This window comes from Hevea brasiliensis, chromosome 14 (assembly GCF_030052815.1).
Source record: "Hevea brasiliensis isolate MT/VB/25A 57/8 chromosome 14, ASM3005281v1, whole genome shotgun sequence".
Taxonomy (NCBI): Eukaryota; Viridiplantae; Streptophyta; class Magnoliopsida; order Malpighiales; family Euphorbiaceae; genus Hevea; species Hevea brasiliensis.
In genome coordinates this window covers 69,341,879-69,413,967 of record NC_079506.1, presented here as the reverse complement: position 1 = coordinate 69,413,967, position 72,089 = coordinate 69,341,879, and the positions used below count along the sequence as shown (strand labels likewise).

General features: G+C 33.2%; 2 protein-coding genes and 1 pseudogene across 3 annotated transcripts; 2 read left to right on the top strand and 1 right to left on the bottom strand.

Moving 5' to 3' along the window:
- The first annotated feature begins 14,651 nt into the window (after positions 1 to 14,651).
- LOC110671448 (probable mediator of RNA polymerase II transcription subunit 26c) lies at positions 14,652 to 15,659 on the top strand. Its single transcript, XM_058133225.1, has one exon. The coding sequence runs from the start codon at positions 14,652 to 14,654 to the stop codon at positions 15,657 to 15,659; it is 1,008 nt and encodes a 335-aa protein (XP_057989208.1).
- An 8,614-nt stretch (positions 15,660 to 24,273) lies between these two features.
- Positions 24,274 to 65,314, top strand: LOC110671444 (uncharacterized; annotated as a pseudogene).
- A 475-nt stretch (positions 65,315 to 65,789) lies between these two features.
- LOC110671471 (uncharacterized) lies at positions 65,790 to 67,201 on the bottom strand. Of its 2 annotated transcripts, none has more exons than XR_002498112.2 (2): positions 66,312 to 67,201; positions 65,790 to 66,224 (listed from the first exon to the last, which is right to left on the bottom strand). XR_002498112.2 is itself a non-coding variant. In XM_021833954.2 (2 exons), exons 1-2 carry the CDS (start codon positions 66,530 to 66,532, stop codon positions 66,079 to 66,081), a joined length of 354 nt encoding a protein of 117 aa, XP_021689646.1. In that variant the 5' UTR covers positions 66,533 to 67,201; the 3' UTR covers positions 65,790 to 66,078. The 2 variants fall into 2 exon arrangements, 1 of the variants encoding a protein (XP_021689646.1); XM_021833954.2 differs by having other exon boundaries at positions 66,325 to 67,201.
- Positions 67,202 to 72,089: the final 4,888 nt, after the last annotated feature.

Here is a 72,089-nt window from a genome sequence, read left to right as displayed (position 1 = left end):
CTGTGAGTAAGCTGGAAGCTCAAGGTTCTGGAAAGCTTCCATCACAAACATTCATGAACCCTAGAGAAAATGCGAGTGCTATACTATTGCAGAGTGGGAAATAAGTTGATAACCAGACTCCACATGAGCTAATGAAAAAGAAAAAACAAGGAGCAAAAGAGCCAAAAGCGTCTGAAGTTCCTGATGTTGAGGTAAATACTAAACCTAAATTAAATAAGGTTAATAATTCTGTTCTTCCTCCATTCCCATGCAGGTTGGCTAAGACTAAGAAAGAAGAGCAAGAGAAAGAAATTTTGGAGACTTTCAGAAAGGTGGAGGTGAATATATCTTTACTTGATGCGATTAAACAAGTTCTCAAGTATGCTAAATTTCTTAAGGAACTATGCACTACAAAGCACAAGTTGAGGAATAATGAGAAGATCAGTGTGGGGGAAAATGTGTTGGCATTAATTCAGCAAAAATTACCCCCTAAGTGTAAGGATCTAGGTTCATTTTCTATTCCCTGCAGAATAGGTGATTCTAAATTTGAACGTGCAATGGCAGATTTAGGAGCATCTATCAATGTTATGTCAAATTCAGTTTTCCAAACTTTAAATTTGGGTCCTTTGAAAGAAACTAGTGTCATTATTCAGTTAGCTGATCGTTGTAATGTTTACCCATTGGAAGTAGTTGAGGATTTGTTGGTGCAGGTTGGAGAATTGATTTTTCCTACAGATTTTTACATTCTGGATATGGAGGACAGTGTTCCCACATCAAAGTCAGCTTTGATTTTGTTTGGAAGACCTTTCCTAAAAACTGTCAAGACAAAAATTGATGTGGATGATGGTACCTTAACTATGGAGTTTGATGGAGAGACTGTCAAATTTAATATCTTTGGTGCCATGAAGTATCCTTCTGATGACCATTCTATTTTTTTCTATTGATGTTGTTGATTCATTTGTGTAGAATGTTTTTGAGTTAAGCATGGAGTATAAGTTAGAAGTGGTGATTAGTCAAGGAATTCAAGAAATTAGTACCAATCCACCATCAAGTGTAGAGGTTCAAGATACACTAATGGCATTGCAGTCATTACCTCCTATTCCAAAAAGGTATGGAGTATCAAAGATTGACTTACCTGTATCTCACACAAAATTATTACCTTATGTGGTGCAAGCACCAGTTCTTGAACTCAAGCCTTTACCTGAGCATTTGAAGTATGTTTACTTGGGAGACAATGAGACACTTCCAGTTATCATCTCAAGTAATTTAACAAAGATTCAAGAAGATAAATTGATTAGAGTTCTGAGAATACACAAGGAAGCAATTGGATGGACAATAGCTAACATCAAAGGAAAAGTCCATCAATGTGTATGCACAGGATTTTACTGGAGGATGAGGCTAAACCAAGTAGAGAAGCTCAAAGGAAATTGAACCCACAGATGATGGAGGTTGTGAAGAAGGAGATTTTAAAGCTACTAGATGTAGGAGTTATTTACCCAATTTCAGACAGTAAATGGGTAAGTCCAGTCCAAGTAGTGCCAAAAAAATCAGGAGTCACTGTGGTAGCAAATCAAGATAATGAACTTGTTCCAACAAGGATTCAGAGTGGATGGCAAATGTGCATAGACTACCGCAAGATGAAGCAATTGGATAGACTTCCCACTACCATTCATTGATCAGATGCTTGAGCGGTTAGCAAGTAAGTCTTATTTCTGTTTTCTCGATGGCTTTTCTAGATATAATCAAATTATAATTGCACCGGAGGATCAAGAGAAGACTACCTTCACTTGCCCTTTTGGAACTTTGGCTTTTAGAAGGATGCCCTTCGGGCTTTGTAATGCACCTGCCACATTTCAGAGATGCATGATGAGCATAATTTCAGATTACATTGATACTTGCATTGAGGTGTTCATGGATGATTTACTGTGTATGGTGATTTATTTGATGCATGTTTACATCATTTGACTTCTGTTCTTGAGAGATGCATTAACAAAAATCTTGTTTTGAATTATGAAAAGTGTCATTTTATGGTGGAATAGGGGATTATTTTGGGTCATGTTATCTCTAATAGGAGTATTGAGGTGGATAAATCTAAAATTGATTTAATTGTGAACTTACCCTACCCCACAACTATGAGGGAAGTTCGCTCTTTTCTTGGTCATGCAGGTTTCTATCGCAGGTTCATTAAGGATTTCTCTAAGATAGCATTGCCTTTGTCTAGACTCTTGCAAAAAGATGTTCCTTTTGAGTTCAGTGAAGAGTGCAAGGAGGCTTTTGACAAATTGAAATCTGCATTGACATCACCCCCTATTATCCAGGCTCCTGATTGGACTATACCATTTGAAATTATGTGTGACGCGAGTAATTATGCAGTGGGAGCAGTTTTAGGGTAGCGCGTTGGAAAGCTCTTTCATGTGATTTATTATGCATCCAGAACACTCAATTCAACTCAGCGTAATTATTCTACGACCGAAAAAGAGTTTTTGGCTATAGTTTTTGTTGTAGATAAATTTCAGTAATATTTGCTTGGTTTTAAAATAATTATCTTCTCTGATCATGCAGCGTTGAAGTATCTCTTAGTAAAGAAGGAAGCAAAACCAAGGTTGATTAAATGGATCCTTCTGCTGCAAGAATTTGATCTTCAAATCATGGATAAGAAAGGAGCTAAAAACTTGGTAGTAGATCATTTAAGCAGGTTAATGACACAAGAAGATCCGCTTCCTTTACAGGAACTTTTTCCTTATAAGCAATTATTTAAATTGCAAGGTATGATCCCTTGGTATGCTGATTTGGTGAATTATTTGGTTACTAAGGTTGTGCCTTTTGATTTGAGTAGAGCTAAGAAAGAGAAATTGAAAGTGAGGCTAATTATTATATATGGGATGACCCGTATTTGTGGAAATTTTGTTCAGATCAAATTATTAGGAAATGTGTTCCTGATATTGAGATTCAATCTATTCTTGCTTTTTGTCATGCCTATGCATGTGGAGGTCATTTTGGACCCAAGAGAACAGGTAGAAAAATATTAGATTGTGATTTTTACTGGCCCACTATATTTCGTGATTCGTATTTGATTTGCAAAAATTGTGAACAATGTCAAAGAACAGGAAGTTCAACCCATAGGAATGAGATGATTCAGAATCCAATACTTGTTTATGAGATTTTTTATGTTTGGGGTATTGATTTTATGGGTCCATTTCCTTCTTCTTTTTGCTTTGTTTATATATTCCTTGCTGTTGATTATGTTTCGAAATGGGTGGAAGCTAAAGCCACCAGGACTGATGATTCTAAAGTCGTCGTATGTTTTATCAAGTCAAACATTTTTAGCAGGTTTGGAGTTCCTAGAGCTTTAATCAGTGACCGGGGCACACATTTTTATAATAGAACTGTTGAGGCATTATTGAGGAGATATGGTGTTTTCCATAGAGTATCTACAGCTTATCATCCTCAAATAAGTGGGCAAACAGAGGTGTCTAATAGAGAGATCAAGTCTATTTTGGAAAAAACAGTGAAGCCAAATAGAAAAGATTGGAGCCGTAGACTTGATGATGCTTTGTGGGCTTACAGGACTGCTTATAAGACACCCATAGGTATGTGCCCCTACAGATTGGTATTTGGTAAGTTGTTTCGCCTTTCTATTGAGTTAGAACATAAGGCTTATTGGGCTGTTAGACATTGTAATTTGGATTTGGATACTGCTGGTGTGGAAAGAAAATTACAATTGCAGGAATTAGAGGAAATTCAACTTAAGGCTTATGAGAACTCTAAGATCTATAAAGAAAAGACCAAGGCATTCCATGACAAACTAATTCTAAGGAAGCAGTTTGTGATTGGGCAAAAAGTTTTATTGTATAATTCCATATTGAAGCTGATGCCTAGTAAGTTGCGTTCTCGTTGGATTCGACCCTTTATTGTTACTAATGTGTTTCCTTATGGTGCAGTTGAAATTCAAAGTTTAGGAATTAGTAAGGTGTTCAAGGTCAATGGTCATAGACTCAAGCCATTTTATGAAGGGTTTCAGGAGCATACAGTGGAGGACTCAAATTGAGTAACCCAATTTATGAGGATTAAGGAGCTTTGCCATGTCGAGGTAACGACGATAAACAAAAGCTTTTCTTGGGAGGCAACCCATGGGCGGCTTGTTAGCCACAATCAGATTTGTTTTCTTTCCTTTATCTTTTTTTTTTTTAGCATTTTTTTCCATTTCTTTTGCATTTGGGCTTTATATTGGGGACAATGTAAGTTTTAAGTGTGGGAAAGGAGAAATTTGTTGTTACAATATTTTTTAATATTAAAAAAAAATTAAAATAAATAAATAAATAAATTTATTCTTATAAGCTTGATTCATGATTCTATATTAACTCCCGGAGAGAAGTGCTTTGTCCTTGAAATGACTTTTTTATTTTAGATTGAATTTTTAAAATTTTAGGTAAGGTAATAGTAACTTTAATGATAGATATTCCCTCTTCTCCATACCATAGAGCAATTTTTTATCCTGCATAAATCATTTAGGCTTGATTTAATGGTGAAATGATTAGTTATGTGTGCTTTAAACTAGTGTCATGCATATTTCAGAACTTTGTTTAATTTATTAGGGCAATTTATAATATGTAGATACATAAATTGGGAGAAATAAAAAGTTGAACTTGAAAATTGCTCCTCTATTTAGTTAAGCAAAGTAACCAGGAGTCTTCATGAACCCCATGTCGATTCTCAGGCCAAAAGCTAGCTAGGATATGAACAAGGTACTTTTCTGAAGGTGACGGTTAAAAAAATTAAAAAAAAAGAGTAACTGTGACGTGAGAGAAGTACTAATTTCAAATAAAAAAAAAAGCCCATTTCTATCTCCCGTAATATTTGTAAAGAGCTATAATTATTGTGCCTTGATAAATTAGCCTTGTATTTTGGTATGTATTGATTTAAAATTTTATGGAACTTTAATTGTGTGAGCTTAATTGATTTCAAGCCTTTTGTTTTGTATTGGGAAATTGTTGAAATATTGATATGATGTTGATGGAATTTATTATGATGGTTATTACCTTACTTGCCTCTTCTTTCAAACGTTTAATCTTTTGTTAGAGAATGTTGTGATAGGGTGAAGTTAAGGAACTCCTAAGTGGAGTTGATTGAGAGTTTAAGTCATGCTTGAGGACAAGCATGGAATAAGTGTGGGGAAATTTGAAAAGTGCATAATTTATTAATTTTACTCCCATCACATTTAGTGTTTCTAGGGTATCTTTATGCCTAATTCAGTTGATTAAAGTATAATTATCTATTAGGCATATGTTTAGAGAGTTGTTGAAATAATTTTGTTAAATGGAGAAATTTTTAGCATTTGCATTAATCTGACTCTTTCTGTATTTTTCAGGGTTTTAGTGAAGTTCCAGAGCATAGAAGTGTGGAAGGAAGCTTGAAAAGGGCGAAGGATTGAGAAGCGTTGTTGATACAAAGTACACGGGTCATGTAAGCATAATCACAGACCCGTGTAACATTTTGCCAGAAGAAATCCAGAGAACCGAGGAAGAAACAAAGTACACGGGCTGTGTAACTTGACTCGTGTAAATCCTGGAGAACCGTGTAACCTTCTGTGCCAATACAAAACATACCCACTCAGCTCTAGTAAGTTACACGGCCCTGGGCCCTGTAATGATACACAGGCCATGTATCCATCGACAATCAGTTTCTTGATTTTGCTCTAGTTGCAGTTTTTAATAGAGAGAAAGACTCTTAAACCTAACCCTAGGCCATTTATTATAAATAGAAGAGGTAGTAACCGACAAAAAGGAGATTCAGCAGCCTCTCGATAGAAGAGGATCAGACTTTCATTCTCCATTCACATTCTAGATTTCTTCAATTTTCTTTTTTAATTTTTTGTAAGCCATGAACATGAGTGGCTAAGTTATTAATTCAGTTTAAGGGATTCAAGTTCTTTTGCATGATTTGTGAGACCAGGTTCTTAATTTAATTTATGTCTTTTTGAATATCTATTGTTTTCTGATTTCATTGTCTTTGATCTATTGAATGATTTGCTAAAAAGGCCTATTAGTTAATTATTTGATGTAATCAATTGCTAGTTCATCTTCATAATCCGTAATTGTTATGTAAGATTGAACATGAATAGCAATTAGGTTTTATTGATTATGATCCCAGTTTTCGATAATAACCTAAGGAAACAATAGGGTGAATTAAATGATTTATGCTTCATAAATTATTGTTCTGCTTAACTACTTTTTACTCTTAAAGCAATTATTAATTTGATGATGATTGCTTAATACCAATTCAGTTATGGTAATTTCAGTTAATTTAATTTATGGTGGAATCGATAACCATCATGTGCACAAACCTCTTAACTAATCTTGACTTGGTCCAATTTTTCCTCCTTCCTTGGAGGGCTGCTTTCCCATTGAAATACATAATTAGAGTGCTTCAATATCTATTCAAATTATTTCTAATAATAATTCCAATAATTGAACTATGCATTTTAAATTCACTTATAAAGTTTCCTAAGTTGAGTGCCTTGTACTTAATGTTATGGTGTTACTATTCATATTACTAGTTAGGTAAAATGTTGACTTTTTCACAATTAATAGGTATACCATTTTTAAACACATGGTCATACCATATTTTGTATCACAATTTTGTTGGCATTGGTTGCCAATTACAATTCAAGGCCTATTAAGAAAATTTCAAAATTTCAATTTTGGTTTCTTATGTTTACTGTTCCATTGGACCAATCTACAGTGGTAATTTGGCTAAACTTCTTTCATCAAAGTTGTTCCTTAATGTGTCTAGTTTAATTCTCTTTTTGAATCACTCCATTTGGAGTGCTGTAGCTCAAGTTATGCCATTTTTATTAAGGCTGGCCGGATTGGTCAAAACCCAGAAATTCTAGGCAAATTAGGTTCTGGTAGATTTGGGGAGCTAACTTTGGTTAGCAATTTGACTAGGTTATGGTCAGAATTTTGGGTTTGTGTTCTTCATGAAAGTTGTTCTACTATATCTAAGCTTTCCAATGGTTCAAAAATGAGGTCATTTGAACCTCTCTACACCAAGTTATGACCATTTGAACATGTACTATTTATTTGGTCAATTCTGTCCAGTGGCAAGGTATCTAATCTGGATTCAACCTAATTTTACACCAACTTGTGATCAGTTTTAGGTCAAGGTTTTCACATAAAAATTGTTGCTTTGGATCTTTATTTTCATCTCCAATTGGCTTCACACCAATTGGAGCAACAGAATTCAACTTATGACCATTTGAAGGGACAAGGGTCAAGCTGCCAGAATTTGGCCATTTCACATTCACAACTTCAATTTAATCCCAATCATTCAATTGCACTCATAAGCACACCAATTGACCAAATTAAGCATTAACAATGCTAATTGGTCATCAATTCATCAAAGTAATTGACTAATGAAATTCTATTTTATTTAATTTTATTTTTGCTTTTACTTTGGTACAAAAGAGTTTAATACGCGACCACCAAAAGAAAAGTTTAATATGCGTCTTATTTAATGTTCTTGGAAACAAATTGACTTCTTATAAATTAAAAGGAGGGAATGCTTTCTTCTAAACCAAAACCCAACTAAGCTTACACAGAGTCAGAGAGAGAAAATTTCTGAGAGAAAGAAGAAAAACCAGACATGGCTTATCACAATTGCTAGTTTCAAAGGTTAGTATATTTACTGTTTAAATCAAGTTTAGAGCTTGTATTATTCATTAAACTAATGCAAACTTATTCTGCTTACCTCTGTTTGTTTCTTGATCCTTCAATGGTTGTTATATTCTTTAAAACTGATTTTTGCAGATTTTTATTTTCTTCTTCTTCTTCTTCTTTTTCTTCTTCTTCTTCTTTCTTTCTTGTTTACATTGGTTAATTAGTATATTCATTGTTTAGATCAAGTTTACAACTTCTGAAATTCACTGAACTAATGCAAACATGTTCTGCTTAACTCTATTTGTTTCTTGATCCTTTAATGACTGTTATATTCTTTAAAACTGATTTCTGCAGATTTTTATTTTGTTGTTGTTCTTCTTTTCTTATTTCCATTGACAATTAGTGGATTCATTTTTTAAATGAAATTTATATGTTGTAAATTTCGGCTTTAACCCTTTTCTTGATTCTTCATTGACTGTAATATTCTTTAAAACTGATTTCTGAACATTTTTCTTTTGCTTTTTTTTTATTACATTGATTAATAAGCACTAAGGCTATGTTTGCTAAAATTAACAAGTGTGTATGGTACACAGTCCAAAATTAATAAGTTTTTTTTTTTAATTACATTGAATTTTTGACATTTTTTATTTACAATTGAATTTTTGATAGAATTTATTTAATAATTTTCTCATTCATCTATTCTTAAATATTATTTTAAATATGTCTAATTCCCCCTAATTTTCTTTTTATTAATAACTTAATTGCACAGCATACGGTCTTTGTCTTTATAATATCAAGTTTAATTATTCTCATCCAAGTGAAGTTCCAATCAAAGGAAAAAACTCCATTTGATACACATAAAATCTTTATGCTAATTTGTCTTATTGGTCTATTCATATACGCTGGAATACTGATGGTTGAAGTTAACTTTCGAGTTCGTGATTCATACAATCCAATTATAGGCATAATTCACCTATTGGACATTTCTTTGGCTATAGTTTCACTTGTTTTTATTCTTTGTCCTGTTATTGGGTGGATCATTTTTGTCATTTGGGCATTTGTCTAAGCAAAACTTACATATGACTCATATCAAGTGCTCTATCAGCTACTTTACCGTGAAATCTGCTGGGTGCTTGTCTTGTTCCAAAGATTAATGGGATGTGTAATATCTCTATTTGCATAGTTTGGTATATGTTACTGTTCCAGTAACTGGTGTCAGTCCGGACAATTAAGAGAATTAGAACTACATCTAAGACACCTAGATAAGCTCCGAAAAAAAATAATTGGTAATTTCCAAATAGATAAGTATAAATAAGAAAAAAAGAACACAAGAAGTTAAATGAGCCGGGAGTCACAGCGATGGGTGACCTTCTCGGGAATGACTGCGAGGTCAGTCTAAACTCAAATTTCGAATCGTAAAATGTGACGCCGTGATCCTTAGGACTATTGCGAACACAGTGGAAAAGAGAAAATTAGGAAAAAGAATTGTTAAGCAGATCAAATAATTAGGTCAGAGATCCGGAAGAAATATCAAATAACTTGTAAATCGGATTGAACCAGCGAGGGGTAATTTGGTCAATTCACCACTAGAGCTAACTCCTGACCTAACTGTCTAATAAAATTGGAGAAAAGAAAATTTCGGGATCAAGAATTAAATTAAAGAACTAATGAAAAAATAAATGAAAAAGAAAAAGAAAGAAAAGAAAAAGTTTATTTACATCATGCATGACATAAGCATGATGTAATAAACCTAATATTTAAAAAATTGAAATTGTGGGATAAATTCTAATAATTAAAAGACCAAAAATAAAAAGAAAAAAAAAATTGTTTCTTCTTCCTCATATGTGAGCCGCCCCACCTCTCTCACTTCTCTCTCTCAAAAACTCCATTGAAGCCCACTTTGAGCTTGAGAAAGCCTATATCCAAGCACCTAAATCCATAAACTCCTCTATTAAATCTTGTCTTTGTACCTTGCTAAGCAACTTAAGAGCAAAAAGAAGAAAGGAATCAAAGATTTGAGAAGAAGAAATTTTGTCTAAACAAGGTTAGTAATCTAAACTTGAAAATTTGTAGTTAAATAATTATGTTCTAGTTTAATTAACTTAGAAATTGTGTAAAATCAAACAAAAACAATTGTTGAGGGATCAAATAGAAATTTTAGCCAGCTAGGGTTAGGGTTTGGAATGAATAAGTTTGAGGTATTTGAATGGTTATTTGAGGTGCATTAGGTGTAGAGATCATGAATGTGCACTTTGAATGCATTAGATTGAACTTTATGTGTAGCTAGGATTTTGAGCATGTGAAAAATTAAAGAAAAAGTTGAGAATTGGTTAATTGACATAGTTGACCTTATTTGAGTTGAGAAATGGTCAATTGTGACCATTTATGGTGTGTATGAATTATTGGAACCAAGTTCCAATTCAGATTAGTTAGGGTCAATCTATAGGCAGCTTGACCTAGGTCTCTTTCAGGGACCAAAACTAAAAATTTACCAACCCAATTGGTGTGAGGCCAATTGGGAATGAAACTAGACACAAAATGGCATATTTTTCATTTAGGAATCATGCCCAGAAAGTGACCATAACTTAGTAAACAATTAAGCCAAATCTTGAATTGGGCACACTGCCCTGTACAAAAATGACTAAATGAACAGTAGTTACATAAATGACCATAACTTGGTCTAGGAAGGTCCAAATGACCTGAATTTTATACCGATAGAAAGCTGAGACATAGCCCTACAACTTTCAAGAAAACAAACCCGAAATTTGACCATAGGCTATCCAAAAACTTACCTGTAATTAACATACAAACTAGGTAACACCAAATATGGCCAGCTATGTTCAAATGGCCATAACTAGGGCTACAAAACTTCAAATGGAGTGATTCAAAAAGGAAAATAAAGTTAAGACAATAAGGAACAACTTCTATGAAGAAAACTTAGCCAAATTACCATAGAAATATGACCAATGGAATAGTGCAAAATACGACACCAAATCTGAAATTTTGAAGTTTCACCTAAGAAACTTAAAGTTTGAGAAAACAACCAAAACCAACAAATTAGGTAACCAAAATGTGGTATGTGGGTGAAATTGAAATTCCCATACCTATTAAGCATTAGAAAGTCAACAAATTGACTTGAATAGTATAGTGAATAGTAACCCCGAAATACAAATTTTAAAGAACGTCAAGTTAAGCATATTAAAGTTAGATATAAATGGATTTGAAATTATTTTTGAATTTATGATAAATTATGATACTCAAACACTGTAAAATTGTGTGTTTCAGTTGAAAAGAATACCGGAAAAAAACCCGAAGCATCGAGTCAAGGCTAAGAGGCAACTCGCATAAGGTTTGTGCACAATAACTTTTCACTTTCGATTTGCTGCTAGAAAATTTATTTGAATACATTTTGGAGCAATTTATGCTAAACAATGCTTTGAGAAATATTGTGTTGCCTACTTTGTGAATGGAAATTTGAAATGAAAATTGATTAATGTTTTGCATGAAATGTTGAATAATATGATTTTGAAATTGTTTTTTATTCATACTTAGCATGGCAGTCCCTTACTATATTCCTCCTCCACTTGTGGGGTTGAGTTTGATATTTGATCATTTTCCTCCCTCTATAGCTTGCCAGTTTGAGGTGAATTTGGATGAGTACTCATTAGCTAGCTAGCCATCCCCCTCATTGATTTCGATTAGTGGGGTGGGTTTGCCTTGTCGTGTTGTACAATACGGCATGTTTGAAAATTTTGTGTCATGGCCTAAGTTGTGTTATTGATTGGCAATACTGTGTTTATTAAATTGTTTGATCAAATTTGTGTTATATTAAGCTTTAAAAATTATGATTTGTTATAAATGTGATTTGCAAAATTGTGAAATGTGATTGTGAGATTTTTGAATTATGAATTATTCATAAATGTTTTATATTACACATTTTATATTTTATTGTGCACCACTTAGTATTTTTATACTCAGCGATAGCTTTCTTTACTGTCGCAGATAGGGAAAAGGACATAGCAACAGAGTGAGCTGCTACAGAAATAAGGGAGCACAACTTGAAGATTTTTGTACGGGTATATTATTTATACCCATTGCGTTTTGGTTGATGTAAATATGGTATTGTCATATGTATATATGTAAAATTGAGCAGTTGTACAGTAAATTATAATAATATTACCTTTTAGATTTTTATGCCTATAAATTAAATTGTGATTGCAAATTATTTATTTTGAATGCAATGTATATAAATGGATTTGAAATATTTGAGATGACAATTTTGTTTTGAATTATGGTGATTGGGTTGATTTGTATTGATTGAAAGTAATGGTGGTTGTGATTTGATGAAGTGTATATTGGAAGTATTTTTACAGGTTTTTGAAGAACTGTTTTCTTAAAATACAAATGGCACTCTGCCAAAATTTTTCCAAAATTTGCCAACAAATAAAAATAGACAAAAATTTTAACTAGTTTTTAAACTTCAAGTAAAAGTTTTTAATTCCTACCAAAAGTGCTTGCCACCTTCAAAAAGTAAGAAAATTGTTTTAAAATCCCTTGTAGGATACTTAATTAGTTATCGATAGGTGAAATTTGGTAGTTCATTAGGTATTCTACGGGATCATATTATGCCTTACAGAGGGATAAGGTGTGACAGGATGCCACAATACAGATGATGAACTGGTTCAATTGCAATAATAATAAATTGAAGTGTGATAAATTAGTTAGGCAAGAAGTGAGAATAGAGAGAGAGAGAGAGAGAGAGAGAGAGAGAGAGAGAGAGAGACATAATATGATGACATTGAGGGAAATACAAGTTTTAGATATTGTTGTTGGATATTGGCCCATATAACCAGGCGCAACTAGTTTGAGATTAAGACTTAATTATTATTGTTGTATAACATATTGTGTTTGAAAATATTAAAAATAAAATATTCATTCAGATATTCCCTCTCTTTTAGCTTATATGTTTGAGATTGATTTTAGTCACAATTTTTTAAGGCATAATTATTTGTCTTTTCTAATAAAAATTTAATTTATAATTTCATAAAGGGTTTAAAGTCTAAAAATATAAATAGATTGCAACCCAAATACATTGGGTAAAGCTTCAAAACAATAAAAACCCAACATTCAAATCTCATAACACTCAACATTCTTCTTCTTCCTATAGTACACTATGAGTGGGCTTAGGCCTATTAGATTTTGTATGTTTTGATTATATAACAAATTCAATATCTATTAATTAATTTCAATTTCACTCACATAACTTTTTGTAACAATATATATATATATATATATATATATATATATATATATATATATATATATATATATGATCAAAATTTTAATTGAATCTAATAAGAAATTACCTCATGAAAATTCAATTTATTCAATCAAATTTTTAATGGAGCCATGTGATTTAATGACCCAAGTGTTAATTAATTAAAATTTTTGGTTTAAAAATTTTAAAAATATATCAATATAGATTTAAATTTTTATGTATTAAATTAAAATGAATATATTTTTATCAATCCATTTGAAATTAGATATTTGACTATAATCTTTTTATTCATAGTAATGCAATATATCAATTAAATAAAATAAGATATTTAGGCTCTATTTATTTTACAGAAAATATTTTTTAGAAAATATTTTTTACATTTTTTAATGTTTGGAGCACTTAGAAAAATGAATTAATGAAAAATATTTTTTTTATCAAAGGAAAAATTTTCTTGATCAAAGGAAAAATTAAGTCATTTTCTATTTTCTAAATTATAATAATTTTATTAAAATATGAAAACATTTATATACAAATGATATAAATACATACCATTTGTTTAACATTGCAATCAAACAATGAAAAATCTTTTTATATTCATGAAAAATATTTTTCATATATAAGTTATTATATGTGAAACAAATAAAGTGTTAATATATATATATATATATATATATATATATATATATATATATATATATATATATATATATATATATATATATATTTATTTATTTATTTATTTATTTTAACATGAATAAGTAATATAGATTTTTTTAAGTTCATATTATTTAGAAATATTAAAAATAAAAAATATTTAATATCATAATTTAATTTTTAAATAAAATTAAATTATATTACAATCAAACAATAAAAAAAATATTTTCATAAAGACATTTTCTTAACTTTATTTCCTTTCATTTCAAAGATCAGATAATTTAAGACGTCTGTTAACACAGTATACCATGCTGTTACAGTTTATAAAAATCTTTATATATTTACCAAAAAGTTTAGAAAGTAACTTTTGCATTTTATCATTGAAATTATTAATGTGAAGATGTGATGCATTTTATCTTGATTATTCAACGGATATAATATTCTTTAAAACTAATTTCTAAATCTTTTTTCTTTGGCTTCTTTTGCTCTTCTTCTCTTTTCTCATTTATATTAATTATGCTTGCTTAAGTTTAAAAGTGTGTAAAATGCATAGTCCTGCAAAGCTATAACTTTTTTTTTTCATAAAAAAAATTATTATTTAGTCTCTCAATTATATCAAAATTAATAACTTGATCTCATATTTTTAAAAATACATGATTTACACCCTTAAATTTGATTGATGTATTATTATTATTTTTTAGTCTAAATCAATTCTTGTAAAATTTTTACGATATTTCTATTGCTTTAATTGTAAATTTTACCAACCTTAATAGAAGTATGATAGATTTTATAGGAATAAAGATATAAAATTTAAAATGAATTTATAAATAAAATTTGCAAAATTTTATGAAAATTTATTTGTTTAAAATAATTGCAGAAATTATTATTATTTTGTTTTTCCAGTGAATTTAGGAGTCTGGTTTCCTAGCGAAATTTGGAGTCAGATTATTACTTATTGTTTTGCTTCTCCATCAGACTTCTATCGCCGAAGATTCATATTATATACCCAAGAAAATATACAAGTTTTTTGTTCTTCCAGTATATCAATTCTTTGTTCTTTGTTTTTTATCAAGACATATAGAATGGATATAGATGATTTTCGATGGATTCTGGAGATTACGGGTGTTGGCGTCTGGACTTTTATTGACACTGCGATATTGGTGGCTTCGTTGGATTTCGGGGCTGACTTGAAGCAGCGGAGAGATAAGATTGTTGAAATGCTATGCGCATTGAGCTCGTCTGGTCGATGTAGGAGTATGGGCAGGATTAGTGATGGGCATGAAATGAAAGAAAACAGAAATGAAGCCAAAGTTGGAGATGGATGTCGAAGTGGGTCGATTTATGGAGATGAACATGAAGAGAACGATGATGAATTGGATCCATTTGCGGGATTGTTCGACGATAAGCAGAAGAAGATTTTGGAGATTATACAACATCTTGAAAATCCTGATCAGTCTCAAGATTCTCTGGTTGATTTGCTTCAAACTTTAGCAGATATGGATATGACCTTCGAGGCATTCAAGGACACTGGCATTGGAAGACATGTCAGTAGTTTGAGAAAGCATTCATCCGATGATGTTCGGAGATTAGTGAAACAACTTGTCAGGAAATGGAGAGAAATTGTATATGAATGGTTGAGGCTAAATCCTCAAGAAGAGCAAGCATCCTCTACTCTAACAGCTGATGGGAACTCCCCACAGCAGAAAATTTCCCGGAACCAGGTTCCTGATATTGCATACTCTCCAAGTACTCACAAAGAGAGTTCTGATTCAGACAAGAAAACTTGTGAACCAGAAGGAAAGCCAAAACCGGTTCCTCGAAAGGAAGCTCCACGTAGACCTACCCATCAATCAGTTTCTGTTTCTCATAATGTGCAGAGACAGAGAGAGCAACAGCAGCAAGGGGAGAGAGAAGTTGATTATGAGAGGCTGGCCTCTGCAAGGAAGAGGCTTCAAGAGAATTACAAAGAAGCCTTAAATGCCAAGAAGCAAAGAACAATTCAAGTGATAGACATACATGATATTCCAAAACCAAAGATTGCCTTTTTTGCAAAGAACAAAGGTGGTGGTTCTCTGGGGAGGCGCTACTGATTTTGGCTATTCAGATATTTTATATTTGCAATACTCTTAAATATGATTTATATACTAAGGTTGAGGATGATGCGTTATTTTTGTAAGTTGGGTCGGTTTTTTTAAAAGAAAATCATATTTGTGAACATGAAATTATTGCATTCTATGATAATTTGATTATTTTCTAATTTGATCTTTTAATATATTTGCCCTGAATTTTGGATATTAAAGTTCTTAAATTTTGGACATTTGCATGTTAATTTCTGCAGATAGTTCATGGTTGCTTGCTTTTAAATTGCAATGAGAATTTGAGAGGTTTGGTCTTATATAATTCTTGAAAATTTGCCAAGAACGTGTCAAATGAAATTGAAAAATCAGTACTATGTAATTCAATTTGGTTCATAAAAATTTCATTTCAATTATATATTGAAGCTGATGCACAGCACTACAAAGGACACCACTTTTCCTAAAACTAGTTCGTTCATGCCCATTGGAAACCTTGAGGCATTGTTGCACTCTAATTCCTATTGCTTGGATATGCTACAGAGGTTAAACAGCTTGGTAGATGTTGCACTTTCTTTGGAACATCTTCACTACAATTATGTTTTGATTTTCATGATTTCTCTACATTTTTTATGTTATATGGAGAGTCTGGATCAGAGGGAATACTGTCTTATGGAATTATGTTGATGGAAACATTTACAAGGAAGAAGCCCACAGGAGAAATGTGCATGAAAGATTGGGTATTAGACTCGTTGCAGAGTGGTGAGATGATGGATTCCAAACACAAATGAGAGTGATCTCGCAGCTAATGTGTATCATCTGTCATGAGTTTGGCTTGTGAAATGAGGATCAACATTCTGCACAGGCTGAAGAAAATAAAGGACAAGTATGAAAAGAACATGCAAGCCACTTGCAAATTACCATAAAATCTTTTCTTTTTCTCAACAAAAGTGGAATTCTTTTTGCTTCTATAATGGTTAAGCTACCATATAGTCTCAACTTATGCTTAGGCAAAACAATTTATTCCTCTAACCAATGCTTTGACGTCAACATTGGCACAACTGTTGATAATTTTGATAAGATTTCTGTGACGAATGCTTCAAAGAACTTCACATTCTGCATCAAAACTAGTTGCAAAGTGAATACCTTTACTGCAACAGCCATACCAAGCATCCCTCTATATCCAAAAGTAGGTTACTTTCGTCTAATCCATTTGTAGCCTGCATGAGTTCCTGGTCTGAAAACCTTCTATATGTTGCTATATGTAGCAAATCAGGTTGAGTAGAGAAAGGACTGTTCTCCTTTTTTCTTTGCCGCCTTGCCAGCACATGTACAAGGGCTAGTACCAATATTGCTGAAGCTGTAGCCAGTAAAACATATTTCAGAAATCTTATTGAAGCCTAGCTGAGGAGCTCCGCAGGGTCCAAGATTGTGCATAAAAGAGCTGTTCCCAAGTCTGTCTTACAACAGACTAGAAGGAGAAATTCCTTGCAGAGGACCATTTACAATCTTGGGAATCACAGCAGAGAGTATGCTATTGGAGAGATCCAGGTGCTCCCAATTGAACCTGGTATAGGTCCTTGGAATTTATTATGTGCCAAAGAGAGATAAATTATCAACTGTTGGAGAGCACCGATCTCACTTGGAATACCACCAAAGAAATGATTCTTTGACAAGTCCATTTGATATATGACCTCTAAATTTCCAATTCAGCCATCTAGTGAATTTGAGGACAAGTTAAAAACCAACATGTCCTCCTTAAGGGCATACTTGAAGTTAAATTATTGCTATCAAGCTGTTAGAGAGGTAAGATTCCCAAAGCAACTTGGTACTGACCCTAAAAGTCTTAACTCACCCAGATTGCTCAGATGACATAGATCATTTGGAATGGAACCACATTGCCACTAAGATAACAAATTTTAGACAAAATATTAAAAGGAATTCTCTTTGCTAATTTAGAGTAGAGAGCAATTTCCACTGAACCCAAACTTGGCGAATTATCTAGCGGTTTGTAATCCGTCGTTTTGGTTTCGAATCAAAATACCAAAGTATGGGATTCATCGATTTGACATATTACTAGCAGCGGCTTCCGCAGAATCAAATCCAGATGGTAGTCAATTATCATTTATCACCATCAAAATACAAAATTGTTCTATACATACAGGAAATCCAAAGAAGCAAAGGCAAATTTACATTTTGCAATAAGCAGGCCAAAAGAAGGATGAATAATATCAGTAATGAATACTAATTTAAGCAAATCAAGGAGAAGAAGAAGAAATCAGACAGATTTTCTACAAACCCAGATTTCAATTGCAAGGACATGAAGTTTGCACCATATGTTGTTGAAGAGACTCACATAGAGCCAGAGGGTATTGTTGCAATAGACGTCGGCATCCTTTTGTCATCCGATAGCTAGACCCAATCAACCAAATATAGACCTCCGCTTCCAGTAGAACGTGTGGGTCTGGTTTAATTCTAAAAGAAGAAGAAGGCCATTTTGAGTAAGAAGAAGAAGAAGAGTTGCAATTAGCTGAGTTCAGTATATGAGTTGGAATAAGCACAAGGCTATGCTGGCTTAAGTAAATAGTTAAGCACCGAGGCTCTGCTTGCTTAAGTTTCAATACTGTATGGCTATAGCTATTTTTTTTAATTCACATTTTCATAAAGAGAAAATTATTATTTATTCTTGTACTATAGTGAAATTAATAATTTGATTCTCATATTTTAAAAAATACATTAGCTAATTTATGAGTTTTGATTTGCACACTTTCCTTGCTTTGTCTATTTTGATTAAACTTTTGCATTAATGGTAAACATTTTTGTCCTTGAGTTTTTATCATTGTAAACATTTTTATCCCTCAGTTTTTTTTTTTCATTGTTGATGCTTTTGTCCTTCATTGACTACGTTTTAGTTTCTTGGCATATAGTTAAATTAATTAAAATGAATGGAATGACCAAATAGTTAATGGAATCAAATATGAGGGAGTAAATAAAATAATCAAGTCATTAGTTATGACATAGTTGATGGACTAAATAATAATTTACCCTTCACATATCGATGACCACTGGTTTCTTGCCATTTTATTAACAATTGTCTTTTCATCCAAATGAAAATTTATTACTTTTAAGAAAATTATTATTTAAACATTCTATTTTAATGAAATATTTACTTGATCCTCCAATTTAAAAAAAAAAATAGTTTGTCACTATATTTTTGTACTGTTTACTATTTAGTTTCTCCATTCAATTTAATTTAAGTATTTTGTTAGTCAATATATAATATATTACCTCTAAATTTGAAAATTTTATATAATTGAATCTTTTTATATGGTTTATTTACGATTGAATTTTTCTATAGAATTAGTTTAATAATTTTCTCATTCATCCATTCTTGAACACTTTTTTCAAATATGCCTAAATCCAAGTAAAGTTTCAATTAAAGAAAGAAACTCCAGTCGAGACAAATAATAGCTTTATCCTAATCTATCTTATTGGCCAATTCATATCTGCTCGAGCACTAGTGGTTAAGTTAACTTTCGAGTTCGTGATTCTTACAATAATTATAGACATAATTCGCCTATTGGGCATTCAATTAAATATAAAATTTTATAAGAAACCATTATCCAATGGAGTCAGTGTTGTGTGGTTCACTCCATGGTATTTATCTTTGTAAGGGAGCTCCCTAAGTGTCTCATTTACTTTTTATTGATGTTTGCATTCTTTTTTTTTTTTTTTTGTGGGCTACACTCAATGAAGGAAGTCAAATTTCTTAAGTACTATAGAGGTATGAGTAGTTTTTGGGTTAGGAAGTGAATTTACAAAAGTCAGAGGTGTCTTTTAGTTTTAATGTGGACCAGCTTCACTCTTTTGGCCTTTGGGAGTTCGTTAACCGTTAGATCAGGCTCAAGTTTTGTCTACATATTCTTGAGATTCAGTTGTTCAATTTGAATGGTGGTGATGGAGATCGTAACTTCTAGCCTAGTGATTGGGTCCACGAATTTTTTCCTCTAGTTTGGTGTATGTCTATTCTTTGTTCTCCATTTCTCTTGTATTTAATCTCTTTGTTGTTGAGATATTTGGTGAATCTATTGTGAGATGTTTTGAAAGGTGTTTGTAATCTTATTTTGGTGATAGTGGAGATTTGAGGATGGACTCCTAAAGTCCTGTGATTTTCCTCATCACATCGGAGAGGTTTTCCATGTAAAAAATCTTTTGTTCTTGATGTACTTATTGTTTGTGTGTTTGAATTATTTTTTACTTGCTTGGGTTAATTTGTTGATTCTGCATTGTGAAAAACCCCAATAAAGTGGTATCAAAGCGTGGTTTCATTGTTAGTTTACCTACTTGAATGATGGAAGGGAATTTGAGTAAAATGATTTGTTTGAATGGAACAAATTATCACCTTTGGAAGAACAAAATGAAAGATTTGCTATTTGTGAAGTCATTGCATTTTCCTGTGTTTGCTGCTCAAAAACCTTAATCAAAAAGTGATGAAGATTGGGAGTTTGAGCATGAGCAAGTATGCAAGTATATTGATAAGTGCATAATTTATTAATTTTACTGCCATCACATTTAGTATTTCTACTGTAGTTTTATGCCTAATTCAGTTGATTAAAGTATAATTATCAATTAGGCATTGTAACACCCTCCCGATAACCACTCCGTACATCCTACTGTTCCGGTGACCGGTGTCGGTCCGGATAGCTAGAACATCCGGAAAAATATTTAAACTAAAGTCAGGAACCCTAATTAACTCAAATATTAATAAGAAAAATTTAGTAAAAATTTTAGAAATAAAATACAACTGAGTCAAACGAGCCGGTGCCCAAGCGATGGGTCACCGGAGGGAAGTTGCGGTTCTCACAACGAGGAGCCCTAGACCCGGGGGAAAAATTTATAAAATAATTTTTGGGACTCCAGAGAAGGGTAATTGAGGTTCCCATGGCATTAGAATGCCAAGAAAATACCTAGAAAAATTTTTCAATCGGTACAGACGATTTTGACCCGTTAAGCCAAACGGAGGGCATTTTGGTCATTTCGCCTTCCGAGGTGATTTTTGGCCGACTTGTCCAGTTGAGTAAATAATTAATATGACATAAAATATGAAGAAATATTGCTAGAAATTAAATTGAAAATGAGTAGTGGAGGAAAGAAAAGAAAAATGCAACAAATGCAAATTATGACCTCAAAGTGATGTCATTAAGGAAATGTGGACCAATCACAAATAAGCCATCCTTTGACTAACAAGTTAAAGAGATAAATGAAGACTAATGAGGACCAAAAATCAGCTGCTCTTCTTCTCCTTCTTCTCCACCAAAAACGTGAACCCTTCCTTCCACCCTCCATTGGAGCTCAATCAAGCAAGCTTGATTTCCTACCTTGTCTCACCATAAAATCCTAACCTAGCTTCACTAAAACTTGCCCTAGCACCTTGCTAAAGCCTTTGGCAGCCAAGAAAAGCCAAGAAAGTGAAGGAATTGCTTGGGAAAATTCTGCCCAAACAAGGTTAGTGCATATATACAATTAAAGCTTTTTAAATTCTATGTTAGAGACTTGGAATAAGTAGGAATTTATAACTAAAATGAATGAAATCTATGTCTATCCATGCCCTAAGTTTTGGCAGCCCTATTGAATGAAAAGGTATGAGTGTTTTGATGGACTTAAAGTGGACTAGATATCAAGATTAAACCATGTATGCATGTGATTATTGAAAGAGATAGTTAATTAAAGCATGTTGTGAAAAATTCATATGGAAATTAGGGTTTGGAAAGGTGAAAGTGTGAATTGGCTTAGGAAATTGTTAGGGCACATTGTAATGGTCAATTAGTGACCATTTTAGATATGTTGACCATAAATGGGACTGAAAAATGCTATGGCAAAGTGAGGTGAAATCTGCCCTATGGACAGCAGCATAGGGACTGAAATTTCAGTCCCTTTGCACTGCCATAACTTGGTCTGTGCTTGTCCAATTGATGTTTGGCCAATTGGACATGAAACTAGGCTTATAATGGCACATTTTTGCTGAAGAAACCATGCCCGAAAGACCAAAGCAAAAGGGTCAAAACTCAGCCACAATCCGGAACCCTGAAACTGCCTCTGCAGAATTTGACCAAATAAACAGTAACTGTTCATTTGGCCATAAGTCACTGTATATTTGGTCAATTGGTCTGAAATTTTTACAGCAACAAGTTAAGACATAGACAAACAACTTTCATGAAGAAACCTACCCCAAATTATGGCCAGAACCCAGTCAACCAAGTGACTCAAGTCACTGTTCATGCACTGTAGATATGGTAAAATTCTGCAGACTGCATATCCGGACAGCCTGGGTTTTTGAGCCATATCTGGAGCTACAAAACTCCAAATGGAGTGATTCAAAAAAGGAAATTCAACTAGACAAAATAAGGAACAACTTTTATGTTTTACATTTCTTCAAATTCCAACAGTAACAGTGTCCAATGGAACAGTGAAGTTATGGTACAAAATCTGAAAAATTGTTCAAATCTTGATATTGAGTTTTGTGATGATATTGAAGTTGAGAATGAATGAATTTGTTTATTGGAAGTGTTTTTAACAGGTTCCGAAGAACGGTTTTCTCCATTTTTAGCCGGTACTCCGCCGGATTTTCTTTAAAATTTTCGGAACCTTAAATGAATAATACTTTTGATAAATGGCTTAAACAAATTGTATTTCATAAATTATATGCAAAAGTATGATATAAATTAATTGAGGAATATTAGAGTGTGCCGGTACACCGTGTGGCATTACTTACTCGGGTATACTGTACACGGGTAAGGGGTGTCACAGGCATATTTTTAGAGAGTTGTTAGAATAATTGTGTTAAATGGACAAATTTTTAGCATTTGCATTAATTTGACCTTTGTTGTATTTTTCAGGTGTTTCTAAAGTTGTGGGTCTCCAAATCCAATGCTGTTTAATTCATTGAAAAGCTAAGTCAGAGCACTACAAATGAAAAGAGGGACCAAAGCCCAAATCAGTCTCCAAGGTTGTCAAAATGAGCTATGGATATATTACAAAAGCCCACACTTGATGTGTCACGACTAGTCTTGGGATTTATTTTATATCTGGAGCTCCGGAGGTCCAAATGAAGCAAACCTAGGCCCAATTGAACCTTAAGAACCACCTCTACAATTGTTGTGAAGGGCTGGAAAAGAGATAAGGCCGTTTTAATTGTAAAAAATAACAGCAAAGTCATTTATTATGGGCTGGATACTCTATCAGAACCAGTTTCGATTTTTGGCCCATAACTTGAGCTATAAACCTCCAATTTGGACAAATGAGTACCCGTTGAAAAGCTAAGAAGTAGGGATACAACTTTCCTGAAGAAGTCAGAGGCAGAATCGTAAGGGAAGTGGCTGAAAATTGGCCGTGATTGCAGAGCAAAGAATCTATATTTTTGAATTTCAAAAATTTTCCAAGTTTGGTTCTTATCTTTGGGATTAGGTTTTTGATTATAAAGCTCATCTTTGGCAGCAGCGGAGACACATTCATTCAGACCTTCGACACCTTCATTACACCTTCATTCTCCATTCACATCCATAGTTTTAAATTTCTCCATTTTATTTTTCTTTTGTAAGCTATGATGAGTGGGTAAGTTTCTAAATTCAGTTCAAGGGTTTTAGTTCTTATGCATGATTTGTGAGACCAGGTTCTTAATTTAAATTATGCCTTTTTGAATGTCTATTGTTTCTTGATTTCATTATTTTTGATCTATTGAATGATTTGCTAAAAAGACCTATTAGTTAATTACTTGATGAGATCAATTGCTAGTTCATCTTAATAATCCGTAATTGTTGTATAAGATTGAATGTGAGCAGCAATTAGGTTTTATTGATTATGATATAAGTTTTCGATAATAACCTAAGTAAACAATAGGGTGAATTAAATGATTTATGCTTTATAAATCATTGTTCAGCTTAACTACTTCCTGTTCTTAAAGCAGTTATTAATTTGATGAGGATTGCTTAAAACCAATTCAGTTAATAATTAGAGTCAACAAGAGTGTTGGGCTCGAATTGATGAGTATAGGAAAGTTAGGGGTTTTACCTCGCTATTTAGTAAATCTACGTTAAGTATTCAATAAGAGATAATTGTATTTCTTTTGTCTATGATCGAGTCATACATTGGAATGTGAATTACCTTAGACTGAAGTTTGTTTAATTTGAGAGTTTCATATTTAAATTTAGTTCTTTAATTTCTAAACTTGATTTTTTCTGATTTAGTGTTACAACCCCCCCCCCCCCTTCCCACCTTTTCTTTTCCTGTTACACAAGTGCACGAAATTTAGTAATCCAGTCTCTAGGGTTCAACATGGATTACCACTTATTGCAGAAAATATTTCATTACTGATAATTTCAATTAATTTAATTTTTGGTGGAATCAGCAACCATCATATATTAAGCATTTTGTTGATGATAATGTTTATAATCATATTAGTAATGAATGGCATGCAAGAATACTATGGGATAAGCTTGAGTTGTTATACACCTCGAAGAGTGGCAATAATAAGTTATTTTTATTGAAGAAAATGATATAGATAAAATACAAAGAAAGGAGTTCTATAGTCGACTACTTGAGTGAATTTTATGGAACTATGGATTAGTTATTGGGCATGGGTATCAAATTTGATGATGAGGTTCTTGGTCTCTGGTTGCTGAACACTCTACCTAACTCTTGGGAGATGTTTAGAGTCTCACTTACTAATTCAGCCCCTAATGGTGTTGTCTCCTTTGAAATGGCTAAGGAAAGTGTATTGAATGAAGAAATGAGAAGAAGATCTCAAGGTTATTCATCACAAATAGAGGTTTTGATCATTGAGAATAGGCGAAGAAAAAAAAAAAAAAAAGCTCAAAAGGGTAGACATAAAAGCAAGAGGAAGTTAAAGTCAAGAAATAAGGATGTTGAGTGTTATTACTATGGCAAGACAGGTCATATATAGAAAAATTATTTCAAATGGATGAAGGGAAATAAGAAAGATGGTGCTAAGTAAGAAAGGAATGATAAAAAAAAAAAGCTTAATCAATTTGTTGCTACTACTACTAACGATTTGACTATTATTTGGGATAAGGATATAGTCAGTTTAGCGTTCAATGAGACTACTTGGCTAGTTGATAGTGGCACTTCACATCAGGTCACACTAAAGAAGGAATTTTTCAATTCTTATGCCTCTGGTGATTTTGGCATATTGAGTATGGGTAATGGTGGATTGTTGCAGGTTATTGGTATTGAAGGTGTTTGTTTGGATACTGGCAATGGAATGAAAGTAATGCTCAAAGATGTCAAAAATGCACCAAATGTTCATTTGAAATTTATTTCTCCTGGAAGACTTGATGATAAGGGCTATTTAAATATCATGGGTGAAGTAAATGGAAACTCACAAAAGGCTCTTTCGTTATAGCGCGAGGAAATATGTATTCTAATTTATATTTCATGCAAGCTTGAATTTCTAATGGCACTATAAATGTGGTAGAAAATGCAAGTACATGTGAATTATGGCACAGGAGACTTAGTCACATGAGTGAGAAAGGAATTGATTGCTTGGCAAAGAAGAACTAACTTCCCAAAGTGTAGACATCACAGTTGAAGAAATGTGATCATTGTTTGGTCAGAAAGCATACTAGAGTTTCATTTCAAACTCATCATCCTATAAGGAAACTAGAGTGTTTAGAGTTAGTTCATTAAGATGTTTGTTATCCTTTGAAGGTGAGATGACATGGTGGTGCTTTTAGTTCAACACCTTTATTGATGATCATTCTAGAATGCTTTAAGTCTATGCCTTGAAAATAATAGACCAAGTTGTTGATGTGCTCAAACAATTTCAAGCTTCAGTTGAGAGATAAATTGGAAACAAGTTGAAGTGCATCCATACTGATAATAGTGGTGAATATTCTGGGCCATTTGATCAGTATTGCAAGTCACAAGGTATCAAACATAAAAAAAACTCCTCCAAAGACTCCTCAGCTGAATGGTGTAATTGAAAGAATGAATAGAACTTTGATTGAGAGAGTTGGTTGTTTGCTTTCAAGAGCAATGTTACCTAATTCCTTTTAGGGTGAAGCACTGTACACAGTGGCATATGTAATTAATTTGTCTTCCAATTTGCCTTTGCAAAATGAAGTTCTAGACAAAATATGGTTTGGAAAGGATGTCTTTTATGATCACCCACATGTTTTTGGTTTTAAAGCCTTTGTACATGCTCCAAAGGATGAAAGGTCAAAGCTATATTCCAAGAAATGGCAGAGTATTTTCCTTAGACATGCTCAAGATGAATTTAGATATAGATTGTATGATCCAATTGAAAAGAAACTTGTCAAAAGTAGAGATGTAGTGTTCTTTAAAGATCAAACCATTGAAGACATTGAGAAGGTAGAAAGTCCAACTCCTCAAAATAATGAGAAATTAAGTGTTTTAGATCCAATCCCTTTAAGATATTTACCAGGTGTAATTGAGAATGGTGCTCAAGGTGGTGTTCAAGATGATGTATAAGAAAGCATTCAAGGTGACTAGCAAAGTGAAGATGATTTAGACGCTTCTGCAGATTACACTTCTAGTGGTCAACATCATGAACAGGTTGCTCCTTTAGTGAATCCACCTAAGAGATCAACTAAAGATGGACAACCATCCACCATATATTCTTCTAACCAGTATGTGCTTTTAACTAATGGGGGAAAACCTAAATTTTTTGAAGAAGCAATAGAATGTGAGCACAAACAATGTTGGGTTGATGCTATGAGAGATGAAATGAAATCTTTGCATGACAGCCATACTTTTTACTTAGTGAAACTACCTAAGCGTAAAAGAGCTTTGAAAAATTAGTGGATCTATATATTAAAGCAAGAAGAAATTTCTTCACATCCACGGTACAAAATCTAAATTGGTGGAAGAGGGTTTTAGCTAGAAGAAAGAGATTGATTGTAAGGAGATCTTCTCACTTGTTATGAAAATGTCTTCAATTAGAATGGTGTTGGGTCTTGTTGCTGGTATTGACTTAGAAGTTAAGAAAATAGTTATGAAGATAACTTTTCTTCATGGTGATTTAGAAGAGGAAATTTACATGAAGTAACCACAGGGTTTAAGGACAAAGGAAAAGAGAATTATGTGTGTAAACTGAATAAGTGCTTGTATGGTTTAAAACAAGTGCCAAGGTAATGGTAGAAGAAACATGAATTTGAGGCACTTGATATAAATACTAGAAGACCAAAACATGTAGGAGAGCTTTTAGTTTGAGTTAAGTCAGTTTTAGTTTACATACAAACCCTAGTTTTTCTAAGCAACTTGGAGAGAATCTGCACTAAGCTCTAGGAGAAGGACTCTTAGCTAAAGTTCTAAAAGTTTAAGGCTGCAGATCTTTATTCTTAGTTCTTTTATTATATTTTTTTCAAATTTTCTTATGTTCTTTTATTTTAATTTCAGTATGTCTATCAAACTTATCATGAGTGAGCAGTTTATTTAATTTTAAGATTAGGAGAGTAGCACTTTCAATTTTTATTATGGATATATACTAAGGTTATTTAAAGGATTTGAGTTTTGTTTTTTGATTTAATATTCTATATTCTTAATGCATGCTATGTGTTGATACCCACTTAGTGATGATACAAGACACCGGTTGAATTCAAACATATAGTCATGATACTGTGGTTTCAAACCATTTCAACAATTTTGCAAGCATAAAAAATATTCTTCAATTCACATTCTTATTTAATTTCCAATAATTTCCCAAAATTGGGCTAACAACATATAATTTTTGTCAATCAAAGTATTTAATGTAAATAAGGCCATAAATTAATATCACAACTCATTCCATTCAAAATTCAATTTGCAAATAAAAAAGGGGTAGTTATTGTGCTGATAAGTGCATAATTTATTAATTTTACTCCCATCACATTTAGTGTTTCTAGGGCATCTTTATGCCTAATTTAGTTGATTAAAGTATAATTATCTATTAGGCATATGTTTAGAGAGTTGTTGAAATAATTGTGTTAAATGGAGAAATTTTTAGCATTTGCATTAATCTGACTCTTTCTGTATTTTTCAAGGTTTTGGTGAAGTTTCAGAGCATACAAGTGTGGAAGGAAGCTTGAAAGGGCGAAGGATTGAGAAGCGTTGTTGACACAAAGTATACGGGTCGTGTAAGCACAACCACAGACCCGTGCAACATTTTGCCAGAAGAAATCCAGAGAACCGAGGAAGAAACAAAGTACACGGGCCGTGTAATTTGACCCGTGTAAATCCTGGAGACCCGTGTAACCTTCTGTGCCAATACAAAACATACCCTCTCAGCTCCAGTAAGTTACACGGCCCTGGGCCGTGTAGTGATGCACGGGCCATGTATCCGTCGACAATCAGTTTCCTGATTTTGCTCCAGTTGTAGTTTTTGATAGAGAGAAAGACTCTTAAACCTAACCCTAGGCCATTTATTATAAATAGAAGAGGCAGCAGCCGATAAAAAGGAAATTCAGCAGTTGCTTGACAGAGAAGGATCAGACTTTCGTTCTCCATTCATATTTTAGATTTTTTCAATTTTCTTCTTTAATTTTCTATAAGCCATGAACATGAGTGGCTAAGTTCTTAATTCAGTTCAAGGGATTCAAGTTCTTTTGATTGATTTGTGAGACTAAGTTCTTAATTTAATTTTGTCTTTTTGAATATCTATTATTTTCTGATTTCATTATCTTTGATCTATTGAATGATTTGCTAAAAATGCCTACTAGTTAATTGTTTGATGTGATCAATTGCTAGTTCATCTTCATAATCCATAATTGTTGTGTAAGATTGAACATGAGTAGCAATTAGGTTTTATTGATTATGATCCCAGTTTTCGATAATAACCTAAGAAAACAATAGGGTGAATTAAATGATTTAAGCTTCATAAATTGTTGTTCAGCTTATCTACTTCCTATTCTTAAAGCAATTATTAATTTGATGAGGATTGCTTAATACTAATTCAGTTAATAATTAGAGTCAACAAGAGTGCTGGGCTCGAATTGATGAGTATAGAGAAGTTAGGGGTTTACCTCGCTGTTTGGTAAATCTACGTTAAGTATTGAATAAGATATAATTGTATTTCTTTTGTCTATGATCGAATCAATGCATTGGAATGCGAATTACCTTGGATTGAAGTTTGTTTTATTTAATTTTAGTTCTTAAATTCTGATTTCTTCTTTGGATTGTGAATTACCCCCCCCCCAACCTTTGTTTCTTTTTCCATTACACAAGTGCACGAAATTTAGTAATTCAGTCTCTAGGGTTTGAGCTAGACTTACCACTTATTGCAAAAAATATTTCATTACTCATAATTTCAGTTAATTTAATTTCTGGTGGAATCAACAACTACCAAGAATTTTGGCGCCATTACCGGGGATTAAAATTTATTGGATTTCGTGTTTTTAGTGTTAGGATATTCTGTTATTAATTTTGTTTGTGAGTTGTTGCTGTTTTTAGGTTTTTGAAAAAAAAAATTACGGTGTTACTATTCATTAAGAATTTTGGTTGAATTAGGAGGGTGGCCCATACCTATTTTGAAGGAAACGACGTTCTGATTAAGACCAATCAATCCATAGGATTTCTTGGCCCCACCCTCTTGAGGCCAAATTTGATTATTTTCTAAGGTTTTAAGGCATTTTTTTGTTTTTGCTTTGATTTCTTTTTGTTTATGATAAGAGCTTCTCAATCTGGTGAGTTGATATTTGATCCAAAAGTAGAAAAAATAGCTAAATAGTTGAGAAAATTGGCTAAGCAGATTCTAAGTACATCTGAAGGAGTCCAATCTCTAAAGGAGTTAAGTTCATATTCGGATTTGGATTCAAATTCTGAAAACAAAACCATGGCTGCTAGAACTTTGAAAGAGTTGGCTGCTCCTGATCTAAACCAACAGCCTTTGTGTATTCAATACCCTACTTTAAATGTTGCTTTTGAGTTGAAATCTCGACTAATCCATTTGCTACCTAAGTTTCATGATCTTGCAGGTGAGGATCCACATAAGAATTTAAAAGAATTTCATGTTGTGTGTTCCAGCATGAAACCTCAAGGAGTTTCAGAGGATCAAATCAAGCTTCGAGCTTTCCCTTTCTCACTGGAAGACACAGCTAAGGATTGGTAGTATTACCTTCCTTCTAGATCTGTCAACTCATGGATTGGGATGAAGCAGATATTTCTGGAGAAGTATTTTCCTACTTCCTGTGCTGCCATCATAAGAAAAGAAATTTGTGGCATCCGGAAGTACAATGGAGAGAGCTTGTATGAGTATTGGGAATGATTTAAGAAATTGTATGCAAGTTGTCCCCATCATCAAAGAAGTTAGCAGCTTTTGATTCAGTATTTCTATAAGGGACTTCTACCAATGGACCGCAGTATGATAGATGCTGCTAGTGGAGGAGCTTTGGTTGACAAGACACCAGAAGAGGCAAAGAGGCTGATTGCTAACATGGCAGCAAATTCTCACCAGTTTGGAATGAGAATGGATCACACACCTATGAAGGTTAATGAGGTAAGTACATCTAGCCTTGAGAAACAAATTTCTGATTTAACTTCTTTGGTGAGGCAATTAGCTGTAGGGAACATACAAACTATTAAGGTATGTGGAATTTGTTCGGGTTTGGGTCATGCTACTGACATGTGTCCTGTGTTACAAGAGGATGAATCAATGCAACATGCTAATGCAGTAGGACATTATGGACAGCCACAATGCAGATATGATCCCTTTTCTAATACTTATAATCCAGGATGGCGAGATCATCCCAAGTTGAGTTATGGGAATCAATCGGTGCAAAACTGATACCAGCAGCAAAGACCAAAAGTGAATCAACCACCTCCACCTCCACCTCCCTCAAATCATGGTATGTCACTTGATGAAATTGTTAAGGCTTTGGCTAACAATACACAACAGTTTCAACAGGAGACCAGAAATAGCATTCAAAACATAGAGAGGCAGATTGGTCAGTTAGCCTCATCTGTGAGTAAGCTGGAAGCTCAAGGTTTTGGAAAGCTTCCATCACAAATAGTCATGAACCCCAGAGAAAATGCGAGTGCTATACTGTTACAGAGTGGAAAAGAAGTTGATAACCAAACTCCACATGAGCCAATGAAAAAGAAAAAGCAAGGAGCAAAAGAGCCAAAAGAGTCTGAATTTCCTGAAGTTGAGGTAAATACTGAACCTAAATTGAATAAGGTTAATAATTCTGTTCTTCCTCCATTCCCATGCAGGTTGGCTAAGACTAAGAAAGAAAAACAAGAGAAAGAAATTTTAGAGACTTTCAGAAAGGTGGAGGTGAATATACCTTTACTTGATACGATCAAACAAGTTCCCAAGTATGTTAAATTCCTTAAGGAACTATGCACTACAAAGCACAAGTTGAGGAATAATGAGAATATCAGTGTGTGGGAAAATGTGTCGGCATTAATTCAGCAAAAATTTCCCCCTAAGGATCCAGGTTCATTTTCTATTCCCTGCAGAATAAGTGATTCTAAATTTGAACGTGCAATGACAGATTTAGGAGCATCTATTAATGTTATGTCAAATTCAGTTTTTCAAACTTTAAATTTGGGTCCTTTGAAAGAAACCAGTGCCATTATTCAGTTAGCTGATCGTTTTAATGCTTACCCATTAGGAGTAGTTGAGGATGTGTTGGTGCAGGTTGGAGAATTCATTTTTCCTGCAGATTTTTATATTCTTGATATGGAGGATAGTGTTCCCACATCAAAGTCAACTTTGATTTTGTTTGGAAGACCTTTCTTAAAAACTGCCAAGATAAAAATTTATGTGGATGATGGTACCTTAACTATGGAGTTTGATGGAGAGACTGTCAAATTTAATATCTTTGATGCCATGAAGTATCCTGCTGATGACCATTCTATTTTTTTCTATTGATGTTGTTGATTCATTTGTGCAGGATGTTTTTGAGTTAAGCATGGAGGATGAGTTAGAAGTGGTGATTAATCAAGGAATTCAAGAAATCAGTACCAATCCACCATTAAGTGTAGAGGTTCAAGATGCAGTAATGGCATTGTAGTCATTACCTCCTCTTCCAAAAAGGTATGGAGTATCAAAGATTGACTTACCTGTATCTCAAACAAAATTATTACCTTCTGTGGTGCAGGCACCAGTTCTTGAACTCAAGCCTTTACCTGAGCATTTGAAGTATGTTTACTTGGGAGACAATGAGACACTTCCAGTTATCATCTTAAGTAATTTAACAAAGATTCAAGAAGACAGTTTGATTAGAGTTCTGAGAATACACAAGGAAGAAATTGGATGGACAATAGCTGACATCAAAGGTATAAGTCCATCAGTGCACATGCACGGGATTTTACTGGAGGATGAGGCTAAACCAAGTAGAGAAGCTCAAAGGAGATTGAATCCACAGATGATGGAGGTTGTGAAGAAGGAGATTTTAAAGCTACTGGATGCAGGAGTTATTTACCCAATTTCGAATAGCAAATGGGTAAGTCCAGTCCAAGTAGTGCCAAAAAAATCAGGAGTCACTGTGGTAGCAAATCAAGATAATGAACTTGTTCCAACAAGGATTCAGAGTTGATGGCGAATGTGCATAGACTACCGCAAGCTGAATTCAACAATAAGGAAGGACCACTTCCCATTACCATTCATTGATTAGATGCTTGAGTGGTTAGCTGGTAAGTCTTATTTCTGTTTTCTCGATGGCTTTTCTGGATATAATCAAATTCTGATTGCACCGGAGGATCAAGAGAAGACTACCTTCACTTGCCCTTTTGGAATTTTACTTTTAGAAGGATTCCCTTTGGGCTTTGTAATGCACTTGCCACATTTCAGAGATGCATGATGAGCATATTTCAGATTACATTGATACTTGCATTGAGGTGTTCATGGATGATTTTACTATGTATGGTGATTCATATTATGCATGTTTACATCATTTAACTTCTGTTCTTGAGAGATGCATTGAGAAAAATCTTGTTTTGAATTATGAGAAGTGTCATTTTATGGTGGAGCATGGGATTATTTTGGGTCATCTTGTCTCTAATAGGGGTATTGAGGTGGATAAATCTAAAATTGATTTAATTGTGAGCTTACCCCACCCCACAACTGTGGGGAAGTACGCTCTTTTCTTGGTTATGCAGGTTTCTATCACAGGTTCATTAAGGATTTCTCTAAAATAGCATTGCCTTTGTCTAGACTCTTGCAAAAAGATGTTCCTTTTGAGTTCAGTAAAGAGTGCAAAGTGGCTTTTGACAAATTGAAATCTGCATTGACATCACCCCTATTATCCAAGCTCCTAATTGGACTATACCGTTTGAAATTATGTATGACGCAAGTAATTATGCAGTGGGAGCAGTTTTAGGGCAGCATGTTGGGAAGCTCTTTCATGTGGTTTATTATGCATCCAGAACACTCAATTCAGCTCAGCGTAATTATTCTATGATCAAAAAAGAGTTTTTGGCTATAGTTTTTGCTGTAGATAAATTTCGATCATATTTGCTTGGTTCTAAAATAATTATCTTCTCTGATCATGCAGTGTTGAAGTATCTCTTGGAAAAGAAGGAAGCAAAACCAAGGTTGATTAGATGGATCCTTCTGCTGCAAGAATTTGATCTTCAAATCAAGGATAAAAAAGGAGCTGAGAACCTAGTAGCTGATCATTTGAGCAGGTTAGTGACACAAGAAGATCCACTTCCTTTACAGGAACTTTTTCCTGATGAGCAGTTATTTAAATTCTAAGGTATGATCCCTTGGTATGCTAATTTGGTGAATTATTTGGTTACTAAGTTTATGCCTTTTGATTTAAGTAGAGCTAAGAAAGAGAAATTGAAAAGTGAGGCTAAGTATTATGTGTGGGATGACCCGTAATTGTGGAAATTTTATTCAAATCAAATTATTAGGAAATGTGTTCCTAATAATGAGATTCAATCTATTCTTGCTTTTTGTCATGCCTATGCATGTGGAGGTCATTTTGGACCCAAGAGAACAGGTAGAAAAATATTAGATTGTGGTTTTTACTGGCCCAGTATATTTCGTGATTCATATTTGATTTGCAAAAATTGTGAACAATGTTAAAGAATAGGAAGTTTAACCCATAGGAATGAGATAATTCAGAATCCAATACTTGTTTATGAGATTTTTGATGTGTGGGGTATTAATTTTATGGGTCCATTTCCTTCTTCTTTTGGCGTTGTTTATATATTACTTGTTGTTGATTATGTTTCGAAATGGGTGGAAGCCAAAGCCACCAGGACTGATGATTCTAAAGCAGTCGTAGATTTTATCAAGTCAAACATTTTTAGTAGGTTTGGAGTTCCTAGAGCTTTAATTAGTGACCGAGGCACACATTTTTGTAATAGAACTATTGAGGCATAGTTGGGGAGATATAGTGTTTTCCATAGAGTATCTACAGCTTATCATCCTCAAACAAGTGGGCAAGCAAAGGTGTCTAACAGAGAGATCAAGTCTATTTTAGAAAAAACAGTGAAGCCAAATAGAAAAGATTGGAGCCGTAGACTTGATGATGCTTTGTGGGCTTACAGGACTACTTAAAAGACACCCATAGGTATGTCCCCCTATAGATTGGTATTTGTTAAGTTGTGTCACCTTCCTGTTGAGTTAGAACATAAGGCTTATTGGGCTGTTAGACATTGTAATTTGGATTTGGATACTGCTGGTGTGGAAAGAAAATTACAATTGCAGGAATTAGATGTTAGTAGTATGCCCTAGAGCATATCATTTAGTATGTATCTTGTACATATTTTTAATAATAAAAGGCATTTCCACTTTTCCGTTTACATAATATATTTATGTGGAATAGAAAAGGTCCATTGATATTTTGTTAGAAATATTATTCTTAAGTTATTAAGAATATGAGTGACAATATTTCTAGCACAAAGTATCATAAATAGGTTCACAATCGAGGATACTTCATAATAAGGACATGACTTATCCAGAAAGATTGTATTCATGTTTGTTCCCAAGTTATTTATATGAGATATAAATAAGATGGAATTGTGAGTCTCATGCCATATAACAAACTTGATAGGCACTTATAAATGATAAGTAGGCCGAACCAGTGACACTTATTACAAGCACATGGAGTTTACTCTTGTCAATGTTTTGTCATAAATCATATCAGTGCATATAATCTTTAGACCTGAGATAGCACAGTTATCTTGTATATAGGTAGTTTGAGTTTGATACTGCTTTCATACTTGTACTATGTATGGGTATATGGGCATGTGTTGGCTCCTGCTAGTTATATATGGAGGTAGGTGTTGATCAAGAAGGAATCTGTTCCTCTAAGTAAATAGAGATAAAATCCTATGTTCATTTAATTGTTCTTGATGTTTCAAGTTCTGGCCAGACAGATAGATTTATTCGAAAAGAGTTTCGATGAGAAAAATCTTTTAATCAAGAACTGGAATTAAAAGAGAACATAATATTCATAGCAAATGGAGTTTGACATAAACCATGACTCGGCTTGAGTTGGGATTTTGTAGCAGAGAGATTCTAGTGCATGGTAACATATGATTATAGGTTCATTTAAGGTAAATCTTATTACTAATTGGGTGGCCATGGCATGCTATGCTAGGTGTTAACCATGGTCTATGAGGTTCATAAAATGATTTAGAGAAATCATTTATGGTAAGAAAGAGTTCGATGATATTAAGAGTTGATATCATGTCTCATTGCCAATTAGTGGTGAGCCTAGTAAGTCACACACATACACAAGTTATCACCTATTTAAATATGATTTAATTAATTAATTAAAGAGTTTAATTGATTAATTAAATAGATTTGGTTTGCAATTAAATTGCAAAGTCCCTAGCATGACTTGAAACCAAATCTAGATTATTGGATGTGTAGTATAAATTAAATTTATATTTAAAGTGTTTAAATATGAATTTAATTGATGAGAAATTAATTAATAGAGATTAATTAATTAATTTATATTTGATATAAATTAATTAGAAGAAGAAAATAATTATTTTGGGTTAAGAACTCAAAATTAAGACACAGGGGCATTTTGGTCATTTCACAATGTGACACGTGGCACCATGAGATGGTGACACATGGCATAACACATAAGCTTGCCAAATGTTTTTTAATCATGTAAGATGATTAAAATCAAGATTAAATATAGGTTTGACACTTGGCACAATGTGATTGGGTCACTTAAACCTAGAGCTAATCAAAAGGTGACATGTGGCTAGGGTTTAATGTGTTAACCTAGCTATTTAAGTGTGGTTATGAAAAGAAAATATAACTAGCAGCCTCTCCTCTCAATTGTCACGCCACTTTGAGCCTCTCCAGCTATTTCTCTTCATCTCTCATCAATTCAAAGAGATTAGCCATCAATCTCTTGAATTAAGAACACTAGAAATTGTTTCTAGTGTCCTGTTTACATCTCTAATCTCTTAAAAGGCAGAACTTGAATTTCTAATTAATAGAAAAGGCTTTAGAAGTTGTTCAAGGGCTGCCATAGGTGTTCTTGGTGTGGACAAGCTAGAGGGACAACATCTGGTGTCCTGAAGACGAATCTCAAAGGTGCAGACACGCTGCAGCACATCAAGAGGTTAGTGTAATCGTTCTTGATTTAATCTAGGGTTCTAAAATTAATCTGATTAATTTTAAAATCTTAAATGGAAAATACAGATCCAAAAATATATTAAAAGAGTTTTAATATGTTGTTTATCATTGAAATCAAATAGATAAAAAAATCTTGCATGGTGCATGTGACCCTAGGTGAAATTTTTTGAATTCAATGGTATAATCTTGTGTTTTTCACGTTTTCGTTCCTTCATTAGAGGAAATTCAACTTGAGGCTTATGAGAACTCTAAGATCTATAAAGAAAAGACCAAGGCATTCCATGACAAACTAATTCTAAGGAAGCAGTTTGTGATTAGGCAAAAAGTTTTATTGTATAATTCTAGATTGAAGCTGATGCCTGGTAAGTTGCGTTCTCGTTGGATTGGACCCTTTGTCGTTACTAATGTGTTTCCTTATGGTGCAATTGAAATTCAAAGTTTAGGAACTAATAAGTTATTCAAGGTTAACGGTTATAGATTTAAGCCATTTTATGAAGGGTTTCAGGAGCATACAGTGGAGGAGCTTAAATTGAGTAACCCAATTTATGAGGATTAAGGAGCTTTGCCATGTTGAACTAACAACGATAAACAAAAGTGCTTCTTGGGAGGCACCCCATGGGTGGCTTGTTAGCCACAATCAGATTTGTTTTCTTTCATTTATCTTATTTTATTTTCTAACATTTTTTCCTTTTCTTTTGCATTTGGGCTTTACATTGGGGACAATGTAAGTTTTAAGTGTGGGGGAGGAGAAATTTATTGCTGCAATCTTTTTGAATATTAAAAAAAAATAATAAATAAATAAATAAATTTATTCTTATAAGCTTGATTCATGATTCTATATTAACTCTCGGAGAGAAGTGTTTTGTCTTTGAAATGACTTTTCTATTTTAGATTGAATTTTTAAAATTTTAGGTAAGGTAATAGTAACTTTAATAATGGATTTCCCCTCTTCTCCATACCATAGAGCAATTTTTTGTCATGCATAAATCATTTAGGCTTGATTTAATAGTGAAATGATTAGTTATGTGTACTTTAAACTAGTGCCATGCATATTTCTGAACTTTGTTTAATCTATCAGGGCACTTTATAATATGTAGATACATAAATTGGGGGAAATAAAATGCTAAACTTGAAAATTGCTCCACTATTTAGTTAAGCAAAGTAACCAGGAGTCTTCATGAATCCCATGTTGATTCTCAAGCCAAAAGCTAGCTAGGACATGAGCAAGGTACTTTTCTAAAGGTGACGGTTAAAATAAAAAAAAAAGTAACTGTGATGAGAGAGAAGTACCAATTTCAAATAAAAAATAAAAAAAATCCATTTCTATCTCCCCTAAGATTTGCAAAAAGCTATAATTATTGTGCCTTGATAAATTAGCCTTGTGTTTTGATATGTATTGATTTAAAATTTTATGGAACTTTAATTGTGTCAGCTTAATTGATTTCAAGCCTTTTGTTTTGTATTGGAAAATTGTTGATATATTGGTATGGTGTTGATGGAATTTATTATGAATGTTATTACCTTACTTGCCTCTTCTTTCAAACTTTTAATCTTTTTTTAGAGAATGTTGTGATAGGGTGAAGTTAAGGAACTTCTAAGTGGAGTTGATTGAGAGTTTAAGTCATGCTTGAGGACAAACATGAAATAAGTGTGGAGAATTTGATAAGTGCATAATTTATTAATTCTACTCTCATCACATTTAGTGTTTCTAGGGTATCTTTATACCTAATTCAGTTGATTAAAGTATAATTATCGATTAGGCATAGAGAGTTGTTGAAATAATTGTGTTAAATGGAGAAATTTTTAACATTTGCATTAATCTGACTCTTTTTGAATTTTTCAGGGTTTTGGTGAAGCTTCATAGCATAGAAGTGTGGAAGGAAGCTTGAAAAGGGCGAAGGATTGAGAAGCATTGTTGATACAAAGTACACGGGTCATGTAAGTACAACCACAGACGCATGTAACATTTTGTCAAAAGAAATCCAGAGAACCGAGAAAGAAAAAAAGTACACGGGCCATGTAACTTGACCCGTGTAAATCCTGGAGACCCGTGTAACCTTCCGTGCCAATACAAAACATACCCACTCAGCTCCAGTAAGTTACAAGGTCCTGGGCCGTGTAGTGATACATGGGCCGTGTATCCATTGACAATCAGTTTCCTGATTTTGCTCCAGTTACAGTTTTTGATAGAGAGAAAGACTCTTAAACCTAACCCTAGGCCATTTATTATAAATAGAAGAGGTAGCAACCGACAAAAAGGAGATTCAGCAGCCTCTCGACAAAGGAGGATCAGACTTTCGTTCTCCATTCACATTCTAGATTTCTTCAATTTTCTTCTTTAATTTTCTATAAGCCATGAACATGAGTGGCTAAGTCTTTAATTCAGTTCAAGGGATTCAAGTTCTTTTGCGTGATTTATGAGATCAGGTTCTTAATTTAATTTATGTCTTTTTGAATATCTATTGTTTTTTTATTTCATTGTCTTTGTTCTATTGAATGATTTGCTAAAATTGCCTATTAGTTAATTGTTTGATGTGATCAATTGCTAGTTTATCTTCATAATCCGTAATTATTGTGTAAGATTGAATATGAGTAGCAATTAGGTTTTATTGATTATGATCCTAGTTTTTGATAATAACCTAAGGAAACAATATGGTGAATTAAATGATTTATGCTTTATAAATTGTTGTTCAGCTTAACTACTTCCTACTCTTAAAGCAATTTTTAATTCAATGAAGATTGCTTAATACCAATTCAGTTAATAATTAGAGTCAACAAGAGTGCTGGGCTCGAATTGGAGTATAGGGAAGTTAGGGGTTTACCTCGCTGTTTGGTAAATCTACGTTAAGTATTCAATAAGATATAATTGTATTTTTTTTTGTCTATGATCGAATCAATGCATTGGAATGCGAATTTGTAACATCCCTATTTGTATAGCCTGGTATATTTCACTGTTCCGGTGACCGGTGCCGGTCCGAACAATTAAGGGGATTAGAACCACATTTAAGATAACTAGAGAAGCTATAAACACAAATAATTAGTAATGTCCAATTAGTTAAGTATAAATAAGAAGAACAGAACATAAGAAGTTAAACAAGCCGAGAGTCACAACAATGGGTGACCTTCTCGGGAATGACTGCGAAGTCATTTTAAACTCAAATTTCGAACCGTAAAAAGTGACGCCGCGGTCCTTAGGACCCTTATGAACACAGTGGAAAAGAGAAAATCATGAAAAAAAACTGTTAAGCCAGTCAAATAATTAGGCCAGGGAGCCGGAAGAAATATGGAATTAATTGCAAACCGGGATGAACCGGCGAGGGGCAATTTGGTCAATTGACCCCGAGAGCTGACTCCTGACCTAACTGTCAAATAAAATCGGAAAAAAGAAAATTTTGGAATCGAGAATTAAATTAAAGAACTAATAGAAAAATAATAAAAAAAAAGAAAATGGAAAATGGAAAAGTCAAAAGGTGATGACATCATGCATGACCTCATGCATGATGCCATAAAGAATATAATTTATTTATTTACATTTTTGGTCTTCCATAAGACTTAAAAATTCAAAAAAAAAAAAGAAATAAAATCATTTCTTCTTCTTCAAAAAACGTCACTCTCTCTCCCTCACCCTCTCCCTCACTTAAACCACCATTAAAGCTCATTTTTGAGCTTGAAGAACCAAAATCCAACCATAGAAAATTGTCCTACCATAACTAGACTTTGTTTGAGCAACTAGGAAAGAGGATTCAAGGAAAAGAAAGAAGAAAAATTTGAAGAAAACGAGGAAGAAAATTCTGCTCAAGGTTAGTAATACAAACTTCAATTTTTTTTGTTTAATTAGTGTTTCTATGGCATCAAGAGCTTGTAAATAAACTTAAAATGAAATAAAAATATGTAGAAAGACAAAAATGAAATTTTGGGCAGCCATGGATGTATGAGGGCATGATGTGTTTTGAATGAATTAAAAGTGTTAGTAAGCTTGTATGAGTATGGTGGTAAGATGGAAATGCATAAATGTCATTAAATGCATGAGATTGATGAGTTAGGGTTTTGAATGTTAGGGTTTGTGAACCAAAAATGTGAGAAGTAAGTAAATGGCATGTTTGACCTATTGTGAAGTGAAAAATGGTCAATAATGACCAAAGGAGATGTGTGGGAATTGTTAGAATGGAAGTCAAATTCGTAGGGTAAATGGTCATGCTGCTGGCAGCATGACCAAGTCAACTTTGAAGGACCAAAACTGAAATTTTACAAGTCCAATTGATATGCCACTAATTGGGGATAAAAATAGACATAAAATGACACAATTTTCATTAAGGAATCATGCCCAAAAACTGACCAAAACCTAGTGAACCAATTGACCAAAGTTTGTAGGAGCAGTCTGCCACTGCACAAACTGACCAAATGAATAGTATTTGTTTATTTGGTCGTAACTCGAATTAGGCAGGTCAAATTGACCTGAAATTTTACCAGTAATTAGATAAGATATAGATCTAAAACTTTCATGAAGAACACCAATCCAAATTATGCCATTAACCTAATCAAATTATTGAGCAAAGTTGAGTTACTGAACCTGCAAAACTGCAGATTTCCATTTGAATAGTAAAGTTCCAATGGCTATAACTCTCTCTAGAAAACTCCGATTTAGGCGATTGTTGAACCGATGGAAACCTAAGACATAGTAAACATTTTGTATGAAGGAAATTAGACCAAATTAAGGACTTAACTTGATCAAATTACTGAACGAAGTTGGATCAAAATCTGCCAGAACCCAAAATTGCAGCATGAACAGTGCACGTGAACAGTAATTGTATTTTGGCTATAACTTGAGCTACAAAACTCCAATTGGGGTGATTAAAAAATGAGAATACACTTAAGACAATAAGGAACATTTTCTATGAAGGAAGGTTTGCCAAATTCCAACAGTAAAAGGACCAATGAAATAGTGTAACTTAGGACTCCAAAACCGAAAATTGGCAATTTTGCCTAAAAGACCTAAGCTTTGAGAAAATGACCAAAACCAACAAGTTTAGTGACCAAAATGTGGTATGTGGGTGAAGTTGGAGTTCTCATACCTATTAAGCCTTAAAAAGTCAATAATTTGACTTGAATAGTGTAGTGAATAGTAACCCGAAACACAAAATTTCGAGAACGTCGAATTTAACACGTTAGAGCTAGGTAAATGTGAAGCTAAATTTATTTTGGATTTATGTTAAGTTCTAGTACTGAAACATTGTAAAATTGTGTGTTTCAGTTGAAAAGAATACCGGGAATGAACCCGAGGAATCGAGTCAAGGCCAAGAGGCGACTCGCTTGAGGTTTGTGCTCAAAAATTTTTAAATTATAGTTTTCATAATGGAAATTGATTTGTTATACATTGTGAATGTGTTTTGTTCATTGTGAATTTCGAGAATGTTGTGTTGCCTATTTTTCAATGGAAATTTGGAATGAAAATTATTTATTGATTTGTATGAAATATTTGAACAAATGGTTTTGAATTTAGTTATGACTTTGAAAAATCTTATTTGAAAAATAGTATGTTGCCTACTTTGAAAATGAAAAGTTTGGAATGAAATATGATTTGTGAATTGTATGAAATGTTTGAATAACTTGATTTAAATTGTTTTGAATAATTTAAAATATTGAATTGTGACATTACCATGATGTAGTATTTATGATGCTTTTGATTTAAATTGTTTTTAATTCACACTTGGCATGACAATATTAATATGTTCCTCATCCACTTGTGGGGTGAGTTTGATATTTGATTAATTTCCTCCCTCTCTGGCTTCCCAGTCTGAGGGGCGAGTTTGGATGAGTACTCATTAGCTAGCTAGCTACCTCCCTCATTGATTTCGATTAGTGGGGGTGTTTGCCTTGTCGTGATGTACACACGGCATGTTCGGAAATTTTGTGTCATGGCCTAAGTTGTATTGTTGATTGGCAACACTATCTTTATTGAATTATTTGATCAAAGTTGTGTTGTGTTAAGCTTTGAAAATTATGATTTGTTATAAATGTGATTTGAAAATTTGAAATATGATTGTGAAATATTTGAATTATGAATTGTTCATGAATGTTTTAAATTATACATTTTACATTTTATTGTGCACCACTGAGTATCTTTATACTCAGCGATAGCTTTAACTTACTGTCGCAGATAGAGAAAAGGACATAGCAGTAGAGTGAGCTGCTACAGTCAGAGAGGAGCACGGTTGAAGAAATTCTGTACGGGTATTGTCTATACCCTGGTAGTTTAGTTTGATGTAAATATGATAGTATGCATATGTATCTCTGTAGTTTGAGCAGTTGTACAAATAAAATTGTAATAATATTATTTTTGAGATTTTGTGTTTGTAAATTTAATAGTGGATGAAAATTAAATATTTAAAATGCAATGTGCATGAGTTTATGAAATGTTTTGAGTTATTAATTTTTTTTATTTGAAATTTGGATTTTGAGTTGAAATGTTGCCATTGTTGTTGATTTGAAATTTGGTGGTTGCAAATGAAGTTGTGATTGAGTAATATATTGGAAGTGTTTTTATTTTTAGGTTTTGAAGAACTGTTTTCTCAAAATACAGACGGCACTCTGCTGAAATTTTTATAAAAATTGCGGAGATTTTAAATATCCAAAAATTTGATTTGTGTTTGGACTTTAAATAAAGTTTTTTAATAATTGAAAAAAATTTTACCCACCAATTCCAAAATGAACGAAATTGTTTTAAAATCCCTTGTAGTATATTTAATGGGTTACCGGTAGGTGAAGTACGGTAATTCATTAGGTGTACTACGGGAACATGTTACATCTTACGAGGAGTAGGGTGTGACATGTTTAGTGGTATCAGAGCAAAGGTTTTAAATAAATTTTGAACTGTGAATTTGCAATATTTTGTTGGTAAATACAACTGCTCAAATGCTTGATATATATGACATATTTACATCATGAATATGCGCTAACAGAGATCAACCTCCTTGTGTTTGTTATCAGAGAGTAGAAAATTTCTGGAAAACGGAATGGAAGAGGGAGATCATTCCGTAGAGCAATCTGTCGAGGCTGAGGCCCGAGGAGAAGCCCCAGCACTCTTGAATGTGAGTGGGTCAGCCACTCTAGCTCCTCCTCAAGCACCGCAGTTTCCTGCTCAGTTTGCACAGCAGATGGCTGCGTTCTTTCAACAAATGGCGGGAAATATGCCACCTCAAGCACAAACACAAGCACTTGCAGCACAACCACAGCCTCCGGCTCGGCAATATGAGAAATTAATGAAATTTGGGGCTACAGAATTCAAAGGAACAGTGGATCCATTGGAAGCAGAACAGTGGTTAGAGAGGATGGAATGGGTTTTCAGAAAACTACAGTGTGCTGAAGAGTTGAAGTTCGAATATTCAGTATCACTTTTGCACGGGGATGCATATGAGTGGTGGAAGACCATCTCCTACAGTCTGGTAGAGCCACCAGTCCTCACATGGGCAGACTTTTTAAGGGAATTTTGGCAAAAGTGGGTCCCTGATACTTATGTAGACATGAAACTACAAGAGTTTTTAAGATTGAAGCAAGGGGATAGAACTGTAGTAGAGTACGAGCGAGACTTTTCAAGGCTAAGCCATTATGCTGGAAGCTTAGTCTCCACCCCCAGAGACCGATGTAAAAGGTTTGAGGCTGGGTTGAGGCCTAACTTGAGAATGCAAGTGGTAGGGTTCCGACACCATAATTTTTCTGAATTGATTTCACAAGCCCTGGAACTGGAAAGGATAGAATCAGAATGGGTAGTGAAAAAGAGTACACAAGAGAAAGAGAAAACTGAAAAGGTTACTAGCCAAGCTACTGAGAGTGGCTCTAGGAAAAGAAAACAATTTGGAGGGTCTAGCTCGCGCAAATCAGGTAGAGGTGGATCTTCTGGACAGAAACCACCCCAATCCGATCAGCACACTCAACAGACACACAGAAAAATGCTGTCGGATCGACTTTGTGAGACTTGTGGTAAACCACATAGTGGAGTATGTTATAGAGCTATAGGAGCATGTTTTAATTGTGGAGGGACTGGTCATTTTGCTAAGGATTGCGTAAGTCCACGCCGTTATGGATCATTTACCACGTCAAAAGGATCAGCTCAAGTTTCTACCTCGAAGAGTTCACCAGCAGTTGGTAGAGGCGGAGGCAGAGGTAGGGGTAGTATGCTTGGAAGTCAGAATACTGTAAATCAACTAGGACAAGGTAATGCTCCAGTGAGAGTATACACTATGCGACAGAGGGACGAGGATGAAACTTCTGACATGGTTCCTGGTATTTTCTTGATTTTTGACTAAGATATTAATATGTATAAAAAAAAAAAAATCAATTTTGATATGTTAGTGACTAGTCTTTTTAAAATTAATTTTGGAAGAGTTTGTCAGTGAAAGGTATTTGCTAGCACACAAGAATTTGTAAAGTTAATTAGTAAGCCTAATTATGTAAGGAAAGAGAACCTAAAAGTAAGTTATAGTAATATAGCTACTTTAGATGCGGGTAAGGGTATTACTGCTGATAGATGTCAGTGGGTACCATAATCAACCTAAGTTCAAGATATTAGTGAATTTAAAAGAAATAAGATATAGGAAAGTTTGTTCTATTGGGATGTATCCTAGTAACTATGCAATATTCTTGATGTTTGTGCTGTAAGCTGCAGATTACAGTACTGACTTGGGATTTATTGTGTAGAGCTACATACTACCCAATAGTACACAAGAATAAGAATAGTTGCAAACGACATCTGTTTTGGTACAGTTATGATAAGATAAAGTTTTTTTTTTATTGGAAAGGAGTTTGAAAATCCTAACCTGGGATTTAAAACTCTAAAGTTAGAATATTGAAAGGTTATAGTTCAGTACAAAAGAAAATAATGACTACACATCAGTGCAAAATAAGCTATAGAATATCAATAGATAAAAAAATAAATAGAACAGTAAGAAATGAGAAAAATACTAGATGAGGAATTGCCACCAAGGCAAGCAATTTACTTAAGATGCGTAACGATATTCCTAACTATTTTATCAAGAAAGAAATAAGTTAAACCAAAGCAAACAAGATAGTGCAAAATGGCACATAGGCCTTGGTCATAATGGAGATGGTAAGATAATGGTTATGGACCTATGGCCAAGAAAGAAAAGACCACAAAGGAAAATAATTGCTAAAACAACAGCAAGAAAAGACTAAAATATTCTAAGCTAAACTGAAAGTTACATCAAATGATTAAGAGATTTGATAAGAAAAGAGTAAAACTAAGTTCTCACCTATAGGATCACAAGAGGTCCTAGAAAAGCAGATCCACTAGCACACAGATTTGCTTACCTCTAAAATTGAAATGAATTTGAATCTAACTTATGACAGAGGCTCATAAGAAACTTGGCACATGAGGTGAGCAATCGATGAGTAAGTAGTATTGGTTAAAGTGCTAAGGAACCATCATTCAGGCCAGGAAGCTACTTGGGAGCATGAATAGGATATGAGGAGACAGCACCCACAACTGTTCAGAGAATAATACCAGGTAAAATTTCGAGGACGAAATTATTTTAAGGGGAGGAGAATTGTAACACCCCTATTTGTATAGCCTGGTATATTTTACTGTTCCAGTGACCGGTGCCGGTCCGGACAATTAAGGGGATTAGAAGCACATTTAAGACAACTAGAGAAGCTATAAACACAAATAATTAGTAATTTCCAATTAGTTAAGTATAAATAAGAAGAACAGAACATAAGAAGTTAAACGAGCTGAGAGTCACAGCAATGGGTGACCTTCTCGGGAATGACTGCGAAGTCATTTTAAACTCAAATTTCGAACCGTAAAAAGTGACGCCGCGGTCCTTAGGACCCTTATGAACACAGTGGAAAAGAGAAAATCATGAAAAAGAACTGTTAAGCCAGTCAAATAATTAGGTCAGGGAGCCAGAAGAAATATGGAATTAATTGCAAATCGGGATGAACCGGCGACGGGCAATTTGGTCAATTGACCCCGAGAGCTGACTCCTGACCTAACTGTCAAATAAAATCAGAAAAAAGAAAATTTCGGAATCGAGAATTAAATTAAAGAACTAATAGAAAAATAAAAAAATAAAAAAAAAGAAAATGGAAAATAGAAAAGTCAAAAGGTGATGACATCATGCATGACCTCATGCATGATGCCATAAAGAATATAATTTATTTATTTATTTATTTACATTTTTGGTCTTCCATAAGACTTAAAAATTCAAAAAAAAAAAAAGAAATAAAATCATTTCTTCTTCTTCAAAAAACGTCACTCTCTCTCCCTCACCCTCTCCCTCACTTAAACCACCATTAAAGCTCATTTTTGAGCTTGAAGAACCAAAATCCAACCATAGAAAATTGTCCTACCATAACAAGACTTTGTTTGGGCAACTAGGAAAGAGGATTCAAGGAAAAGAAAGAAGATAAATTTGAAGAAAAGGAGGAAGAAAATTCTGCTCAAGGTTAGTAATACAAACTTCAATTTTTTTTTGTTTAATTAGTGTTTCTATGGCATCAAGAGCTTGTAAATAAACTTAAAATGAAATAAAAATATGTAGAAAGACAAAACTAAAATTTTGGGCAGCCATGGATGTATGAGGGCATGATGTGTTTTGAATGAATTAAAAGTGTTATTAAGCTTGTATGAGTATGGTGGTAAGATGGAAATGCATAAATGTCATTAAATGCATGAGATTAATGAGTTAGGGTTTTGAATGTTAGGGTTTGTGAACCAAAAATGTGAGAAGTAAGTAAATGGCATGTTTGACCTATTGTGAAGTGAAAAATGGTCAATAATGACCAAAGGAGATGTGTGGGAATTGTTAGAATGGAAGTCAAATTCGTAGGGTAAATAGTCATGCTGCTGGCAGCATTACCAAGTCAACTTTGAAGGACCAAAACTGAAATTTTACAAGTCCAATTGATATGCCACCAATTGGGGATAAAAATAGACATAAAATGACACAATTTTCATTAAGGAATCATGCCCAAAAACTGACCAAAACCTAGTGAACCAATTGACCAAAGTTTGTTAAGAGCAGTCTGCCACTGCACAAACTGACCAAATGAACAGTATTTGTTCATTTGATCATAACTCGAACTAGGCAGGTCAAATTGACATGAAAGTTTACCAGTAATTAGATAAGATATAGATCTAAAACTTTTATGAAGAACACCAATTCAAATTATGCCATTAACCTAATCAAATTATTGAGCAAAGTTGAGTTACTGAACCTGCAAAACTGCAGATTTCCATTTGAACAGTAAAGTTCCAATGGCTATAACTCTCTCTAGAAAACTCCGATTTAGGCGATTCTTAAACCGATGGAAACCTAAGACATAGTAGAACATTTCGTATGAAGGAAATTAGACCAAATTAAGGACTTAACTTGATCAAATTACTGAACGAAGTTGGATCAAAATCAGCCAGAACCCAAAATTGCAGCATGAACAGTGCACGTGAACAGTAATTGTATTTTGGCTATAACTTGAGCTACAAAACTCCAATTGGGGTGATTAAAAAATGAGAATACACTTAAGACAATAAGGAACATTTTCTATGAAGGAAGGTTTGTCAAATTCCAACAGTAAAAAGACCAATGAAACAGTGCAACTTAGGACTCCAAAACCGAAAATTGGCAATTTTGCCTAAAAGACCTAAGCTTTGAGAAAATGACCAAAACCAACAAGTTTAGTGACCAAAATGTGGTATGTGGGTGAAGTTGGAGTTCCCATACCTATTAAGCCTTAAAAAGTCAATAATTTGACTTGAATAGTGTAGTGAATAGTAACCCGAAACACAAAATTTCGAGAACGTCGAATTTAACACGTTAGAGCTAGGTAAATGTGAAGCTAAATTTATTTTAGATTTATGTTAAGTTCTAGTACTGAAACATTGTAAAATTGTGTATTTCAGTTGAAAAGAATACCGGGAAAGAACCCGAGGAACCGAGTCAAGGCTAGAGGCGACTCGCTTGAGGTTTGTGCTCAAAAATTTTTAAATTATAGTTTTCATAATGGAAATTGATTTGTTATACATTGTGAATGTGTTTTGTTCATTGTGAATTTCGAGAATGTTGTGTTGCCTATTTTTCAATGGAAATTTGGAATGAAAATTATTTATTGATTTGTATGAAATATTTGAACAAATGGTTTTGAATTTAGTTATGACTTTAAAAAATCTTATTTGAAAAATAGTATGTTGCCTACTTTGAAAATGAAAAGTTTGGAATGAAATATGATTTGTGAATTGTATGAAATGTTTGAATAACTTGATTTAAATTGTTTTGAATAATTTGAAATATTGAATTGTGACATTACCATGATGTAGCATTTATGATGATTTTGATTTAAATTGTTTTTAATTCACACTTGGCATGACAATATTAATATGTTCCTCATCCACTTGTGGGGTGAGTTTGATATTTGATCAATTTCCTCCCTCTCTGCTTCCGATCGAGGCGAGTTTGGATGAGTACTCATTAGCTAGCTAGCTACCTCCCTCATTGATTTCGATTAGTGGGGGTGTTTGCCTTGTCGTGATGTACACACGGCATGTTCGGAAATTTTGTATCATGGCCTAAGTTGTGTTATTGATTGGCAACACTATCTTTATTGAATTATTTGATCAAAGTTGTGTTGTGTTAAGCTTTGAAAATTATGATTTGTTATAAATGTGATTTGAAAATTTGAAATATGATTGTGAAATATTTGAATTATGAATTGTTCATGAATGTTTTAAATTATACATTTTACATTTTATTGTGCACCACTGAGTATCTTTATACTCAGCGATAGCTTTAACTTCTTTGTCATGAGATAGAGAAAAGGACATAGCAAGAGAGTGAGTCTACTGATCAGAGAGGAGCACAGTTGAAGAAATTCTGTACGGGTATTGTCTATACCCTGGTAGTTTAGTTTGATGTAAATATGATAGTATGCATATGTATCTCTGTAGTTTGAGCAGTTGTACAGATAAAATTGTAATAATATTATTTTTGAGATTTTGTGTTTGTAAATTTAATAGTGGATGAAAATTAAATATTTAAAATGCAATGTGCATGAGTTTATGAAATGTTTTGAGTTATTAATTTTTTTTTATTTGAAATTTGGATTTTGAGTTGAAATGTTGCCATTGTTGTTGATTTGACGTTTGGTGGTTGCAAATGAAGTTGTGATTGAGTAATATATTGGAAGTGTTTTTATTTTTAGGTTTTGAAGAACTGTTTTCTCAAAATACAGACGGCACTCTGCAGAAATTTTTATAAAAATTGCGGAGATTTTAAATATCCAAAAATTTGATTTGTGTTTGGACTTTAAATAAAGTTTTTTAATAATTGAAAAAAATTTTACCCACCAATTCCAAAATGAACGAAATTGTTTTAAAATCCCTTGTAATATATTTAATGGGTTACCGGTAGGTGAAGTACGGTAATTCATTAGGTGTACTATGGGAACATGTTACATCTTACGAGGAGTAGGGTGTGACAGAATTACCTTGGACTAAAGTCTGTTTAATTTGAGAATTTCATATTTAATTTTAGTTCTTAATTTCTGATTTCTTCTTTGGATTGTGAATTACCCCCCCCCTCCCCCCCCCCTAAACCTTTGATTCTTTTTCCCATTACACAAGTGCACGAAATTTAGTAATTCAGTCTCTAGGGTTCGACCTGAACTTACCACTTATTGCAGAAAATATTTCATTGCTGGTAATTTTAGTTAATTTAATTTCTGGTGGAATCAACAACCATTATGTGCACAAACCTCTTAACTAATCTGGACTTGGTCCAATTTTTCCTCCTTCCTTGGAGGGCTCATTTCCCACTGAAACACCTAATTAGAGTGTTTCAATATCCATTCAAATTATTTCTAATAATAATTCCAATAATTGAACTTTGCATTTTAAATTCACTTATAAAGTTTCCTAAGTTGAGTGCCTTGTACTTAATGTTATGGTGTTACTATTCATATTACTAGTTAGGTAAAATGCTGACTTTTTCACAATTAATAGGTATACCATTTTTAAACACATGGTCATCCCACATTTTGGATCACAATTTTGTTGGCATTGGTTGCCAATTACAATACAAGGCCTATTAAGAAAAATTTCAAAATTTCAGTTTTGGTTTCTTATGTTTACTGTTCCATTGGACCAATCAACAGTGGCAATTTGGCTAAACTTCCTTCATCAAAGTTGTTCCTTAATGCGTCTAATTTAATTCCATTTTTGAATCACTCCATTTGGAGTGTTGTAGCTCAAGTTATGCCATTTTTATTAAGGCTGGCCGGATTGGTCAAAACCCAAAAATTCTGGGCAAATTAGATTCTGATAGATTTGGGGAGCTAAATTTGGTTAGCAATTTGACTAGGTTATGATTAAAATTTGGGTTTCTGCTCTTCATGAAAGTTGTTCTACTGTATCTAAGCTTTCCAATGGTTCAAAACTTAGGTCATTTAGACCTGTCTACACCAAGTTATGACCATTTGAACATGTACTGTTCATTTGGTCAATTCTGTCCAGTGGCAGGGTACCTAATCTAGATTCAACCTAATTTTACTCCAACTTGTGATCATTTTTAGGGCAAGGTTTCTGCATAAAAATTGTTACTTTGGGTCTTAGTTTTCATCTCCAATTGGCTTCACACCAACTGGAGCAACAGAATTCAACTTATGATCATTTGAAGGGACAAGGGTCAAGCTGCCAGAATTTGGCCATTTCACATTCACAACTTCAATTTAATCCCAATCATTCAATTGCACTCACAAGCACACCAATTGACCAAATTAAGTATTAACAATGCTAATTGGTCATCAATTCACCAAAATCCCCAATTTTCCACAAAACTCTAAGATTTTTGTTTAGAATTATATCTTTCTGTAGTTTAAACAGTTAAAATTGCTATTTAGCTTGGTACTAGCACCTATAAATTCCTTATGGGAATGATACTCTACTCATTACTATATTACTTGATCACGATCCATGCACTTACGAGGATGTAAACCAGCAAATATTGGCATGAGAATTGCTCGTGATAGAAAATCTGGGAAGTTATGGTTATCGTGTCACACCCTATCCTCACATAAGGCATGACATGATCCTATAATATATCCAATGAATTACCAGTAGTCCATTAAATATATTACAAGAGATTTTGTAGAATTTCAATTTCTTTCAAGGTGAAAAGAGAAGATAATTATTATTAAAGAACTTTTATTTGGGTTTTATATCATAACAATATATTTTAACCTTTTCGGAATTTCTAGAATTTTTATAAAATTTTTTACAGACTTTCGTTTATAAATGAAAAAAACAATTCTTCAAAACCTGCAAAAAACACTCCCAATATATATTTAAACCACAACTCCATTTGCAAACTCATCACAATCCATTCTTAATCAACACAATTTCAAGCAATTCATTATAAAAAAAAAAAATTCAAAAGAAACTCAAGGATTTCATTAATAAGAAATAACTGGCTTACATTATAAATATTTACACTAGTCAAAATAAAATTCTAAAATTTTTATACAACTGCTCAAGTCCAGTATGTACATACACACAGATACATATACATTAAAAGAAATATTTACGAGGGTATTTTCTATATACCCGGTGATGTCTCCAAAATAATGTTTACTGCACATCACCAGCCTACTCTACTGTTTGATCTGTCTCTTTACCTGTGACAGCAATAAGAAGCTATCACTGAGCTAAAGACTCAGTGGTGCACTACTTAAAGAAAATAATAATTTACACACTTCCAAAATCACAAATTTTCAAAATAAATCAATTAAATTATTAACACATAGAAAATCATGTTTTATTTCTAAAGCCAGAAAATTTCTTAAATAAATCAAATTTCATTTACAAATCATAAAACAAAATTTTGAAAAGTCACACAGCTTGATCATGACACAAATATCCAATTCGTCCCAATTACCAAAGGCTAATGGGGAATGCAAAGGCTAGCTAGCATAAATATATGAGTACTCATTCAATTCATCCTCAGCTGGTACACACCTCAACATTTCAGCCAGAGAAGGAATATAAATCTAATTCGTCCCACTAGGCAAGCTAGTGAGGAATTCAAACATATAGTCATGATATTGTGGTTTCAAACCATTTCAACAATTTTGCAAGCATAAAAAATATTCATCAATTCACATTCTTATTTAATTTCCAATAATTTCCCAAAATTGGGCTAACAACATATAATTTTTGTCAATCAAAGTATTCAATGTAAATAAGGCCATAAATTAATGTCACAACTCATTCCATTCAAAATTCAATTTGCAAATATAAAAGGGATAGTTGTTGTGCTGATAAGTGCATAATTTATTAATTTTACTCCCATCACATTTAGTGTTTCTAGGGTATCTTTATGCCTAATTCAGTTGATTAAAGTATAATTATCTATTGGGCATATGTTTAGAGAGTTGTTGAAATAATTCTGTTAAATAGAGAAATTTTTAGCATTTGCATTAATCTAACTCTTTCTGTATTTTTTAGGGTTTTGGTGAAGTTCCAAAGCATAGAAGTGTGAAAGGAAGCTTGAAAAGAGCAAAGGATTGAAAAGTGTTGTTGATACAAAGTACACGGGTCGTGTAAGCACAACTACAAACCCATGTAATATTTTGCCAGAAGAAATCCAGAGAACCGAGGAAGAAACAAAGTACACAAGCCATGTAACTTGTCCCGTGTAAATCCTGCAGACCCGTGAAGCCTTCTGTGCCAATACAAAACATACCCACTCAGCTCCAGTAAGTTACACGGCCCTGGGCCGTGTAGTGATACACAGGCCATGTATCCGTCGATAATTAGTTTCCTGATTTTGCTCCAGTTGTAGTTTTTGACAGAGAGAAAGACTCTTAAACCTAACCCTAGGCCATTTATTATAAATAGAAGAGGTAGCAGCCGATAAAAAGGAGATACAGCAGCCTCTCGACAGAGCAGGATCAGACTTTCGTTCTCCATTCACATTCTAGATTTCTTCAATTTTCTTCTTTAATTTTCTGTAAGCCATGAACATGAGTGGCTAAGTTTTTAATTCAATTCAAGAGATTCAAGTTCTTTTGCGTGATTTGTTAGACCAGGTTCTTAATTTAATTTATGTCTTTTTGAATATTTATTGTTTTCTAATTTCATTGTCTTTGATCTATTGAATGATTTGCTAAAAAGGCCTATTAGTTAATTGTTTGATTTGATCAATTGCTAGTTCATCTTCATAATCCGTAATTGTTGTGTAAGATTGAACATGAGTAGCAATTAGGTTTTATTGATTATGATATCAATTTTCGATAATAACCTAAGGAAACAATAGAGTGAATTAAATGATTTATGCTTCATAAATTGTTGTTCAGCTTAATTACTTCCTACTCTTAAAGCAATTATTAATTTGATGAGGATTGCTTAATACCAATTCAGTTAATAATTAGAGTCAACAAGAGTGTTGGGCTCGAATTGATGAGTATAGGGAAGTTAGGGATTTACCTCGCTGTTTGGTAAATCTACGTTAAGTATTGAATAAGATATAATTGTATTTCTTTTGTCTATGATCGAATCTATGCATTGGAATGCGAATTACCTTAGACTGAAGTTTGTTTATTTTGAGAGTTTCATATTTAATTTCTGATTTCTTCTTTGGATTGTGAATTACCCCCCCCCCCCCAAACCTTTGTTTCTTTTTTTCATTACACAAGTGTACGAAATTTAGTAATTCAGTCTCTAAGGTTCGACCTGGACTTATTATTTATTGCAGAAAATATTTCATTACTGGTAATTTCAGCTAATTTAATTTCTGGTAGAATCAACAACCATCATGTGCACAAACCTCTTAACTAATCTTGACTTGGTCTAATTTTTTCTCATTCCTTGGAGGGCTCCTTTCCTACTGAAACACATAATTAGAGTGTTTCAATATCCATTCAAATTATTTCTAATAATAATTCCAATAATTGAACTTTGCATTTTAACTTCACTTATAAAGTTTCCTAAGTTGAGTGCCTTGTACTTAATGTTATGGTATTACTATTCATATTACTAGTTAGGTAAAATGTTGACTTTTTCACAATTAATAGGTAGACCATTTTTAAACACATGGTCATACCACATTTTGGATCACAATTTTGTTGGCATTGGTTGCCAATTCAATTCAAGGCCGATTAAGAAAAATTTCAAAATTTCAGTTTTGGTTTCTTATGTTTACTGTTCTATTGGGACAATCTACAGTGGCAATTTAGCTAAACTTCCTTCATCAAAATTGTTCCTTAATGTGTCTAGTTTAATTTCCTTTTTGAATCACTCCATTTGGAGTGTTGTAGCTCAAGTTATGCCATTTTTATTAAGGCTGGCCGGATTGGTCAAAACCCAGAAATTCTAGGCAAATTAGGTTCTGGCAGATTTGGTGTGCTAATTTTGGTTAGCAATTTGACTAAGTTATGGTCAGAATTTGGGTTTGTATTCTCCATGAAAGTTGTTCTAGTTTATCTAAGCTTTTCAATGGTTCAAAAATTAGGTCATTTGGACCTCTCTACACCAAGTTATGACCATTTGAACATGTACTGTTCATTTGGTAAATTCTATCCAGTGGCAGAGTACCTAATCCAGATTCAACCTAATTTTACTCCAACTTGTGATCAGTTTTAGGGCAAGATTTCTGCATAAAAATTGTTGCTTTGGGTCTTAATTTTCATCTCCAATTGGCTTCACACCAATTGGAGCAACAGAATTCAATTTATGACCATTTGAAGGGACAAGGGTCAAGCTGCCAGAATTTGGCCATTTCACATTCACAACTTCAATTTAATCCCAATCATTCAATTGCACTCATAAGCACACCAATTGACCAAATTAAGCATTAACAATGCTAATTGGTCATCAATTCACCAAAATCCCTAATTTTCCACAAAACCCTAATCACCAAGAACCCTAACTTTTCAATAGCTTAATTCATGCAAATTTCAAGTATACTACTACATCTACTCACTCATTCAAACTTGTATACATGTTTAATACCATCAATTTCCATCAAACCCTCATCATTCTCAAGCTAGCCGAAATTCTCTAGGTCCCATACATGCATGATTTCTTGCTTTCTTATGTTAATTTCTACTTACTCCATTCCATTTCCATAAGTATAGCTTAATTTAAATGGAGAGAAAGACTTACCTTAATGATGCTCTTCTTAATCTTCACTTCCTTTAAATTTTCTCCTAATTTATTTCTTCAATTCTCTTCTTCTAGGGTAAATTTCGAGTTTTCTATGATTTTTGGTTAGGGTTTATGGTAAGAATTCAAGTTTTTGGAAGCTTGAATTGGTTGTTAATGGAGGAATTAAGGAAATGAGAGAGAGAGGAGAGAGAGAGAGAGCAATTCGAAAAGGATGAAGAAGAAAGGTAAAATGATTTTTTTTTCTTTTAATTTGTCATTTTATGTTAACATTTATCCCCAATTTTCCAAATTAACATTATAATTTATTATGAGGTCATCCTTGCATAATGACGATGTCATAAATCCCTTAATTTCTTATTCCTTTTTCCTTTCCTTTACACTCCTCTTCATATTTTTAATTATTTTTTTATAATTTTAATTTCCTATATTTTAATAAACATTTAGGCCAAAAGTCACCTGTAAGAGTGAATTGACCATTTTACCATTTACCGGTCTGATCCATCTTTCTAATAGCATTAAATTACTTCTGGAACACTAGTTCAATTATTTGAATTGGTTCTCTATTCTTTTCTGTGGTTTTCACAATGCTATTAGCTTTGCAATAATCCTTAGGCCTGGGGTGCCATGGTGTCCCACACGAAATCAGGGTAGCGATTGAGCTGGCAGTCACTTTCCGGTTTAGTCACCCATCGCTGTGGCCTCGGCTCATTTAACCCATTATACTTTATTTTTCTTATTTGTATTTCACCTTCAAATAATTTATATTAATTTTTATCTATGGCTTTTCTAGATGACACAGATATAGTTCTAAACTTCTTGATTGTCCAGATCGACACTAGTCACCGGTATAGTGGGATGTACGACACTAATGAATATAGGGGCGTTACAACTTACAATTTGATATCAGAGCCGCTCGAGTGTCCTCTTGGGCGATGGTGGGGCAAACCTCAGCGAAGACGCTGAGTCCCGAAAGGGGGGGAGAAAGGTCTCTTTGGTAAATCCCACATCAACAAAGCACAGAGATGGTCTTGGGTTCAAAAAGTAATGATATATAAAATAGGAGAACTAATCACTAGAGGCGCATTTTGGTGGAATGGCCTAGAGAGTTGGAAGAACTCTAGGGTTAAGCATGCTCATTTGAGAGAAATCCTATAGGATGGGTGACCTCCTAGGAAGTTCTCCATTTCACCTATGGGACAAAACCGTGAGACTTATGGCCAAAGTGGACAATTCCTCTAGTGGTTGGAGCCTGACCGTTACAATTTGGTATCAGAGCCGCTCGCGTGTCCTCTTGGGCTATGGTGGGGCAGAACGCTGAGCCACTCGCTTGTCCTCTTTGCCCTTCTTGCTTTTTCTATAATTTTTATAATATCTATAAGTTCTTATACATTTCTAAAACTTAGTTATGCAATTTTTATAGATTCCTTCCTCTTCTCTTTGCTTTGAGAATGAAAGGCTGATAGTGGAAGCATCACAAAATGCAACTCTCTAATGTTCTATCCTTTCATCAATTATCATAATCATTGAAAAATTATAAATTGCACTTTTTATCAAACAAATATTAGTATTTTTTAATAAATTATATATTTTACTAATTTAAATAATTAGAAAAATTTACTAAAAAGTCAATAAATCATAATCAATATTTATTATAGCATATTTTAGCTTTTAGGTAGGAGATTAGTTTTTAGAAAACTTGATTTAGAGTTTGAAAGTTAAAAAGTCACCACAGAAAAACTAAATTTATGTTTTAAAAGTTTAAGTGTGTATAAAGATATTTTTAAATTAGTTAAAATTTTAAATAATTTATAATTATTATAACAAATAATAACAAAAAATTTTAACTCTCTAAGAATAAAATAAATAGAAAGAAACTTTTATACCACAAAAAATTGGATTTTTTTGACTTAAAATATTTCATTTGTTTTCATAATTGGTACTAGAATTAATTTTAAATATTAAATTTGATAAAATTATTATTCATAATGGAAATTTTTAGAAATAAATTAAAAAATAGGCTACTAAAATAAAAATTTTAATAATTTAAATACATATAAAAAAAATTAAAGCTTTATATCTAATTATTTAAAATAAAAAGGAGAGTAATTTTAAAAAATAAATCACGTCGATATCACGAAATGTCGAGCACAAATACAAGTTATCTTCTTTCCATTATTAAGCTCATTGATAGACATGACTTGTATGGCCAAGAAGCATATCTTAAACACCATATAATTAATTTAGTTTTTAATTTTTAAAATAATATCATATATTAGGAATTAGATTAATTATAACAAATAAATTTTCAAAAAAAATATAATCTTATTAAATTAATAAACATTAATATTTATAAAATTGATTAAAATAATATTAACATTAATATTTTAATTTAAATAATTAAAATTTAATATTTATAAGATATAATTAAAATAATTATAATATTTTTTTATCTATAATTTATAATATATATAAATGTAGGAGAGGGAAATAACGAGATTGGAAAAATGTGCATGATAATTTACTATTATGATAATAAGTTATTAGTTTTATTTTATTTTAATTCGATGAAAAAATTTGGATTAATAATATATTTTAATAAGATGAATCCCGAGAATCCTAAGAAGAATATATATATATATATATATATATATATATATATATATATATATATATATATATATATATATATATATATATATATATATATATATATATATATATATATATATATATATAAACACAGGCACGCACGCACGAGCCATTTTCAATTCACGCTCTCATATTAAAATAAATTAAAGAAATTAAGATAAATTAAACATAAATCTTTATCAAATCGACTTAAAAATAATATATGTAAAAATTGTGACACCCCTTACCCGACTACAGTGTAGCCGAGCAAGTTATGCCACTCAGTGTGCCGAGCACTCTATTTTATCTTAATTCATTTTTATTCTTCCTTTTGAATATAACTTGTGAAATATAATTTATTTAAGCCATTTATCGAAATTATAATTTATTTGAGGTTCCGAGAATTTTATAGAAAATCCGGCGGAGTACCGGCTAAAAATGGAGAAAACAGTTCTTCGGAACCTGTGAAAAACACTTCCAATATTCATATATTCGTATTCAATTACTCTCAAACTCCAATAATCATCATCTCAACATTTGTCAACATTCATTTCTCAATCATTTATCTCAAGTGATAATCATGTACAAGTCACAGTTATGTATTCACTTTTCCTTTCACAAACACAATTTTCATAACAATTCCTCTATTTGTCATTCATTCATTTCACATCATCATTAGACTCAAATCATAAATAAATTCTCACATGTGATTTATAATCACAAATTACAAGTACTTACATTAATACAAAATTATATTACATTTGTTTCAAATACACATGATAAAATAAGAGTTTAATTACAAAATTTACAAAAATCTCAAAATACAAAATGGGACCTAGTGTCCTACCAATGCACTGTGGATGGTGAGGTGACACGACACTATGCGTAATCGTGAACCGCCTTACCGAACTGTGGTCTACTGGGCCCTCTGTCCAAATCTTCGCACTCTACGTTGCAAAGGCGACGCGGTAAGCATAAAGCTTAGTGGTGCCAATAATACAAGAAAATATAATATGCAAATAAAAATAATAATTTCCTTGCTATTGTGTTCATAAGAAATGAGTAATTACTAACTTATTGTTTAGTCGAGGGCTAATCATGTTTTATGATATTAACTTCTTCATGCATTTCGTTAATTATTTTCTTCATGATCTTGAGCTTCTTTGTATTTTTGTAATCATTCCTGATACTTAATTTTCGTATTTTCTTTAATAATCAGTTCAATCACAGTTATACTTTTCCATGCCCAAGTAACGTATACTGGACGACTGGACTGGATAACGGGTCGTTGGCACTGGACACCGCGGTGGCTCGGGCCGTCATACCATGGGACGCAGAACGTCAACCATGTATGCAGTCAGTATGGCTAAAAAGCCATGATATCACATAATCGGGCATAAAAGCCATGCATACGGGCATAAAAGCCATGAATACGGGCATAAAGCCATGAACACAGGCATAAAGCCTTTCGCAGTACTGCTAAAACAATACCCTATTGGCATGCCAATCTATCCAAACCAATCACATTAGGCCTACTAGGGCATTTTGCACTTTTAAGTTTCACAATTTTTGAATTTCAAGTTTTCATGTCACTATTCATTTCATTAGTCAACTAAAATGTTGACTTTTGCATAAACAATAGGTACATTGGTTTTAGTACTCCCAACATACCACATTTTGTATTCAAAACTTGTTGGTTTTGGTCACTTTCTCAAAGCTTAGGTCATTTTGGCAAAATTGCCAATTTTTGATTTTAGTGTCACTATTCACCTCATTGGTCAACAAAAATGTTGACTTTTGGATAGAAAATAGGTGTATTGGTCTTAACACCTCAAACATACCACATTTTGTATTTCAAACTTGTTGGTATTGGTTGCCAATACCATTTTTAAGCTTAATGCTAATTGAGCAAAATTTTCGGTTTTCATGCTTCATCTTTACTGTTCCATTTGTTATTTTTACAGTGGGAATTTGAGGAAATGGTAAACATGAAAGTTGTTCCTTATTTTGTCTAGTTGAATTTCCTTTTTTGAATCACTCCATTTGGAGTTTTGTAGCTCAAGTTATGGCCAAAATAAGTTTACTGTTCACGTGCACTGTTCATGCTGCACTTTTGGGTTTTGGCAGATTTTGGTCCAACTTTGGTCAGTAATTTGATCAAGTTAAGTTCATAATTTGGCCTAACTTTCTTCATATGAAATGTTCTACTATGCCTTAGGTTTTCATCGGTTCAAGAATCGCCTAAATCCGAGTTTTCTAGAGAGAGTTATAGCCATCCAAACATTACTGCTCAAATGAAAATTCTGTAAATCTCAGTACAGTAAACTTCACTTTGCTCAATGATTTGATTAGGTTAATGGCATAATTTAGATTGGTGTCCTTCATGAAAGTTATTTGTCTATATCTTATCTTGTTGCTGTAAAAATTTCAGGTCAATTGACCATATCTACAGTGAGTTATGGCCAAATGAACAGTTACTGTTCATTTGGTCATTTCTGCAGGGGCTGTTTGCAGGGTATCCTGATTGGGGCCAAGTTTTGGTCCTCTTGCTTTGGTCTTTTGGGCATGGTTTCTTCAGCAAAAATGTGCCATTATAAGCCTAGTTTCATGTCCAATTAGCTAAACACCAATTGGACCTACACAGCCCAAGCTATGGCAGTCCAAGTGGACTGAAATTTCAGTCACCTTGCTGCTGTCTTTAGGCAGCATTCTCATTCACTTTGCCATGCCATTTTTCAGTCCAAATTGTGGTCAACTTACCTAAAATGGTCACTAATTGACCATTAAAATGTTCTTTCACAATTGCATAAGCTAAATCCAAGTTTCACTCGCAAACCCTAGCTCAACAATTTCAAAATCATGCATTTTCACTTTATTTCATCAATCTACTTAGCAAATACATATTGTGGGCAGCCCTATTACCCATTTAACTTCATTAAATTCAACACCATCAAACCCTAACCATGGCTGCCAAAAATAAGGGATGACATACCAATGTCTTTCATCAAGTTTCTTTGTCATTTAATCACCAATATAGTGCTTAAACATGAAATTGAATTGAAATTTAAGGTTTTGGTCACTAACCTCTTGTAGGGCAGATTTTTCCAAGTTAAATCTTCATTTTCTTGTACTCTCTTGGCTGCCAAACACTTCCTCTAGGTCCAAGGATTCATTTTAGTGTTGGGGTCTTGAGGAAATATGGTGAGGAAGCATGAGAAATGAAGCTTTTGTTTGAAAATCAATGGAGGGAGAAGAGGGAGAGATTCACGTTTTGGCTGAAGAAGAAGAAGGAAACAGCAGAATTTTGGGTTCATTTGTCTCTTTTAATTGTTTAAAAAAAGACTTATTGAATGGTAATTGGTGGAGGGTATGTAAATGACATCATGTGATGTCATTATCTCTAATTTCCTTCATTTTTCTTTTCTTTTCTTTTCTACCACATTTCAATTTAATTTTTAGCAATATTTCTTCATATTTTATGTCATATTAATTATTTACTTAACTGGACAAGTCGGTCAAAAATCATCTCTGAAGGCAAAATGACCAAAATGCCCTCCGTTTGGCTTAACGGGTCAAAATTGTCTGTACCGATTGAAAATTTTTTCTAAATATTTTCTTGGCATTCTAATGCCATAGGAACCTCAATGACCCTTCTCTGGAGTCCCAAAAATTATTTTAAAATTTTTCCCCCGGGTCTAGGGCTCCTCGTTGCGAGAACCGCAACTTCCCTCTGGTTACCCTTCGCTTGGGCACCGGCTCATTTGACTTGGTTGTATTTTATTTCTAAAATTTTTACTAAATTTTTCTTATTAATATTTGAATTAATTATGGTTCCTGAATTTAGTTTAAATATTTTTTCCGGACGTTCTAGCTGTCCGGACCGACACCGGTCACCGGAACAGTAGAATGTACGGAGTTGCTACCGGGAGGGTGTTACAAAAATAATATTTTTATATTATAAATTAAAAAACTAATAAATTGTAAATGTTTATGAAAATATTAAATTTTTTCCAAAAGTATGATTTTATTTTAAATAAATCAAAAATAAATAAAGACTTAAAATTTTAAATTGACTATAAAGTTGAAGGACGATTAGTAAAATTTAGTTATAAATTAATTTAAAAACCTATAATAGTAGGTCACAGATATTTTAGTGATATTCAAATTGAAATTCGAGAAATTTTATGATACCAATTAAAGTTAAGGGATGAAATTGATATGACTACCTAAATTGAGGGATTATAAGTGAAATTAACTCAATTACTACTAGCATAGTTGGTTTGTTCTATGAATTGATTGGGTGAGTTGGACATTAATTGAATCAAATAAGTAATTGACTAATGAAATTCTATTTTATTTAATTTTATTTTTGCTTTTACTTTGGTACAAAAGAGTTTAATACGCGACCACCAAAAGAAAAGTTTAATATGCGTCTTATTTAATGTTCTTGAAAACAAAATGACTTCTTATAAATTAAAAGGTGGGAATGCTTTCTTCAAAACTAAAACCCAACTAAGCTTACACAGAGTCAGAGAGAGAAAATTTCTGAGAGAGAAGAAAAACTAGACATGGCTTCTCACAATTGCTGGTTTCAAAGGTTAGTATATTTACTGTTTAAATCAAGTTTAGAGCTTGTATTATTCATTAAACTAATGCAAACTTTTTCTGCTTACCTCTATTTGTTTCTTGATCCGTCAATGGCTGTTATATTCTTTAAAATTGATTTTTGCAGATTTTTATCTTCTTCTTCTTCTTCTTCTTCTTCTTCTTCTTCTTCTTCTTCTTTCTTGTTTACATTGGTTAATTAGTATATTCATTGTTTAAATCAAGTTTACAACTTCTGAAATTCATTGAACTAATGAAAACATGTTCTGCTTAACTCTGTTTGTTTCTTGATCCTTCAATGACTGTTATATTCTTTAAAACTAATTTCTACAGATTTTTAGTTTGTTGTTCTTCTTCTTTTCTTATTTACATTGACAATTAGTGGATTCATTGTTTAAATGAAATTTATATGTTGCAAATTTCGGCTTCAACCCTTTTCCTGATTCTTCATTGACTATAATATTATTTAAAACTGATTTCTGAACATTTTTCTTTTGTTTTTTTTTTATTACATTGATTAATAAGCACTAAGACTATGTTTGCTTAAGTTAACAAGTGTGCACGGTACATAGTCCAAAATTAATAAGTGTGTTAATTTATATATATATATATATATATATATATATATATATATATATATATATATATATATATATATATATATATATATATATATATATTTTAACATGAATAAATAATATAGATTTTTTTTAAGTTCATATTATTTATAAATATTAAAAATAAAAAATATTTAATACCATAATTTAATTTTTAAATAAAATTAAAATTATATTACAATCAAAAAATAAAAAAATATTTTCATAGAGACATTTTCTTAACTTTATTTCCTTTCGTTTCAAAGATCAGATAATTTAGGACATCTATTAACACAAGATACCATGCTGTTACAGTTTATAAAAATCTTTATTTATTAACCAAAATGTTTAGAAAGTGACTTTTGCATTTTATCATTGAAATTATTAATGTGAAGATGCGATGCATTTTATCTTGATTATTCAATGGATATAATATTCTTTAAAACTAATTTCTGAATCTTTTTCTCTTGCTTCTTTTGCTCTTCTTCTCTTTTCTTATTTTTATTAATTATGCTTGCTTAAGTTTAAAAGTGTGTAAAATGCATAGTCCTGTAAAGCTATAATTTTTTTTTCATAAAAATAAATTATTATTTAGTCTCTCAATTACATAAAAATTAATGAATTGATCTCATATTTTTAAAAATACATGATTTACACCCTTACATTTGGTTGACGTATTTTTTAAATTTTAGTATTATCTCTTTTATTATTCTTATTACTTTTTTTTTAGTCTAAATCAATTCCTGTAAAATTTTTATGATATTTCTATTGCTTTAATTGTAAATTTTACCAACCTTAATAGAATTAGAAATATGATATATTTTATAGGAATAGAGATATAAAATTTAAAATGAATTTATAAATAAAATTTACAAAATTTTATGAAAATTTATTTGTTTAAAATAATTGCAGAAATTATTATTATTATTATTATTATTATTTTCCCAGTGAATTTAGGAGTCTGGTTTCCTAGCCAAATTTGGAGTCAGATTATTACTTATTGTTTTGCTTCTCCATCAGGCTTCTACCGCCGAAGATTCATATTATATACCCAAGAAAATATACAAGCATTTTGTTCTTCCAGTATATCAATTCTTTGTTCTGATATAGATGATTTTCGATGGATTCTGGAGATTACGGGTGTTGACGTCTGGACTTTTATTGACACTGCGATATTGGTGGCTTCGTTGGATTTCGGGGCTGACTTCAAGCAGCGGAGAGATAAGATTGTTGAAATGCTATGCGCATTGAGCTCGTCTGGTCGATGTAGGAGTATGGGCAGGATTAGTGATGGGCATGAAATGAGAGAAAATAGAAATGAAGCCAAAGGTGGAGATGGATGTCGAAGTGGGTCGATTTATGGAGATGAACATGAAGAAAACGATGATGAATTGGATCCATTTGCGGGATTGTTCGACGATAAGCAGAAGAAGATTTTGGAGATTATACAACATCTTGAAAATCCTGATCAGTCTCAAGATTCTCTGGTTGATTTGCTTCAAACTTTAGCAGATATGGATATGACCTTCGAGGCACTCAAGGACACTGGCATTGGAAGACATGTCAGTAGTTTGAGAAAGCATTCATCCGATGATTTTCGGAGATTAGTGAAGCAACTTGTCAGGAAATGGAGAGAAATTGTAGATGAATGGTTGAGGCTAAATCCTCAAGAAGAGCAAGCATCCTCTACTCTAACGGCTGATGGGAACTCCCCACAGCAGAAAATTTCCCGGAACCAGGTTCCTGATATTGCATACTCTCCAAGTACTCACAAAGAGAGTTCTGATTCAGACAAGAAAACTTGTGAACCAGAAGGAAAGCCAAAACCGGTTCCTCGAAAGGAAGCTCCACGTAGACCTACCCATCAATCAGTTTCTATTTCTCACAATGTGCAAAGACAGAGAGAGCAGCAGCAGCAAAGAGAGAGAGAAGTTGATTATGAGAGGCTGCCTCTGCAAGGAAGAGGCTTCAAGAGAATTACAAAGAAGCCTTAAATGCCATGAAGCAAAGAACAATTCAAGTGATAGATATACATGATATTCCCAAACCCAAGATTGCCTTTTTTGCAAAGAACAAAGGTGGTGGTTCTTTGGGGAGGCGCTACTGATTTTGGCAGAAAGGTCTTTAACAGGCTCTTAGCAGAAATGTCTTTAACAGGCTCTGCTTATTCAGATCTTTTATATTTGTAATACCCTTAAATATGGTTTATATACTAAGGTTGAGGATGATGTGTTATTTTTGTAAGTTGGGTCGGTTTTCTTAAAAAAAATTATATTTGTGAACATAAAATTATTGCATTCTATGATAATTTGATTATTTTCCAATTTGATCTTTTAACATATTTGCCCTGAATTTTGGATATTAAAGTTCTTAAATTTTTGACATTTGCATGTTAATTTCTGCAGATAGTTCATAGTTGCTTGCTTCTAAATTGCAATGAGAATTTGAGAGGTTTGGTCTTATGTAATTCTTGAAAATTTGCCAAGAACGTGTCAAATGAAATTGAAAAATCAGTACCATGTAATTCAATTTGGTTGATAAAAATTTTCATTTCAATTATATATTGAAGCTGATGCACAGCACTACAAAGGACACTACTTTTCCTAAAACTAGTTCGTACACTCCAGAATTTCGAGGAATAAATTGTTTTACGTAAGCATAAGTTGAGACTATATAGTAGCTTAACCATTATAGAAGCAAAAAGAATTCCACTTTTGTAGAGAAAAAGAAAAGATTTTATGGTAATTTGCAATTGGCTTGCATGTTCTTTTCATACTTGTCCTTTATTTTCTTCAGCCTGTGCAGAATGTTGATCCTCGTTTCACAAGCCAAACTCATGACAGATGATACACATTAGCTGCGAGATCACTCTCATTTGTGTTTGGAATTCATCACCTCACCACTCTGCAATGAGTCTAATACCCAATCTTTCAAGCACATTTCTCCTGTGGGCTTCTTCCTTGTAAATGTTTCCATCAACATGATTCCATAAGACACTATTCCCTGTGATCCAGACTCTGCATATAACATAAAAAATGTGGAGAAATCATGAAAATCAAAACATAATTGTAGTGAAGTTGTTCCAAAGAAAGTGCAACATCTACCAAGCTGTTTAACCTCTGTAGCATATCCAAGCAATAGGAATTAGAGTGCAACAATGCCTCAAGGTTTCCATTGGGCATGAACTCCATAACCAATGCTTTGATGTCAACATTGGCACAGCTGTTGATAATTTTGATAAGATTTCTGTGACGAATGCTTCAAAGAACTTCACATTCTGCGTCAAAACTAGTTGCAAATTGAATACCTTTACTGCAACAGCCATACCAATTATCCCTCTCTATCCAAAAGTAGTTTACTTTCGTCTAATCCATTTGTAGCCTGCGTGAGTTCCTGGTATGAAAACCTTCTATATGTTGCCATATGTAGCAAATCAGGTTGAGTAGAGAAAGGACTGTTCTCCTTTTTTCTTTGCCGCCTTGCCAGCACATATACAAGGGCTAGTACCAATATTGCTGAAGCTGTAGCCGGCACAACATATTTCAGAAATCTTATTGAAGCCTAGTTGAGGAGCTACGCAGGGTCCAAGATTGTGCATAAAAGAGCTGTTTCCAAGTATGTCTTACAACAGACTAGAAGGAGAAATTCCTTGCAGAGGGCCATTTACAATCTTGGGAATCACAGCAGAGAGTATGCTATTCGAGAGATCCAGGTGCTCCCAATTGGACCTGGTATAGGTCCTTGGAATTTATTATGTGCTAAAGAGAGATAAATTATCAACTGTTGGAGAGCACAGATCTCACTTGGAATACCACCAAAGAAATTATTCTTTGACAAGTCCATTTGATATAAGACCTCTAAATTTCCAATTCAGATGGCCACCTAGTGAATTTGATGACAAGTTAAAAACCAACATGTCCTCCTTAAGGGCATACTTGAAGTTAAATTATTGCTATCAAGCTGTTAGAGAGGTAAGATTCCCAAAGCAACTTGGAACTGACCCTAAAAGTCTTAACTCACCCAGATTGCTCAGATGACATAGATCATTTGGAATGGAACCATATTGCCACTAAGATAAATTTTAGACAAAATATTAAAAGGAATTCTCTTTGCTAATTTAGAGTAGAGAGCAATTTCCACTGAACCCAAACTTGGCGAATTATCTAGCGGTTTGTAATCCATCGTTTTGGTTTCGAATCAAAATACCAAAGTATGGGATTCATCGATTTGACCTATTACTAGCAGCAGCTTCCACAGAATCAAATCCAGATGGTAGTCAATTATCATTTTGAGTAAGAAGAAGAAGAAGAGTTGCAATTAGCTGAGTTCAATATATGAGCTGGAATAAGCACAAGGCTATGCTGGCTTAAGTAAGCAGTTAAGAGGCTCTTGTAACGGTTCGGAAGTTCCCCACTCCTATTCTTGGCAGTTGGCAAGGCCGTCACAAGCTGTCTCTTGCCCTATGGAGCTAACTAGTGTGAATCTGTACAGGTAACGTGCCAGAAACCTCGAAGATGCTTATTATTTGGGCTTATGCGAGCTTGCCAGATAGGGGGAGGCTGACCTGGGGGCCCTGGCCAAGGGGGACCTAGGTGCCGCACGGGGCTAGAACTCCCGTCCCGTGACAATGTGGTATCAGAGCAGGCCCCAGACGATCCGAATCACGCCAAGCGCCCCAACGGGATAGGGGTAGGCAGGGTGCCGATGGCGACAAGGGTGTTGCTAGAATCGGGTGGGCGAGAATGTCAGGCCTCAATGGGACAGAGGTAGACATGGGTTTCTCAATCCCACATCGGACAAGAAGGGGGTCGATCCGAGGGACAAGTGCGGTCTGTCATGCAGCTGGTATGCATCTGGCGAGCAACGTGATGAATCTTGGCAAAGGCATTTAGAGGATGTCTGCGTGCGGAAGTGGGTGAGTGCACTGGCAAACTGGTGGCCAATATGCTGCTCAAGTGTTTGCGTTGGGCGAGCGCAACGAATGGCTTGTGGACTCCTATGTGCGAGGGAGTGTGATCAAGTTGCGCAGGGAAGCGACGCGAATGCACGCAAACGAGGGCGTTTGCGGGATTGGGTGGGGGAGAATGTAACGGTTCGGAAGTTCCCCACTCCTATTCTTGGCAGTTGGCAAGGCCGTCACAAGCTGTCTCTTGCCCTATGGAGCTAACTAGTGTGAATCTGTACAGGTAACGTGCCAGAAACCTCGAAGATGCTTATTATTTGGGCTTATGCGAGCTTGCCAGATAGGGGGAGGCTGACCTGGGGGCCCTGGCCAAGGGGGACCTAGGTGCCGCACGGGGCTAGAACTCCCGTCCCGTGACACTCTGCTTGCTTAAGTTTCAATACTGTATATAGCACAGTGTCCTATAATGCTATAGCTATTTTTTTTAATTCACATTTTCATAAAGAGAAAATTATTATTTATTCTTGTACTATAGTGAAATTAACGATTTGATTCTCATATTTTGAAAAACACGTTAGCTAATTTATAAGTTTTGATTTGCACACTTTCCTTGCTTTGTCTATTTTGATTAAACTTTTGCATTAATGGTAAACATTTTTGTCCTTGAGTTTTTATCATTGTAAACATTTTTATCCCTCAGTTAGTTTTTTTTTTTTTCATCATTGTTAATGCACTTGTCTTTCATTGACTACGTTTTAGTTCCTTGGCATATAGTTAAATTGATTAAAATGAATGGAATGACCAAATAGTTAATGGAATCAAATATGAGGGAGTAAATAAAATAATCAAGTCATTAGTTACGACATAATTGAGAGACTAAATAATAATTTACCCTTCACATATTGAGACCATTGGTTTCTTGCCATTTTATTAACAATTATCTTTTCATCCAAATGAAAAATTATTACTTTTTAGAAAATTATTATTTAAACCTTCTATTTTAATGAAATAATTATTTGATCCTCCAATTAAAAAAAAAAATAGTTTGTCCCCATATTTTTGTATTGTTTACTATTTAGTTTCTCCATTCAGTTTAATTTAAGTATTTTGTTAGTCAATATATAATATATTACCTCTAAATTTGAAATTTTTATATAATTGAATCCTTTCATATGGTTTATTTACGATTGAATTTTTGTATAGAATTAGTTTAATAATTTTCTCATTCATCCATTCTTGAACAATTTTTTCAAATATGTCTAAATCCAAGTAAAGTTTCAATCAAAGAAAGAAATTCCAGTCGAGACACATAATAGCTTTATGCTAATCTATCTTATTGGCCAATTCATATCTGCTCGAGCACTAGTGGTTAAGTTAACTTTCGAGTTCGTGATTCTTACAATAATTATAGACATAATTCGCCTATTGGGCATTCAATTAAATATAAAATTTTATAAGATGCCATTATCCAATGGAGTCAGTGTTGTGTGGTTCACTCCATGGTATTTATCTTTGTAGGGGAGCTCCCTAAGTGTCTCATTGACTTTTTGTTGATGTTTACGTTCTTTTTTTTTTTTTTTTTTTTTTTTTTTTTTGTGGGCTACACTCAATGAAGGAAGTGAAATTTCTTAAGTACTATAGAGGTATGAGCAGTTTTCGGGTTAGGAAGTGAATTTACAAAAGTCAGAGGTGTCTTTTAGTTTTAATGTGGACCAACTTCACTCTTTTAGCCTTTGGGAGTTCGTTAACCGTTAGATCAGGCTCAAATTTTGTCTACATATTCTTGACATTCGGTTCTTCAATTTGTATGGTGGTGATGGAGATCGTAAACTTCTAGCCTAGTGATTGGGTCCACGAATTTTGTCCTCTAGTTTGGTGTATTTCTATTCTTTGTTCTCCATTTCTCTTGTATTTAATCTCTTTGTTGTTGACATTATTTGGTGAATCTATTGTGAGACCTTTTGACGGGTGTTTGTAATCTTATTTTGGTGATAGTGGAGATTTGAGGGTGGACTCCTAAAGTCCTGTGATTTTCCTCTTCACATCAGAGAGGTTTTCCATGTAAAAAATATTGTGTTCTTGATGTACTTGCTGTTTTTGTGTTTGAATTATTTTTTACTTGCTTGGGTTAATTTGTCACACCCTACTCCTCGTAAGATGTACTATGCTCTTGTAGTACACCTAATGAATTACCATACTTCTCCTACCAATAACCCATTAAATATACTACAAGGGATTTTAAAACAATTTTCGTTCATTTTTAAATTGGTGGGTAAAATTTTTCTCGGATATTAAAAACCTTTATTTAAAGTCCAAACATAAATCAAATTTTTATATATTTAAAATCTCCGCAATTTTTACAAAAATTTCGGCAGAGTGCCGTCTGTATTTTGAGAAAACAGTTCTTCAAAACCTGAAAATAAAGATACTCCCAATATTTTTCTCAAACACAACTCCATTATTCAATCTCATTTCACAAATCAACACAAGCAACTCAATACACAGTTTAAATTAAATCAAACATTGAAATATCTCATTAAGGTAACAAAATTAATATTTACATTCATGGGATCATTAAAAATTTAGTAGTGCAAAACTTTATAAATACATAAAATCTCAAGATAACCTTACAATAATTTGTATTTGATTACAATCCAAAAATATATTACAAAAGAATTGGTACAACTGCTCAAAGTAAATTTCATACATATAATTACAGAATTACATCAAAATCTAAAGTACAAGGGTACCTATGATATACCCGAAGATAGTCTCACTATGCCTTTCAGTAATCTTGCTCAGCTGCTTTATATTTTCTTTCACCTGTGACAGCATACAAAGCTATCGCGGAGTGGTGAACTTTGTGGTACACAAACTAATAATTTAAAACTTAATACAAGTTTTGCTTGACAATTCATAACAAATAAAAATTTAAAATTTCTAAATTCTTCAAAATTCATAACATACAGAAATCAATATATTCATTCATGCAAATTATTAATTTGAATAACATTTTGATCAAATAGTAACTATTTATCTACATTTCTTTTAAATCCCGAAACAATACAAAAATATTTTGAATCACTAATAAATTATTTATTTCAACCACAATTTATCAAACTATGCATAATTTAAAGGGCGTTGCCAACAATTTACACAGTTGAACCCATGACCAAAAATTCAAATACATGTCGTGTTGTACACCACGACATTTCACACTCTCCCAATAACCGAGGCTAAAAGGGAGGAACAAAGACTAGCTAGTATATATGAGTACTCATTCAAACTCTTCCCCAACTGGTAAGCCAGAGAGGAAGAAACTTGCCCCATCTAGTGGAGGAGATATCTCACTAGACAAGCTAATGAGAATTCACAACATATTTTTCCATGTCAACTGTGGTTTCAAATCATATTCAAAACAATTTCTATTTACAAAGTGTTTACAAATCATCAACATATTTAATCATCATAAATTCATGCTCAAGGTTGGCAAGACATCAAACTTAAAATTTACAATCCTCAAAACCATGCAATAAATCCTTAAATGCGTAAGAAAATTTACATTTAATTTATACAATTTCATTCAACAAATTAAAATCCTCAACACAACAAAATTATAAATCATAAAATAAACTTGTTCAAATCAATTTAGAAGTGAAAAGTAACAAAATAGTTAGTTGTGCACAAACCTTATATGAGTCGCCTTTTGGTCGTGACTCGATGTCTCGGGTTCTTTTCCGGTATTCTTTTCCACTGAAACACATAGTTTCACAGTGTTTCAGTATCACCATTTATCATAACTCCAAAAATAAATTCAAATCTACTTATACCTAGCTTTAATATGCTAAACTTGACATTCTTTAAAATTTGTATTTCGGGGTTACTATTCATGACACTATTCAAGTCAATTTGTTGACTTTCTAATGCTTAATAGGTATGGGAATTCTAATTTCACCCACATATTACATTTTAGTTACCT

Coding starts and splice junctions, on each gene's coding strand:
- LOC110671448 (XM_058133225.1), top strand. CDS start 14,652: ATGGATATAGATGATTTTCGATGGATTCTGGAGATTACGGGTGTTGGC.
- LOC110671471 (XM_021833954.2), bottom strand. CDS start 66,532: ATGGCTGTTGCAGTAAAGGTATTCAATTTGCAACTAGTTTTGACGCAG. Junction 66,225..66,324: donor TGCTTGGATATGCTACAGAG/GTTAAACAGCTT, acceptor TGTTATATGCAG/AGTCTGGATCACAGGGAATA.